The following is a 72,089-nucleotide window of genomic DNA, read 5'->3' on the forward strand; positions in this document are numbered from 1 at the left end:
AGGGGAACACTTTCCAGTCAGTGATCCGAATGCCATTAGACTCAAAGTAAATATGCGTAAAAGACAGGTCTGGTCCGCTAATATTGGGTTGGACTACAACCAGGCGTGTTTGGTTAAGGTCTAAGGTGCAGACATAATGTCGGACAATGTGAAACTTTTTTCACTCAGAGGGTGATGAGAGTATGGAATGAGCTTCCAGAACGAGTGGTTTATGCGAGCTCGATCTCGACGTTTAAGAGATGGTTTAGAAGGCAGGGGTATGGTCGGTATGGTCCCGGTACAGGTCGATGGGGGTGGGCAGTTTAAAGAGCTCAGCCGAAGGGTCTAATTCTGTGCTGTACATTTCTCAGACTCTTTAACTCTGACTCGTTGATTCCTTGGTCGCTGATTCACAACAGACCACAGGTTGATCACACAAAGGACAGAGTAAATATCAGAAGTTGAATTATTGGAGCTAAATTCAAATCGAAAATTGGCGGATATTCTCGGGTATGTTTTGCGGTGGTTACAAACTGCCCCGCCCACTGCTCCAACCGCTCCCCCTCGCCGATCTGGGAAGAGGCCAGATGATGGATTGATTTGGAGCATGCGGGTTGTTTTTCTGTGAGAATCGGGGCGCAGGTATGTGTGTCAGTAGGTGTCTGGCCCTGCGCATTCTTCAGATCGGGGAGCGGCATTTCTGCCGAAACCAAATCCAGACAGTTCGACAACTTACTCTCATTCGACTCTGAACAAAATCACTTTAATATGGTATTTAAGCAGCTCTGCTTCAGGGAAGAGCGACAGGAACTTTAACGTGATTCAATGAAAGCTGCCTGGAGTCTCGAACCCGCAACGTTACCGGTGACAGCTGCTGCCCTATTGGCAGGGAGTTTCCAGCATTTTATTGTTTACAACAGACTCGCATCATCTGCAGCAGTTATTTTAAATATATATACACACACACTCAATATAAAAAAACATATATTTGAAAATTATAAAGAAGGATTGAATAGATTCGAAATGTATTCCTTTGAATAAAGATCTCACAGAGGTATTCAAAATGAGGGTTTTTGATAGCATAAATGCAAGCAGTCGGTTTCCACTGAGTCTGTGTGGAGTTACAAGCAAGAGGTCATGGGTTAAGTGTTGAAGATGAAAAGGTTAAGGAGAGCATGAGAGGAACCATCTTCACTCAGCGGGTCGTGAGAGTGTGGAACGAGCTGCCAGCTACACATGTACATGCAAATTCGATTTCAACATTAAGAGATAGTTTGGATGGAAGGGGAACGGAAGGCTTTGGCCCAGTACAGTTCCAAGCAATTAGGCAGTTTAAATTGCTGATACGAAAGGCCTGGTTCTGCCATAGAACGACAGAACCATCGAACAATACAGCATGGAAACTGGCCTTTTGGCCCTTCTTGGCTGTGCCGAATCGTTTTGTTGTCTATTCCCCTGATATGCACCTGGGCCATATCCCTCCAAGCCCCTCTCATCCATATACCTGTCCAGGTTTTTCTTAAATGTGAATCCTGAGCCCACATTCACCACTTCATCTGGCAGATCATTCCACATTCCACCACTCTCTGTATGAAGAAGCCCCCCCCCCCCAACGTTCCCTTTAATCTTTTGCCCCTTCACCCTTAACTCATGACCTGTGTTTTTCTCCCCTGGCCTCAGTGGAAAAAGCGTGATTGCATTCACTCTATCTACACCCATCATAATTTTATTCACCTTTATCAAATCACCCCTCTTTCTCCTACGCTCCAGGGAATAAAGTCTTAACCTATTCACCCTTTCCAGTCCCATCTACGTTCCTATTTCTCCTTGATCTCTGAATCGAAATAGAGAAAACGGGTTGATTAAACAAAGATGAGAAATAATTATCAGAAATATAATTTTTCACAGCTAATATTCCCCAATACTATTGTCAGAACTAGTATATGTTCTGGTCTTCTCAAGCTGCCACTTCTTGCAGATCAGGGTCTGTTTTCATCCGCTGGACCCGCACATTCCTCGGAAAAGGGAGCGGCCTTTCTGCTGAAACCAAATCCAACCGGTTCTGCAATTCACTGTCATTCAGGTGTGAAATCATTCACTTTTATAATGTATTTAACAATTTCTGCTGCAGGGAAGGCCGATAGAACCATTAATTTGTCTTAAGAACCTGGGGTCTCGAACCCGCAACGTCACCCGTTACCGTGTTGCGAGTGTTTGCTGCGAGTTTCCAGCATTTTACGTTCCCCTCCGACTCGCATCATCTGCAAGTACTCTACAGGTTTTTTCAGGATTCCTTCAAATAATGAGTCCTTGGCATTCCTTACTGCAACATTAACTTGGCTATGTTCCCAGTTACCGTTGACAGTATTTTTTAAATGTTTCCTGTAACCTTGAGGGTGAGGGGGAGGGAGAGGCTAATGGAAAGGAGGAGAGTGCGGTTTGATGGAGTGAGCAGCCGGAGGAGGGGCAGGATGAGTGTGTAGAAGTTGGAGAGGGGTAAGAGGAGGGTCGGGTGAGGGAGAGGAAGGGTTGTGGACGAGGCGGGAGCGTGGGAGGGGTGAGTGAGAAAAGCAGTGATCAAGAATGGTGAGTGACTGGGAAGCATAGGAGAGAGGAATGAGTGAGGTGGGAGGCGAGAGGAGAGAGGGTGTGTAGGGGTACTCTATGCATCTCGTGATCACAATGCCACCAGATTCAAAGGAAATATGGAAAAGGGTATCTGCGTGGGTTGAGATTAGAATTTGGAAAGGAAAATGTTGATGGCATCAGAAATGACCCTGTGGAAAGGACAGGCCTTTTTCCGGCGAAGGCGTTCTAATAAGCGGGAGACAGTCAAAGGTCAAATTTTGAGAGTATGAAGTGTATATGTGCCTATCAGAATAAAAGGTAAGTGGTTTGAAGAAACTTTATTTTTCAGAGAGATGTTGAGTCTCTGGTTACGCTATAAAAGGATGATGTTACCACAGTATTTTTAACATACCCATACAGTACCACAGATTTTACCATACGCACCAGAGTAGTTTTAGGCAGATAGGTAATGATTGAGTGTACGAAATGCAAGGCAACACTCAGAAAGAAATCAGGTTTGCTAAATGAACGCTTTGCGTGAAGGCTAGTACTGACGGATTATACAGATCAGAACAATAGGATTGCAAGGGATAACATTGGTCCTCTGAAGTATCAGAACAGTAAACCACACATGCAACCAAAGGAGTATGGGGAGATGAGGAGATGGAAGAAATGGATTTCCTGCCTCTGAATTTACTCGGGACAAGGATACAGAGTGTGTATATGACTTGAGGTCCTGGATCCTATGTGGATTAGAGAAGATCATCCGTTTCAGAAAAGGTCTAAAACTCTGTGAGAATGTTAAAGGGATGTGATCAGTAGTGGGAAAGATGTTGGGAGCTATTCTAAAGGATAGGATATATGAATTACTTGATAGACATTGACTGATTATGGATAGACAGCATGGCATCGTAAGTGCTTGGTCTTGCCTCTGCAATCTTATAGATATTTTTGACGGTGCTACCACAAAGGTTGATGAAGTCAAGGCAGTGGAGACAGTCTTCATCGAATTTAGAAGGGATTTGCCGAGGTCTCGCATGGGAGGACTCTCAAGACTGTCCAATCACGCGGCATTAAACAAACTGGGTGAGACATTGTATTGGTGGGAGAAACCGGAGAGTAGCAGCATCTGGTTATCTCTCTGACTGGAGCCCTGTAACTAGTGAGAAGCTCCAGAGATCAGTGCTGGCTCGGTTGTTCTTCGTCATCGAAAGCAACAATCCACATGACACTGTAGTTATTTGGATGTTGCCGGGTCTGGGTGTCCTGAGTTAAAGGACAGATTGAGAGGATATTATTGAAACTATGAGGCATATGGGTAGGGTAAGTCCAAGCAAACTTTTTCCACTGGGACTGCAACCGGAGGTTATGGGTGAAGGGTGAAAGATGAAAAGTTTAAGAGGAACATGAGCGGAAACTTCTTCGCTCAGACGGTTATGGAAGGAGCGGCCAGCAAAGATAGTGCATGCGCACACGATGTCGCTGTTTCAGCGATCGTTTGTTGGGTAGGGGTATGGTGGACTGTGGCCCACACTCAGACCGGTGAGATTAGGCGGTTTAAATTCCTCGGCCGAAGCGCTGTTTCTGTGCAGTATTGTTCTATGACACTTTGATTCCTTGATCTTCGTTCCATAATGCAGACAACAGTCTGATTAAATGATGGCCCAGAATAAATATCAAAAGTTTAATTATTCACAACTCATTCCCTAAGAATATTCCAACGGTGCAGATATGCTTGAAGTCGTTTCACACTGTCCGTCCCACTGCACCACACGCTCCCTCACGCCGATCTTTCGTACCCATGGAACACACTCAAGATGCCGGAGGGAGTCAGCAGGTCAAGTAGCATCTATGAAACTGAATAATAATTTGATGTTTCGGGCCAAGTTCCCTCTGTAGAATTGGAAAGGGATGGGGAAGAGGCCAGAACCTTGATTTGGACGATGCGGGTTGTTGTTCTGAGCTCAAGGTCTGGGATCCGGCTCTGCTGGTCCGGGCACATTCCTCAGAACAGGGAAGGGCTCTTTGCTGAAATCAAATCTAATCAGTTTAACAATTGCTCTCCCTCGAGTGTGAGCAAGGTCTCTTTAATATTGTATTTAACCATTGCAGCTGCAGGTAGAGAGTTAGAAATTTAACATGATTTAAAGAACATTACCTAGTATCTCGAACCCGTGACGTTACCATTTACAGTTGCTGCCCTGTTTGCTGCAGCTTTGCAGCATCTTGTGTTTACCTCAGACTCGCATCATCTGCAGTTGGCTTAAAATAATCTACAAAGTCCTTTTAAATAAATCAGTCCATGGCTCTCCCAACCCCGACTTCCCTTAATGTGAAGGACATCACATCGGAGCTGGAACCTGCGCGTTCCCAGTTACAGATTCATCGAATCGTTTCAGTGCTGCCGAGGTGAGGGTGAGGGGCCGGAGCAGAGTGAGGTGTGAACAGGATCAACAGGAAGCTGAAAATCAAAGTGAGTGTAAGGGGAGACTGCAGGGAGAGAGAAACCCAGAGGGGGGAGGGTTAAAGAGAAAAGGGGAGGGAGAGGGAGAGAGAGATAGAGAGAGCTGGAGGGGAAGAGATGGGGGGAGAGAAATGGAATGGACGGTTGGTGAATGGTTGTGTGAGAAGGGTGGAGAGGTGTGGAGATTGAAGGAAATTGGAGAGAAGAGGAGTCGGAGGAAGGAGTAAGGGGATGTGTGAGCTCAAGGGAAAGTGTGAGGGATAGGAGTAAAGATGGAGAGACGGGTGTGTGAGTTAGGGAGATGGGCTGAGGATCGTGGGGTGAGAGAAGGAGTTGAGGGATGAGTGTTGAGTACGTGGGGGTGTGGTGGGAAGGGTGACGGACAGGGTAGTGAGCATGAAGGGCTGAGTGATAGTGGAAGCGAGGAGAGAGGGATGAGTAAGATGGCTGACAAGGGTAGGCTATGTGGACTATGCAGTGAGGATGAAGGGTGACTGAGATGGGCGGCGAAGAAAAATGGGTGTGAGAATGTCGTCAATGAAAGAGGGGTGAGGGAGGGATTCGGGGGCAGGAATGAAGGTGTGAGCAGAGAGCAGGGTGAGTACGAGCGAGTGGCGATCAAGCAGTGGTGAGGGTGAATGCTGGTGAGTTGGGAGGGGAGAGGGAGAGGAATAGAGAAGAGACCAGTGTGAAAGAGACATGGATGAGTGAGAGAGGCACTGAGTGTGGTCAAAATTATTAGACAAACTATTGATTCATGGTCTATCACAAGTCTATCACAAGTCTGTCACAGTGTGGAAAGCGGCCAATGAGTGAGTGGGCCAGTGAAGGTGTGGGGATTTGAGTCTGTGACTGGAGAGGCTTTGACGAAAAGAGGTGGAGGACGAGCTTCTCTCCAAGTGAGGTAAGGCCGGGTAAGTTCTTGTCAAAAGTGAGGCAAGTATTGGGTAGGTCATGGCAGCTGAGATTGGCCCCGTGGTTTGTTCATCCTGCAGCATGTGGGAAATCCGGGATACTTCCAGTGTCCCTGACGACTATGTGTGCAGGAAGTGTGTCCAACTGCAGCTTCTGGCAGACCGTATTGAGCGTCTGGAGCTGCGATTGGATTCATACTGTTGGTTCCGCGATGCTGAGAAAGTCGTGAATAGCACGTTCAGTGAGTTGGCTACACCGCAGGTAAAGGCTACACAGGCAGAAAGGGAAGGGGTGGCCACTAGACAGCGTAGCAGTAGGCAGGTAGTGCAGGAGTCCCCTGAGGTCATCTCCCTCCTATGCAGATATACTGTTTTGTATGCTGTTGGGGTAATGTCTCATCGGGGAAGGCAGCAGCAGCCGAGTTCATTGCACCATGGTTGGCTCTGTGGCACAGGAGGGAAGGAAAAGGAGTGGGAAAGCTATAGCGATAGGGGATTCGATTGTAATCGGAACAGATAAGCGTTTCTGCGGCCGCAAATGAGACTCCAGGATGTTATGTTGCCTCCCTGGTGCAGGGGTCAAGTACGTCTCTGAGCGGCTGTAGGACATTCTGGAATGGGAGGCTGAACCGCCAGTGGTCGTCGTGTACATAGGTACCAACGATACAGGTAAAAAAAAGGGATGAGGTCCTACAAGGTGAATTTAGGGAGTTAGAAGATAAACTAAAATGTAGGACCACAAAGGTAATAATCTCTGGATTACTACCAGTGCCACGTGCTAGTCAGAGTAGAAATAGGAGGATATTTGAGATGAATGCGTGGCTTGAAAAATGGTGCAATAGGGAGTGATTCAAATTTCTGGGGCATGGGAACCAGTTCTTGGGTAGGTGGGGCCGTTAAAAACAGGACGGTCTGCACCTGGGCAAGACTGGAACCAAAGTCCTAGGGGGATCGTTTGTTACTGCTGTTCAGGAGATTTCAACTAATGTGGCAGGGGGATGGGAACAAGTGCAGAGAGACAGAGACGGGTGCAGAGAGGGGTGTAAAATGAGGGTAGCAGCAAAAAATAGTAAGGTGAAAAGTAAAAGTGGCAGGCAGGCAAATGCACGGCAAAAAGCAAAACGAGCCACTTTTCAACATAATTGTATAAGGGCTACGAGTGTTGCAAAAACAAGTCTGAAGGCTTTGTGTGTCAATGCGAGGAGCATTCGTAACAAGTTGGATGAATTGAGTATGCAGATAGTTATTAAGTAATATGATATAGTTGGGATCATAGAGACATGGCTGCAGGGTGACCAAGGATGGGAGCACAACGTCCAGGGATATTCAATATTCAAGAGCGATAGACAGGAAAGAAAAGGAGGTGGGGTAGCATTGCTGGATAGAGAGGAGATTAACGCAATAGAAAGGAAGGACATTAGCATGCTGGATGTGGAATCGATATGGGTAGAGCTGCATAACACCAAGGGACAGAAAACGCTGGTGGGAATTGTGTACAGGCCACCTAATAGTAGTAGTGAGGTTGGGGATGGCATTAAACAGGAAATTAGAAATACGTGCAATAAAGGAACACTAGTTATAATGGGTGACTTCAATCTACATATAGATGGGGAGAGCCAAATTGGCAAGGGTGCTGAGGAAGAGGATTTCTTGGAATGTATGCGGGATGATTTTCTGAACCAACATGTCGAGGAAGCAACTAGAGAGCAGGCCATACTAGATTGGGTATTGAGCAATGACGAAGGGTTAGTTAGCAATCTTGTTGTGCGAGGCCCCTTGGGTAAGAGTGACCATAATATGGTGGAATTCTTCATTAAGATGGAGAGTGACATAGTTAATTCAGAAACAAAGGTTCTGAACTTAAAGAAGGGTAAATTTGAAGGTATGAGCCCCGAATTAGCTAAGATAGACTGGCAAACCATACTTAAAGGATTGAAGGTGGATATGCAATGGCAAGCATTTGAAGATCGCATGAATGAACTACAACAATTGTTCATCCCAGTTTGGCAAAAGAGTAAACCAGGGAAGGTTGTGCACCCGTGGCTGACAAGGGAAATTAGGAATAGTATCAAGTCCAAAGAAGAAACATATAAATTAGCAAAACAAAGCGGCACACCTGAGGACTGGGAGAAATTCAGAGACCAAATTAGGAATTAGGACTTAATTAGGAAAGCGAAAAAAGATTATGAGTAAAAGCTGGCAGGGAAAATAAAATCTGACTGTAAAAGTTTTTACAGATATGTGAAAATAAAAAGATTAGTCAAGACAAATGTAGGTCCTTTACAATCAGAAACAGGTGAATTGATCATAGGGAACAAAGACATGGCAGACCAATTAACTACTTTGGTTCTGCCTTCACTAAGGAGGGCATAAATAATCCTCCGGAAATAGTAATGGACCGAGGATCTAGTGAGATGGAAGAACTGAGGGAAATACATGTTAGTGGGGAAGTGGTGTTAGGTGAATTGAAGGGATTAAAAGCTGATAAATCCCCAGGGCCAGATGGTCTGCATCCCAGAGTGCTTAAGGAAGTAATCCAAGAAATAGTGGATGCATTAGTGATAATTTTTATAGCACCTTAGATTCTGGATTAGATCCTGAGGATTGGAGGGTATCTAATATAACCCCACATTTTTAGAAAAGGAGGGAGGGAGAAACCGGGGAATTATAGACCTGATAGTTTGACATCGGTGGTGGGGAAAATGCGAGAGTCGGTTATCAAAGATGTGATAACTGCACATTTGGAATGAGGTGAAATCATTGGACAAAGTCAACATGGATTTATGAAACGAAAACCATGTCTGACCAATATTTTAGAATTGTTTGAAGATGTATCTAGTGGTGTGGATAGGGGAGAGCAAGTGGATGTGGTATATTTAGATTTTCAAAAGGCTTTTGACCAGGTCCCACACAGGAGATTAGTGTGCAAACTTAAAGCACACGTTTAGGGGGTATGCTATTGATGTGCATAGAGAATTGGTTGGCAGACAGGAGGCAAAGTGTGGGAGTAAACGGGACCTTTTCAGAATGGCAGGCAGTGACTAGTGGGGTACCGCAAGGCTCAGTGCTGGGACCCCAGTTGTTTACAATATATATCTTAATGATTTAGATGAGGGAATTAAATGCAGCATCTCCAAATTTGCGGATGACAAGAAGCTGGACGGCGGTCTTAGCTGTGAGGAGGAGGCTAAGAGGATGCAGGGTGACTTGAATTGGTTAGGTGAGTGGGCAAGTTCATGGCAGATGCAATTTAATGTTGGTAAATGTGAGGTTATCCACTTTGGTTGCAAGAACAGGAAAACAGATTATTATCTGAACGGTGGCTGATTAGGAAAATGGGAGGTGCAACGAGACCTGGGTGTCATTGTACACCAGTCATTGAAAGTGGGCATGCAGCTACAGCAGGCGGTGAAAAAGGCAAATGGCATGTTGGCATTCATAGCCAGAGGATTTGAGTACAGGATCAGGGTTGTTCAACTGCAGTTGTACAAGGCCTTGGTGAGACAGCACCTAGAGTATTGCGTGCAGTTTTGGTCCCCTAATCTGAGGAAAGACATTCTTACCATCGAGGGAGAACAGAGAAGGTTCTGCAGATTGATTCCTGGGATGGCAGGACATTCATATGAAGAAAGACTGGATCGAGTTGGCTTATACTCACAGGAATTTAGAAGATTGAGTGGGGATATTATTGAAACGTATAAAATTCTAAAGGGATTGGACAGGCTAGATGCAGGATGATTGTTTCCGATGTTGGGGAAGTCCAGAACGAGGTTTCAAAGTTTATGGATGAAGAGGAAGCCTTTTAGGACCGAGATGAGGAAAAACTTCTTCACACAGAGAGTGGTGAATCTGTGGAATTCTCTGCCACAGGGAACAGTTGAGGCCGGTTCATTGGCTACATTTAAGAGGAGGTTAGATATGGCCCTTGTGGCTAAAGGGATCGGGGGGTATGGAGAGAAAGCAGATACAGGGTTCTGAGTTGGATGTTCAGCCATGATCTTACTGAATGGCGGTGCTGCTCGAAGGACCGAACGGCCGACTCCTGCACATATTTTCTATGTTTCTAATTCACTGAACAAATCCACAGTGAGGTTACGGTTCCCTGTCTCGCGATTCCACCTGGGGAGTTTTGCGCACACTGTTCCCCGTCTCCATCCCCGAGCAGGTGTTTTACCATGCACGGTTCCCAATCTCCGTAGCCCACATGCTGACTATTACCAGACACAATTCCCAGTATCTCTATCTCGTTAAGCGCCATTATCAATCACCATATCCCAATCCCGGAGCTTTACCATGCATGATTCACAATCATCATATCCAACACCGGGCGTTTTGCTGTGCAGGGTTCCCGGTCTCCCTGTCAAACTCCATGCCAAGCCCATTGACCTGCTCTCCATCCCCTACCAACCATGTATTTATCCACGTTTCTCAAACAGATGTTGTTAGGATCACAGACAAAGTCAGGAATCACAGGTTTAAAACGGTGCGACTGATGTTCCGAGCTGCGTACATTTCAGTGCCAGAAGCATTGAAGGAAAGGCAGATGGGCTCAGGGCATGGATCAACACGTGGAGTGGTGACATTGTAGCCATTCGTGAGGCTTGGTTGCAGGAGTGGCAGGAATGGCTGCTCTGGGTTTCCATTGTTTTAAATGCGACAGTGCATGTGGAATTAAATGCGGGAGGGGTGACGGGAAAATGTCACGGCAGTGCACAGTCAGGAAGGACTAAAGAACTCCTCTGGGCAGAACTGAGGAATAAGAAAGACACGACCACATTAATGGGGCGATATTACAGGCAACCCCACAGTCTGTGGGATTTATTGGAGCAGATTCGCTGCGAGATTGCAGTCTATTGTAGAAACACACTTTGTGGTGTTAGGTGAATTTAACTTTTCGCATATGCACTGGAACGCCCATATTGTAAACGGACTTGATGTAATAGATGGACCCCATACAGATTAGAGAGGAGGAATTATTTGCTGTCTTAAAGCACATTAGGGACGATTAATCTCCAGGACCTGTCCAGGTCCTCCCCTGCATGGTCTGGAGGCAAGTGCAGAAATTGCAGTGCCCCAGCAGAGATCTTTAAATCATCCATTGCGACATGTGAGGGCGCGGAGGACTGGTTCCACTGCTTCAGAAAACCTCCAAATATAAGCCAGAAAATTCGAGGCCGGGAATCCTGATTAAGTAGTGGGAAAGTTGTTGAAAGCTATTTTAAGGGACCAGATCTGTGATTATTTGGGTAGACTTTGGCTGATTCGGGATGGTCAGCATGGCGTTGAGCCTGGTAGGTCGGGCCTCAGCGTTCTTATAAAAGACAAGACAGTGGATGTTACCTACGTGGGCTTTAGCAAAGGCATTTGCAAAGGTTCCACTTGGGAGCTTAGTCAAAAAGTTTCGGTTGCTGGACACTCAAAATAAGGCGGTAAATTGAACTAGACAGTGGTTTGGTGGGAGAAGCTGCAATGTGGTTGTAGATGGTCGCCTTTCTGACTGGGGGCCTGTGAACAACGGAGTGCTGCAGGGATCAGCTCCGGCTCGGCTGTTCTTTGTCATCAAAACCAACAATCTGGATGATAATGTGGTCAACTGGACCAGCAGATTTACAGATAACGCCAAGACTTGGGATGTAGTGATCAGCATCTATGGAACTGGACAATGTCGATGCTTCAAGCAGAGACCCATCAGTGAAATTGGAAATGGAGGGGGAAGAGGACAGATTATGGATTAATTTGAAGGTTCGGGTTGTTGTTCTGTGAAACTCAGTGCTCAGGGCCTGTGTGTGAGCTGCTGCCTGTTCACGCACATTCCTCTGAACAGGGAGCGGCCCCACTCCAGAAATCAAATGCAACCGGGTCTGAAAAAAAAACACCCTCAGGCAGGCGCAAGGAAAGTCACTTCAATATTGTGTTTAACCCTTTCTGCTGCAGGGAAGAGCGAGATGATCTCTGACATGATTTACCCAGGGTCCCGAAGAACGCGCAACATTAGCAGTTACAGTTGTTGCCCTGGTTGCCGCGAGTTTCCAGCACCTTATGTTTCTCTCAAACTCGAACCATCTGCAGTTGACTAGAAAATATTCTTCAGCGAATTTTTTTAAGACCTTTCCCGGGAAAACCTCTGATTTGCCGGAAACCAATTCCACAAGTATTAACGGCGGGGTGTGAACCAACAAACATTGCTTGTGAAAAGAGACACGCTGTTAACTGTGGGCGAGGGGGTTTCTTGTAAAAATAGTTGTCCGGATGGAACTGCAATAATCTCTACTGTTAGAGTTAATCAATTCCCCTGAATCGAGAGGCGCTGAGGAAATCTTTGACCAGATTTGTTACCGTTGAGTGTGAATATATATGGTCGGATGTGTTTGGATTAATTTCAACGGAAAGGCGGCTCCACGCGCCTGAATATGTGAGTGACTTTGGAGCTGAAACTACCTGCACCGGGCAGTCCTGTTTACACACAGGGGGCGGAAGCTCAGACCTTCCCAGAACCCGGGCTGGATCAAATTTTTAGCCTGGGACTGGCTGTGTTAAACAGAGTAACTCCGCCCCACTGGTTACGATGAAAGGAAAAAGGAGCGATCTACGCGGAAATCCGACAGAAAGTTTAACGCAGCCTGTTTGTTTCCCTCTTTAGGGTTGCTACATTGATCCCACTCCCGCCTCCTCCCGCAGTCAGACCCGTCCTGAGCCGGTGTGAGTTCGTGCGACCCGGACTGCGACTGTCCCGCTCTACCCCGGCTCACCCGGCTCCGTCCATCGGTTCACAGCCGAGCGGCCTCGGGAGCAGCAGCATCGACTGAACTCTCCGGACAGGGAGAACAAACCGGATCCAGGCCCATTGACGTCACACCCGGATGTCGGACGGTTTTCCCGGGACCACACTGATCACCAACCGGTTACGATATCTGAGGTAAGTGGTGTCTCTGATTCTGCACAACTATTCAGCGAGGCTCGGCTCTGTTCGGGATCGGGAGTGAATTTAGTGGCAGAAGGGAGTCCTGACGTGTTCGTGCTAACGAGTCCATTGTCCAGATGGATGAAGAGACGCGAGCTGGGTACGACTGAGTGCGAGCAGAAGGAATCTTTCACCCTGGTAGAAACATATGAAATATCCCCCGGGACAGCGACCCGTCACCGATCTCTCTCGAACAAGAGAAATCAGCAGATGCTGGAAATCCGAGCAACACACACACAATGCTGGAGGAACTCTGCAGGCCAGGCAGCATCTGTGGAGAGACAGTCCAGTCTCCTTGGAGGCCCCAGGTCGTGTTCTTTACATCGCGCCATTGGTTCCACCGCTCTTCCCTGGAGCAGAAAGGGTTAAATACAATATTAAACTGCCTTCACATCTGAACCACAGTGTCGTGTCGAACCGGTTGGATTGGATTTCAGCGGAACGGCCGCTCCCTGTTCTGAGGAACGTGCTCTGACGGGCAGCCGGTTACACACAGACCCTGAGCACCGAGTCTCAGAGGACAACAAGCCCCACCTTCCGAATCTGTCAATCATCTGCCCCCTTACCCTTTCCACTCCAGTCCTGATTAAGGGTCTGTTTACACCTATCCAGAGATGCTGCCTGACCTGCTGAGTTCCTTCCAGCATTCTGTGTGTTGCCATGGTTACGAAAGTTCCGTGTGCGGCGGTGGGCGGCGCTATTTCTAAGAAACGGCCCACAGTACCCACACTGTCAGAATGTTCTTGGGCAATTAAGGTGAGAATAATTCAACTTCTGATTTTTTTTCATATTTATTTCCAACTAAACATTTGTCTGTGCTTTGGATCAGCGAACAAGGATATATTTGTGTTTTTTTAACCTACTTCCGCTGCTGGTGCTCTTTGTGTTCCTACTGTTTTCTGTTTGCACGAGTGACATTTTCCACCGGTCAGGTGAAGATTAAGATCAGCGCCCAACAGTTTCAATGCAAGGGTGCGAGATGCAAACAGCAAGCACCTGTTCCGTTTCCGGAATTTCCTATTTCAGAAGAATACATCTATTGTTCCTGTGTCGATTGAGGGTGTTTTGAACTCTTCTCCACAATGGCCAGTGGAAGCAATGCCTCACTAATAGTACATCTCTCACAGCCAGACATCGCAACTGGAAATACCATAGACCCGACTCTACGGTTCTTCGTAGACGATGTTATGTCTCTGCGCTTCAGAATTTTATCTAAATTTCCCATTGCTGCCCTGTCCAGAAACAAGAGCTATTTAATTTCCTGGCTGCAGTTGCCATCTATAGAAATCTTTGTTACCGTGTCCACTTCCTTTCTATTTATTACCACGAAGTTGATAGGGCTGGCCGGTGTATTGAGGAACAAGTCAACTTTCCCACTTTCTTCTTTCACGTTCATTAGAAGCTTCTGAAGATCCTTCTCACTTTCAGCCATTGGAGTTGCATCACCCGCATGTCTGAGGCTGTTAATGTTTCATCCGGCAGTTTTACAATTCCTCCCTCGGAGTGTCAGGCACCCTGAGCCAATAGGCTGGTCCTGGACTAATCCCACTTATTCCACTTACTGTTATTTAATGATTTATGGTTTCTATATTGCTATATTTCTAACACTACTCTTGTTTAGTTCGACTGCAACGAAACCCAATTTCCCTCTGGGTCAGTAAAGTATGTCTGTCTGTCTGTCTGTCTGTCTGCCTGCCTGCCTGTCTGTCTGTCTTTCCGTCTGTCTGTCTGTCTGTCTGTCTGTCTGTCTGTCTGTCTGCCTGCCTGCCTGTCTGTCTGTCTTTCCGTCTGTCTGTCTGTCTGTCTGTCTGTCTGTTGATTCCAACACTTCGAGTCCTCGATGCCAGCATTCCTCATGATGTGTTCAGTATAGGAATAAAACAAGCAGGGAGGCCGTACGCAGCCTTATCGCACACGTATCCCAATCCTGAACCAGTTTGTTGTTCCGTGGTCAGTTCTAACTGTTGCTTCTTGATCTTCGTACAAGATTCTCAGAAGGCAGATCAGATGTCCAAGTATCCCCTTTTCTTTAAGGATTTGCCACAGTTTATATGGTACACACTGTTGAAGGCTTAAAAATAGCCAATAAAACACAGATAAATACTTTTCTGGAATTCTCTCGATTTCTCTGTTATCCAGTATAAGTTAGCAATATGGAGCACAGGGAAACTGCCTCTACCTCTTCTAAAACCGGCTGGTACATTCAGCAGTTCTCATTCCATTTATTGCTGGAGGCTTGCTTGCATGGTCTTTAACAATGTGAAATTAGTGAAATTGTTCGGTAATATGGCAATCCTTTACATCTCCCTTCTTGGGAATTGGGATATAAACTGTTTTTTTTTCAGTCTAAAGGTCATTTATAGGTTTACCAGATTGCATGCAAATCGCATGCAGCACTTTTACACCATAATTTTTTTAAAGTTTTAAACAATTCAGCTGGACTCCTGTCGCATCCTGCAGCCTTATTGTTGGCAAATTTTTCAATTCGACTTCACTTTCCAGAATATCTGGCTCTAGATCGACGAGACAGTCACTGCAGGTGTCTTTGCTATTGGGATATTTTCTGCACAATTCTTCTATGTACTCCTGCCATTTCTTTTTGATGTCTTTGCTTCGATATAGTCCTTCCTTTTTTTTCTTTTCCTGTACTCATTCTTGCATGAAATGTTCATTTAATTTCTGAAATCTTCTTGAATAGATCTCTTGTTATTTTTTCTCTAATGTTGGCTTGTTCAGCTTCTTTACATCGCTCCTTTAAGGAGGTGTCCGCATCTTTCCTTGCTATCTTCTTGAACTTCGTGTACAGTTAATGGTATTTGTTCCAATGTCTATTGGCCTTCACTTCCCTTCACTGCTCAGCCTCCGCAGAAATCCAATTTGCTTTCCCGGCCTCCTTTGTGTTTGCAATACTTTTTGTTGGCACCTCTTGTACAATGATCCTTACTTCTATCCATAGTTCTTCCAGCTTCCTCTCCACCAAGTTTAATCCATGAATCTGTTCTTCACCCCCACGTCATGTTCTTGAGGGATGCGATCAAAATCAAACTTATGGTACGTTGGTATTCCTGGTGGTCTTCAGTTTCATTCTGAATATTGCAACACGCGGCTCATGGTCTGAGATTGTCAGAGACCAGAGGGACTGATGAGTTCATTCAATGCGGCGACACGGGGCTGTGAAGCGGTGTTTGTCAAGCTGTCCTTCAGCATTCAGGGCACTGAGTGCAGTTGGGACATTATTCTCTTTGAGTTAACGCGAGCCGCGCTGCCCAGTAAGTCCCCCAATTTAACCCTAGTCTTGTCAAAGGACAATTTACAAGCTGCCCGCCTGCACGTCTTCAGACTGGGGTGAAAGCGGTTCACCCGGAGGAAACCCATGTGATCACGGTGAGAAGCTGCAAACTCTCAAAAACTTTCAGTAATAGAAACCGGGTAGATCCAACTGTAAAGAGTTGTGTTAACCACTATGGAGCCTTTGTATAAGTCGTTGCTGAGACTGTGTTTGCAGTACAAAGTATAGTCCTAACTACTATGTTTGAAAAGGCTTGGTTAAAGTGGAAATAGTGCAGGGAAGATTTGCGAGTGTGTTGTCAGGACCGGAAGTGCTCAGTGCTGGGGAGAGAATGCCACTCTATTTCTTTACTCCCTGGAATGCAGGAAACTGAGCAGCGACCTTACAGAAGTGTTTGAATTTATGAAGGGCAGTGAAGCCTCGCATCTCCCGTCACTCAGAGCTCTCTCACCCATTCCCTTATTCGTAATCCATCTTATCCTCAGCGGGCGGTAATTTCGCAATTACCCACAACTACAACAGCCCATTCCCCGTTCCGACACTGTTGAGTGAATCACTGGCCAACTCTCCCAGTCCCGTCACTTCTGATCCCCGCAGCTCCCAGTGCCTTTGTTCCGACCTTTTGCCGTCCACCTCATCCAGGGTGGCGGCCATTTTGTGCTCGGTACAGTTGCCGCCCGACCATCCAATGTCGTCGAATACGTAGCACTCCAAACTCATTATCCGCTGACTCCACTCGCCGTTCATTCAATCCTCACCCTTCTCAACCATCCCTCCTCACCATCCTTACTTTCCCCTCGCTCTCCTCTCTCCAGGACGTCAATCTAAACTTCTGCCGGGAGATATTTTCCGACATGGACTGTAAAACCATCATCTACTAGGAGTGATGACCACCCCAGTCCCCAGGGTGTTTGCTCTCCTCCGTGTGTCGGTCCCTCCAGGCCCATTTGTAATCTATTGATCACCCGCTCCCTCAGCAAACTTCGAGCCGAACGCAATAGGCGACTGTCAACAGGGAGAATCTCCACGAATGTGTCTGACGGGATGAGGATCAACAACCGTTCCTTGTGAATTGATGTCCACCGTGGGCCACAGGATTCTTGTGACGACAGCTGCGCGAATGGGAAATTAATAATTTTTTTTATGCTACCAATGTCAAAAACAGCTGAAACTCGTCCTGTGCAGGAAAGCCCCGTTCTCACACAGGGTGGAGCTCAGAACCTTTCAGAACCCGAGACGGATCAAATCCTCGGACTGGGATTCGCTGAATTAAACAAAGAACCTCCGCCCATTGGCTGTGATGGAACTGCAAGGAGCTGTCGGCCATGTACGCTTATTCCAGCTGAATCGGACCAGTGTATCAGTAATTTCCGAAGGACACTGTATAAACAAATAGCCTCGGAGGTAGCAGCTTAGACTGAAATCTCTGTACATGGTGTGCACACCGCTCACCCGGGACCGCACTGAACTCCGGCTGGTTTCACCATCGCAGTAAGTGTTGTCTCCGATTCTTCAGAACCAGGGAGCGCTCACAGCGGGGTTCGGACCGGGAGGGAAGTCAATGGCAGGAAGGAGCTCTGAAATGTTCAAGTGAACGAATTAATTATTGATCAAACGGATTAGGAGAAGCGACGTCTTTACCTTCAATCAAAACATTCTCCTGCTGGTTTCTACTGGGTCAGTACTGTAGAACGTTTCACACCGACAGTGATATCCGAAGTGTCCCACGGGGCAGGGTTCCTTCTCTCTCTCTCTCTCTCTCTCTCTCTCTCTCTCTCTCTCTCTCTCTCTCTCTCTCTCTCTCTCTCTCATTCTCATTCTCATTCTCTCTCTCTCTCTCTCTCTCTCATTCTCTCTCTCTCCCTCTCTCTCTCTCTCTCTCTCTCTCTCTCTCTCTCTCTCTCTCTCTCTCTCTCTCTCTCTCTCTCTCTCTCTCTCTCTCTCTCTCTCTCTCTCTCTCTCGGGAATAGGGTTTGAGGGGCGGGGTGAGCGGTTACAGAAAGATACAGGCGGCAGGCGGTATTACAGAGCCAAAGCCATGATTTTATTGTACGGGGCAGAACGCTGGATGGGCTGAGTGGCCGATTTCTGCGTGGTATATTTACAGTAAAGATCTGACTCCAGAGTTACTGTAGCATTATTTACTGTAGTACAGGGAAGAAGAGAGCGCGTCGGGACGTAGAAGGGGTCGGGCCACCGGGGGCGATCCTCAACGGTGCAGGAAGTGCTGGCCGGCTTGAGGTCCGAGAAACCCAAGGGGTCCCAGGGGAGTAGGGACCCTCCTGTTTGAGGGGATGGACAGGGAGAGTAGTCCACCGGGGGACGACCAGCGCAGTAGGCTGGTAGTGGCGGGCGTCCCGGGAGAGGAGGGGTGGCTGGTAGCGTGTGCTATAACTATGGGAAAGAGGGGCATTTCCGGCGGAAATGTGAACAGTCAGGGGCGTGCTGCATCTGTGGGGAAGGGGGACACTTTTTGAGGGATTGGAAGAGGCGAGGCGTCCCGAGGTGGGCAAGCCCCCGGGGCGACTAAGTACGGAGAGAAAACTTAGGAGGACTCTGTGAGGGAACGGACCGGAGTCTCTGGAGGAACACGTTCCCAGAAATCTGCCGGGGACCACCGAAAGCCCAAGCCTTTATTCCAGCTGGGCTGGTGGGGCCCCTTTCTAGCGTTTGCCTACCGATAGAGGGAGTTTACGCAGAAACCATCCTCGACGCAGGTTCTCAGGTTACCTTATTGTATTGGTCGTTCTACAACAAATATCTAAAGCACTTGCCAGTAACCCCATTTGAGGCACTGGAGATTTGGGGTGTACGACAGGGTGATAATCCGTATTCCCGACAGTAAGATTGGAGTTCTCGGAGGGCGATGTGGGAGTTTCTGAAGCCATTGAGACGCCGGTGTTGGTTTGTCCGGATTCGGTGGCAACAGGTATCGTTCTGCCCTTCTAGTGGGGACTAACTCCCCCCTTGTGAACGGCTCCTGGGAGCCAGTAAGGAGAAGGCGCTGGAGAACTTTCTGGAGACCCTCTCCGTACATCCAGTGTTCCGAGCAGTGTTCCAAGAAGAGGGTGACCCCCTAGGGCTGCATCCTGTGTGCAAACGAGGCGAAGCCTAAAGTGATATGGTCAGGGGAGGTGGCACTAGTGATGGGGACCCCCAGATTCCCCGGAGTATCGGCAGGAAAAGCCCTGTTAGTAGACGCCCAGGAAGATCTCGAGGGGGAGACCCGATTTCCGGCAGAGGTGCTGGCGAGGCCCGAAGTGCAGAGGCCTGAGGCGGATGGCCGTGAGTGTCAGGAACACTACGGCAGGAGAAATCACCTTTAAGTGAGGGATCCCGCGAGCAAAGAGTGGTGGATGAAGGTTTCTCCTCCGAGTGGAGGCGGGTAACGATTGGTGTACCGCGAGGCTCCAGGTTGGGACATTTGATATTCGTTATTTGATAGCGATGATTAGAATGCAAGTGCACAAGGCTTGACCAGAAATTTCGCCGACGACAGAAAATTAGCAGATGGTACTCACGGTGAATATTATCGTCGCTTATAGGGGATCTAAATGGTCAGAGGATGGTAAATAGATTCCAAAACCAACCCGAGCAGCAACGGTTTCATGCAGAGGCTGGTGATTATGTGACGGGAGCTGCCAGATGAAATGGACGAGGCAGACACAATTGTATAATTCCAGAAGCAGTTGGAATGTGAAGATGAAAGGAAGAGGCCAGGAGGAAAACGGGCCCAAATTAGAAAATTAGGACCATCTCAGTGTACACTGTGGTCAGCATTGTCTCCATGGGCTGAAAGGTCAGTATCTGTGCTCTGTTGCTCTGTGCCTCTATCGGAAGAATGCTCTAGATATCACTGGACAGACATACAGACATAGTTTGGGAGTTGATGCTTGGCCTCTAAGCGAAGTGCGGCTAGATACAGAGAATGGCTTTACTGTCACATTTGCAAAGTAATCCAACTCTCTCTGATTCACTGTCTGTTTGTTGTGTGTAATTCAGGGCAGCACCAGAAGGCGGCGCTGTCCAGCACCGGGATCAGAGTGTAGACAAGACGACGATAATCAACAACCGTCAGTCAGAATCAGAATGGCTACAGGTATGTTCAACTGGATCTTTATAACTAAGCTTCTGCCCTGTTGGTGCACAATAGTTCAGATGAAGAAGCTTACACAGGCGCTAACAAGGCAGAAAAAAAGTTTCATAGAGCAGTGTCATTGATCCCACTGGTAAAGTGACTTTGTGTAATCGATGGGTCCCACAGTTCCAGCGCAGGGACCTGACACCAGTAATGGTCGAATGACTCCGCTCACAAGGCAAAGCTTCACCTGAGTGAAAGGAGCCGGAGAGACTAAATCAGCAGGTAGAGAGTGAAACACCAACAGGAATGTGACAGCGGTGTTGTTTGTTACGTAGAAATCTACAGACAGACGTTTGTTGCACATCAGAGCCTGTTTAGAGCTGAAAAACATCGTCAACTTTCATTTATAAAGTTCAAAGGCAGATGATAAGAGCATTTCCGGGATTTCAGAGATTGTGCGACAATACAACACTTCAGGTTTTGTCAGGGCAGCTCTCAACTCCCCCCTCGCTGCGAAAAGTAGATGAGGGGAGTTTTCGGAACTCTGTTTTCTGTAGCCGAGCCGAGAACATTGCCAGCCTTGGAAATAGCTGAGGATCAGTAGACACTTCATTTTAGATAACCGTGGTCAGCTTCGGTGGATCACTGTCTTGTATGGAGGGGCTGCTGCACAGGACCGAGAGAAGCTGCCGGAATTTTTTAAAATCTTCAGGGAGCGGTGTCTCAGAAAGGCAGCGTCCATTATTAAGGACCTCCAGCACCTAAGGCATGCCTTTTTCTCACTGTTACCATCAGGGTGGAGGTACAGAGGCGTCAAGGCAGACACACTCAGCGATTCAGGAACAGAATCATCTCCTCTGCCATCCGATTCCTTAATGGACACTACCTCACATTTAAAAAAATATATACAGTCTTTCTGTTTGTTCACTTTTTTAAAATCTATTCAATACACGTAATTGGTTTACTTCATTATTATTATTATTATTATTATTATTATTATTATTATTATTATCATAATCATCTATCTCATTCTTATTCATTATTATTTTTCCCCACTAGATTACGTATTGCATTGAACTAATGCTGCTGAGTTAACAAATATCATGTCACATGCCGGTGATAATAAACCTGATTCAGATTCTGTTTTACGTGTGCAAGGTTACCCTTCAAGCTCCCGTGATCCGGGGCAAACTATCTCAGCCGAACCAGATAGCACAATAATCAAACAACCCCATCCAGTAACGTACTTGTCAATATCCCCGACACTTTTTCAAGCTGAATTACGTCCATCCTGTAGATTAGCAACTGTAAAGCTCTCTCAGCGAGCCTTTAAGTTTAGCTGATAGATATGTACGCAAGACTCTCCCTTTCCCAATGACTTGTATAGTTGCTACATGACAACCATTATCCAGGAGACGGGATGGTACCCAGGGGAGCAGGCATCATGGGCTTCAAGGTTAGGTCAATCTGTAACCCAGGCGGCTGGAAGTTGTTCATCTCAAGGCATTCGCATTTGTCAAAAGTATTCGCCAGGATAGAGAGAGTATCTCTGGGAAGCGACTATCATTGACAGTCCCAACATTTATTGCCCATTTCAAACTGAAATCGGTGAGTGGATGGGACGGTGGGAGAGACAGGTTTCTGGTGAATGGGTTCCTTCTGGGAACGTCTAGCACAGCGCATTGATGGGTTGGTTTTTTAAGGCCACTGTTGGAGATTAGGGCAAAATACCTGTTTGCAGTTGAAAGCAGGTGAACACTGAGATGACTGGTTTGTTGAGCTGGGTGAAGCAGTGGAGACAAGCGATAACTGAATTTGTGACTACATTCTCATTTTATATTCACAGAACCAGAGTTTACAATCTCCGACCTCCTGGCAGAGGGGGGCGAGTATCGACTGTACCAACTGACAAAGTTCTACAGGGACAGACTCAAACATGCGATTGAAGAGAAAGTTGAAAGACTCGGTTGGATGTTGACAAAGGAGGGACATTTCAGTAGAGAAGAAAATGAGGTGAGAGTATTTAGTGTCTTGTCACTGAACTGCTGGTATCAAAGGGAATAGTGATCGATATTAATCTCCTGCACGTTCTAGGAGTTTTACATGGCAATGGAGACCTTGATCTCTGACTTGTCTTCAGTGGATCTGTTTCAGCTTTTCAGGTGGGGAGCACGGGGATATGCAGGTTCAGTCACCTTCTCCTCTTACACCTGCTGTATTTATCAGTGTACCGGACCTCAGTAAAACCTTTGACAAGGTTCCGCACGGAAGGTTAGTTAGGAAGGTTCAATTGTCAGGTATTAATATTGAAGTAGTAAAATGGATTCAACAGTGTCTGGATGGGAAATGCCAGAGAGTAGTGGTGGATAACTGTTTGTCAGGTTGGAGGCCGGTAACTAGTGGTGTGCCTCAGGGATCTGTACTGAGTCCAATGTTGTTTGTCATATACATTGATGATCTGGATGATGGGGTGGTACATTGGATTACTAAGTATGCAGAGGATACTCTGATAGGTGGCGTTATGTATAATGAGATAGGTTTTCAAATCTTACAGAGAGAATTAGAACGGTTAGAAGAGTGGGCTGAAAGATGGCAGATGGAATTTAATGCTGATAAGTGTGAGGTGCTACATTTTGGTTGGATTAATCAAAATAGGACAAGCATGGTAAATGGTAAGGCATTGAGGAATGCAGTAGAACAGTGTGATCTAGTAATAATGGTGCATAGTTCCCTGATGGTGGAATTTCATGGGGATAGGGTGGTGAAGAAAGCTTTTGGTATGCTGGCCCTTATAAATCAGAGCATTGAGTAAAGAAGTTGGGAAGTAAAGTTAAAATTGTCGAAGGCATTGGTAAGCCCACATTTTGAGTGTTGTGTACAGTTCTGGTCACCGAATTATAGGAAACATGTCAACAAAATATAGAGAATACAAAGGAGATTTACTAGAATGTTACCTGGGTCTCAGCATCTAAGTGCAGAGAAAGGTTGGACAAGTTAGGTATTTATTCTTTGGAGCGTTGAAGCTTAAGAGGGGATCTTGATAGAGGCATTTAACATTATGAGGGGATAGATAGAGTTGACGTGGATAGGCTTGTTCCATTGAGAGTAGGCGAGATCCAAACAGAAGGACATGAGTTGAAAGTTGGGGGCAAAAGTTAAGGGGAAACACGAGGAGGAACTTCTTTACTCAGAGAGTGGTAACTGTTTGGAATGCGCTTACTGTAGAAGTGGCAAAGGCAGGTTCAATATAGTCATTTTAAAAAATGGATACGTATATGGACAGGAAAGGAATGGAGGGTTATGGACTGAGTGCAGGTAGGTGGGACTTGGTGAGAGTAAGCGCTCGGCACGGACTGTGTTACTGTGCTGTAATCGTCCATCATATCGTTGTATGACATAAGTGCAAGGGCTGCATATTTGGACTGTTGTACAGGCATTCAGTCTAAAATTAATTTTGCATCTTATCAGGACCGTCGGTTAAATTCACCTCAACTCATTAATCCAGGATGAATATTAAACTGTGATATTCGCCATGTCTGTCCATCTACTCCACAATAAATTAATTGTTTTCTTTTACAGAAAGTCACCGAACTGACAGAGAAGGGAAACCGGACAGAGAGTTCCAGACTCTTCCTCAGTTTGGTGAATGGCAAAGGCTCCCGGGCCCGGAGGGCGATGTGGGAATCATTTGTGTTGTGGAGGACTGAGTTACCGAAGTTGGACAGGATACTGAGGGAAATACAGGCGCTCGGTATGTTAAAACCACGCACCGAACACAAAGGCACATTAAATAGTTGTAATTATTTTAGTTCTGTTTTCATGAACTCTTTTTATGATTTAAACAGGTCCTGACCCAGAGGAATATATAAAAATCGCACAAGGGTTGTCTGAGTTACCCACTGAACTGACAGGTGAGTGATGAAATGCTCAGTTCACACCACATCTCAAATGTGAGACTGTGGCTTGGCAGAATCTGGAATGAAAATCCACCATCAATCATTCGCTGATCTCTGGTTTCAGGTTACAATTCAGAACATCTTTCGATGCAGCCTGAACATTGTAAAGTGTATTTTCCAGCTGTTAATGTATTAATCCAGCCCTTGTGTCTCTGAAGCCTTCGGTCCGCGTCCTAACGCTCTGACAATCCCCACACACCCCAGACAGTCTCCTGACACACTGTATGACCCAGTTCAGGTGACCTTTCTCTCTTCAGAGCCTTCAGATTCCGAAGCACCTTTTCCTTCGTAATAGCAGCTACACTCAATTCTATTTCTCATACTTCTGCTTACCTGACATGCCACCGAATCCGAGCAACATCCTGGTGAACCTGTTCTGCACCCTCTCCAATCATCCCCAGTGCTGGACAATCAGATGTGAACACAATACTCTAGAAGCACGTGAAAACCATCAGACTTAGGCAGATAATTAAGCCATCCAGCTCAGTGAATTTGCTCGGCAATTCCTCTCAACCCCATTATCCTGCCTTCTGTAAATGTTGACGCTTTCCCGAATCAGGAACATAGACACGCATTTTAGTATACCCATTGACTTGTCTTCCTCTGCCATCTATGACAATAATTTCAGAAGTTCACCACCCGCCAGGGAAAGCAATGTCTCGCAATATGGTTCCCCGCCAGCCAGGACAATTCACCACAGTTCCAAGGCATGTTAACCTTGTGTATGAGCCTCCCATGTGGGAACCTTGTCATATATTCTACCAATATCCAATATGGTTCCCCGCCAGCCAGGGCAATTCATCACAGTTTCCAGGCATGTTAACCTTGTGTATGAGCCTCCCATGTGGGAACCTTGTCAAAGATTCTGCCAATATCCAATATGGTTCCCCGCCAGCCAGGGCAATTCATCACGGTTCCCAGGCATGTTAACCTTGTGTATGAGCCTCCCATGTGGGAACCTTGTCATATATTCTACCAATATCCAATATGGTTCCCCGCCAGCCAGGGCAATTCATCACGGTTCCCAGGCATGTTAACCTTGTGTATGAGCCTCCCATGTGGGGACCTTGTCAAAGATTCTACCAATATCCAATATGGTTCCCCGCCAGCCAGGGCAATTCATCACAGTTCCCAGGCATGTTAACCTTGTGTATGAGCCTCCCATGTGGGGACCTTGTCATATATTCTACCAATATCCAAGTAGACAACATCCATCTGTGACTTCATCCGTCACATTTGTCACCTCCTGGGGGAACTCAATTAAGTTAGCCAGACGCAAGCCCCACACAAACCCTAAGACATTCTCCCCTTCATACTCCCATGCGGCAGAAAATATAAAAAGCTGAAGGTATGTCCCACCAGCCTCAAGGACAGCTTTAATTCTGCATTTATGACTATTGATTGGTCACCTACTATGTTATTACTGGCTCCTAATAATAAGAAGATGTTATATATAAAATTGTAACATTATGTAACTCATATACAATAACCAGTTATTCAGATAACCATAATACGTACAGCAAAGCAGTAAGAATACCTTTAGCGTATGAATAGCGTATCACCCTATTAACAACCACAAAGGAACAACCACCGTTATTAAAATAAATGCAGGGATTTCCCATTGTGAATCTTTAAGCCCACTATGGTTTTGTCCAGCTTTAAACTCGATCATAATTTACTGCAACGGAGAAATCTCAGGTATCAAATCAGAAAAAAAAATGAATTATACCTTCACACTGCTATACATTGATGATTTGAAATTATTTGCTCTGGCATCAGTAAAGCTAAAACAAATAATTCAAATAATGGAACTAATTTCCAAAGGTATATACACGAACTTGAGACTAGAAAAGTACAGAATATGAAACATAATGAAAGGTGCAATAAAGCCGGCAGAATGTCAATCAGAGCATCAGGATACAAGACAGCCGATGGATGAATCTGAAACATATACTTAGGATATCAATAAGCAAGGAAAATGGATCATCTTGTGATAAAGGAAAATCTGACTTTACATCAAGGGTGAAGGAAATCTGCCAAACGGAGCTGAAGAGTAAAAGTATAACAAATGGTGTAAGCATTCACTATGCCCATATTGATGGATTCTTCTGGTATATTTTCCTGGTCTGAAACGGATCTAGAAAATATGCAAATAAAAGTAAGAACTGAATGAACAATTTCCAGCAGACACCATGTGCACTGGAGCGCACTTTGATGCGAAATAGGACGGTGTGAGTATGATGCGTCACAGATCTAAAACAAATGATACAACAGTCAGGTAAAAACTCTCAGAATCAGGTTTGATATCACGGACAGAAGTTGTGAGATTTGTTTTCAGTGTCAGCAGCACAGTTGTAGAAATAGAACTGTATCAGCGTGATTTAATCAGTCTGATGGCCTGTTGGAAGAAGATGTCCCGGAGCTGTCCCTGTTGGTCCTGGCCTTTATGCTGCGGTGCTGGTTCTCCGATGGGAGGAGCTGGGGCAGTGTGTGCTTGGTGAGACTCGGGTCCAGAATGATCCTTTGGGCCCTTTTTACCCTCCTGTCTCTGTAATGTCCCGAATAGTGGGAAGTTCACATCGACAGATACGCTGGGCTGTCCGCACCGATGTCTGCAGAGTCCTGCGATTGAGGGAAGTACAGTTCCCATACCGGGCAGTGATGCAGCCAGTCGGGATGCTCTCAGTTGCACCCCTGTAGAATATGTTTCGCATTCGGAGGCCCATACCAAACCTCCTCAACCATCTGAGGTGAAAGAGGTGCTGTTGTGCCTGTTTTGTCACCACACAGCTGGTGTGCACAGACCACGTGAGTTCCTCAGTGATGTTTCTGCCGAGGAACTTAAAGCTGTTCACACTCTCAACCCCAGATCCATTGGTGTCAACGGGGGTTAGCCTATCTCCATTCCTCCTGATTTGGTGACATTGCAACCATCTCCTTCGTTTTTGCGGCATTAAGGGAGAAGTTGCTTTCTTGACACCATTGAGTCAGGGTGACGACATCTTCCCTGCAGGCTACCTCGTTATTATTTGAGATTTGGACAATAAATATAGTATCCTCTGCAAATTTAATTAGCAGATTGTAGCTGTGGGTAGCGACACAGTCATGCGTATACAGAGAGTAAGTGAGGGGGCTTAGGAGACAGCCCGGAGGGGCACCTATATTGAGTGGGAGATGTGAGGGAGCCCACTCTTACCACAGGCCGGCGATCTGACAGGAACTCCAGAATCACGCTGCACAAGACAGGGTGAAGGCCGAGGTCACTGAGCGTCTGGTCAAGCCTGGAGGGAATGATGGTGTTGAATGCCGAACTGTAGTCCAAGAGCAGCATTCTCACATAGACATCCCTCTTCTCGGGATGTTTAAAGACTGTGTGCAGAGCAGTGAGTATTGTGCCGATCGGTTGTGTCAGTAGGAGAATCGTACTGGGTCCAATGTGTGCGGCAGCAAGCTGCAGATGTAGTCCATAGACAGCCTCTCAAAGCTTTTGCTTGTTATTGAGGTACATGTGATGGGACGCCAGACGTTCAGACATGCTGCCTTGGTGGTTTTAGGTACAGCGACAAAGGTGGATGATTTGAAGCAGGAGGGAACTCTAGACTTTGAGGGGGAGAGATTAAAAGTATCTGTAAACACACCTGTCCAGTTGTCCCGCGCAAATCACGATTAATCCCCCTGGGAAGCTGTCCAGTCCCGCAGCGTTGTGACTGTCCATTCACTGGAAACACCCGCATACTTCAGACTCAGAGATGACCAATGCGCAGACCTCTTTGGCGCCTCTCCTCGGGGGCTCAGTGTTGGCGATATCGAACCGGGCGTGAAAATATTTAGCTCCTCTGGGCGAGAGGCAGCGTTGTTGGCAGCATCACTGCACTTAGCTCTGAAATCAGTGACGGTGTGTAGACCTTGCCATAAGCTGTGTGTGTTGTAGGCGGAGAGTTGTCCCCGAAACCAGTCTCTGTATTGTCGATTCACTGTCTGGATGACTTTGCACAGATCGGAGCTGCGTTTCTTGAGCTCCAGCTGATCACCGACAACGTCAGCTGTCGGTCACGCTGCAAGCGCTGTTCACACGGAACCGCTGATCCAGATTTGCTGGTTTGGGTAATCCTGACTGGTTTCTGGTGGAAAACACTCCCCCTCGGTGACAATAACACACATCTGGGGGACGTATTACACAGCTGTGATAATAACAGCCGGGAGCTCCTGCAGTAACCAGAAAGGTTGACACAGCAGCACCAGGTACTCCAGATCCCGGGAACAAAATGATTTGAGGGCACGCACATCCCGGGTTTCCACCAAGCACGCAGGACAATGAGGCAAAGCATACCCTAAGTCCTTTTCTCTTCCCTGGTATGTATGTATGTATGTATGTATGTATGTATGTATGTATGTATGTGTGTGTGTGTGTGTGTGTGTGTGTGTGTGTGTGTGTGCGTGTGCGTGTGCGTGCGTGTGCGTGCGTGTGTGTGTGTGTTGGAGCCAATTCTGCAACTGCAGACATGGGAGCAGTATGAGCACGAGCAGCTGGGATGCGAGCGTTTGGGTAGTTGGATCCTTTTTGCATCTCCTCTTCTCTTCAGCATTCGCTCCTCTGGGTTCCTCAGAATTCTTGGCTTTGCCGTGGAGCAGCGGCTGCCACTTATTGACCTCCTATTTGCCTGAGACAGTTGCTGCTGAATTTGGTCCTTGCACCTCTTCCATGGGGCACCACGATCTCCCTTGCACTGAGAGATTTATCCATACAGTACTGCTTTCAGTAACCTGAAGTTGTCTATGCGACAAACGTGGAGCTGTCTGAGCAGCAAAATTGCTTCAAGGACTAGAACTTGAGCATATATAACTATCTATGTCTCTGTGATTATATGAAATAATAAATTAAATAAGTTGTGCAGACATAGAAATTAAGAAAAAAATAGTGAGGCAATATTGAGGGTTCAATGGCCATTCTGAAACTGAATGGCAGAGGAGAGGTTTTTCCTGAACCGTTGAGTATGCGCTTTACTCCGATCCTGTACAGTAGTCCCCATGAACCAGACGATGATGCAGCCAGTTTCAATGCTATGCAAATTACACCCATAGAAATATTCGAGTGATGTTGGAAACTCCTGATGAAATATAGCCACTGTTGTATCTGCATTGATATATTGGATCCAGGTTAGATACTCGGAGATATTGGCATCCAGGAATATGAATTTGCTCACTATTTCCACTTCTGCTCCCTCTATATGGATTAGTATGCTGTGTTCCCTCATCTTGCCTTTTCTGAAATCCACAATTAGCTCCAATTAATCCACAATTAACGCCAGAAAAATTCAGCACTCCATACGCAAATCTGATAGGTGTCCACATCACTGAACGGAAATGAAAGCATAACCCATAAAAATGAAGGAACCATCATAACCGTAGAAAACGTTAAGCAGTGAAAGATTCTGACTCCGCATGGAAGACATTCACACGATCTGAATCGACAAGGAAGCGTCGAGTCCCCGGCTCAGAGTTGGAGACCTCTTCCCAGAAACAAAAGAGGTCATTGTCGCAACACAGGGCCAGGTGGTTAACACATGTATTTATCAATAATACAGAATAAAAGAACAATAGGTTCAAGATGATAAATGCTGAAAATTACAAGAGAATCCAGAACATTTTGGAGTATTGTTTTCAGTGTTGGTCACCGAATTACCGGAAGGATATTAATAAGGTTGAAACAATGCAGAGAAGGTTTACAAGGATTTTGCCGGGACTTGAGAATCTGAGTTAGAGAGACAGGTTGAATAGGTTAGGACTTTATTCCGTGGAGCGTAGAAGAATGAGGCGAGATATGACAGAGGTATGTAAAAAATGACCAGTATAGAGAGAGTGAATACAGGCAGGCATTTTCCACTGAGGCAAGGGGAGAAAAAAAAAAGAGGACATCGTTTAAGGCTGAAGGGGGAAAAGTTTAAATGGATCTTTGGGGGGGGGGTGCTTCTTCACACAGAGAGTGGTGGGAGTGAGGAGTGAGCTGCCAGAAGAAATGGTTCATGTGTGCTCACTTTTAAAATTTAAGAAAAAATTGGAAAGGTACATGGATGTCAGGGGTATGGAGGGATACGGGACAGGTGCAGGTCAGTGGGACGAGGCAGAGAAATGGTTCAGTACAGCCATGAAGGGCCAAAAGGACTGTTTCTGTGCTGTAATGTTCTATGGTAATCCAATACTTTACAAGACCCTGCAGTAGTTTAACTGAATCTCATTACTTGCACAAGCACAATCAAGTGGTGGACAACATACTCAAAAAATTTGCTTAAACTGCAACTGATGAAAGACACCATAACTTACTGTAACCACCAGCCTGCTGCACTTTTAAAGTTAGAATCCTTCATATCATACAGTGACCGATTATTTAATATACAGTATATAGTATAATTTACAGGATAAACAAGCAAAAACAACTTTTTAAATATACGGTACACAGGTATTCCAAACACACATAATTTAGAGAAAATAAGTAGTAAAAAAACACCAGAAATATGCTGAATTAAAAGGGGAAAATAAAATGGAACACGAACAAGGTATTCATTAACCGAAAGGTAATATCGATAACTGGATTTATCCCGATTGCTTTACACAAAGAGTCAATAAATTAGGCCCACGCGGTAATACGAGTTAATCTTCAAAAACCCAGAATACTAAACGCCACGAAAATAGTCTGAAATTTTCTATCAATTCAGAAAAGTGTGTGCTTGGCTATGCCCGTACCGCAAGTTTTAACAGTTTAGGCGATAATAATAATAATAATAATAATAATAATAATAATAATAATAATAATAATAATAATAATAATAATAATAATAATAATAATAATAATAATAATAATAATAATAATAATAATAATAATAACAATAATAATAATAATAATAATAATAATAATGATAATAATAATAATAATAATAATAATAACATTAATAAAGCACTTTTCATCCAGAGCATGTCGTTCAAACCGCATCACAACAGGATAAAGTGCAAACTGGACAAAATAAATGAAAAATTGTCAGTCGTAATGCACTGTTCTGTAGTCTTAGGTGTTGAGTTCCACAGTTTAGGAGCATAGTTCCGAAACAAAACCCTGACCTCCCAATGCTCCTTTGGCCTTCTACCTTGTCTGCCTGCACTGTATTTCTCGGCAACTGAAACACTGTTTCCCTGAACTATACTGCTCCCCTTTTCCTTGTACGACCTCATGGAGCTGATGTGATGAAATGATCGATTTGGATCGCATGCGGAAAGGTTTTCCATTTTACCGTGGTGCATGTGACAATAATAAACTAATTTATCGATTTATTTTTGTCAATAATACAGTGTCCATTGGTTGTTTAAGAATGTTATACCCGGGGGTGGTAGTGGAGATCAGCTCCCACGACCTATTAAATGCTCCCAGTGGCGTGTGACTCAAATGGCCTCTGACAACAAGGTCCAGCTCATGGCCTTCGCATGTGGCTTAGCAAATAAGCCCGATGGAAGCGTTACATCCACCAGGAGAAGGGGCAAAGGCGGGTTACTGGTGCTTTACAGCCAGTCGCTTTGGGAAGATGGGTCTCGTCGGCCGAGATTGGCAGCTCACCCAGCAACAGGAAAGGTCTGATCTCAAACCTCTGCTGCCTTGCACCTGTACCCCTGATGGGGTACAGAGGTTGGGAGTAAAGCCAGTGGATCCAGAGCCCCTAAGGTAGTGTCAAACAGTGTTCAACGCAGACTGGCATCTCCTGACACACCTCTGGTGCCAAGCTGTGTCAGTCTCTGCCGTTCCTTTGTGTACATCAGATGCTTGGAGAAAGGGAGCTTGCAACATCGGCAGACGCTTCCTCTCCATATCGGAATGTCCCGGCTTGCAGGGGCAGGACATCCTCTGTCGACTCTGACAGACGGAGGCCTCATTAGACAGAGCCCCACACCCCCACAGCAAGACTGATGAGTAGCAGTTGTCAAGACTTCACCACCCTCTCCCACAAACACGACGGACATTACTGAGACAGACTCTTGTGGTTTCTTCCATTAACAGAGATTCTATCTTTCCACCAATCCTCCATCACTGCGACTGCAAACTAGTCAGTTTCTTTCTTGTCATTCCAAAGGGTTATCGATCGGCAAGTTCACTGCGATTCTCCCCCAGGCGCTGCCCGGCTTGAGTATTTCCCGCATATTCTGCTCCTGTTTTGATGTAAGAGCAGTGGACACCTGTGACTCCCCAGTGTGTAGCTTTGCCAAAATGCACGTTGTCCTGCTCTCCATATTTCCACACCAGATCAACATTAACATTATCTGTGAATGACGCAACGATGCTTTAAATATAGTGAAATGTTGTAACGGGAGTGCAGTCAGGATTGCAATAGGATATCAGGGGAATGTTCACCTTCATCAGTAATGAGTGTCAGAATATGAGGATTGGATATTTTTCTGAGACAATCATCGCTGTCAGTTCCTATGTCTGTGGACAGAATTTTATTTTCTGTCCTAATATCCATTGAAGCATTGAATTAATTCATGTAATCTCAAACACTGAATATTGGACTGCAGTTATAAAGTTCTTTGTCAGTTGAGCTAGTTAACATTTTGAATATGTTCTCTGTTCCCATTAAGATGTTCAACAGAAACACAAGGAGACTCTGCGGGCACAAACTGAAACACTGAGAGTGAACACGATCCTGATGAGGGAGAAGGTGAAGGTTTTCCAGCTGGTTGATCGATACGCTGAGCTCACGGTCATTTCTACTGTTCGAGACAGGACACTGGTGGAACACGAGCTGCTGGCAAGAGGCACAGACCACGAGGAGTGGAGACAGAAACATCTCCGCAGTGAGCTGGAAAAAATCCGGACTGATCAGTTCTTCCAGAGCAGCTTTTCCCGGAGTAAATCCAAATCTGGGAGTTCGGCAGCAGTGGCCGGAGTCCCAGGGATCGGGAAAACAACAATGGTACAAAAGATTGTTTATGACTGGGCCACGGGAAAAATTTACCAACAGTTCCAGTTCGTCTTCAGTTTCAAGTTCCGAGATTTAAACACGATCAATTGTACAATAAATCTCTCGAACCTGGTGCTGTGTTTCTATCCTTACCTCAGGAATGTCCTGAAATCACTGTGGAAGAACCCAGAGGGAATGTTGTTTATATTTGATGGCTTGGATGAATTCAACGACACAATTGATTTTGCTGATAGCCGTAGAAACACAGACCCTCAGGGCTCATGCACAAATCCCGAATTCTGGTGCAAGGTGTCTGACATTGTGTACAGTTTAATCCAGGGCAAGCTGCTCCCAGGGTGTTCAGTGCTGGTGACCACCCGCCCCTCTGTGTTACATTTATTGAAAAAGGCAGAGATCGGTGTCTGGGCTGAAATCCTGGGATTTGTTGGTGAGGAACGGAAGGAATATTTTATCAGGCATTTTGAAGATCACATGGTGGCAGCAACTGTTTTCAAACACTTGCAGGACAACGAGATCCTGTACACCATGAGCTACAACCCCTCCTACTGCTGGATCCTAGCTCTGGCACTGGGCCCCTTCTTCACACAAAGAGTCAGAGACCCGCAGAGAGTTCCCAAGACCATCACCCAACTGTACTCCTACTATATTTACAATATCCTGAAAAACCACGGCCGTGAGATTGAGAGACCCCGTGATGTGTTTCTCAGGGTGGGTCAGATGGCCTACAGAGGAGTGTCAGAGAAGAAGATTGTGTTTGCAGACGGAGATTTGATCAAGTTCAATCTGCAGCCTTCCCAGTTCCTGTCCGGGTTCCTGATGGAGCTTTTGGAGAGAGAGGATTCTACCCACAGCGTGGTGTACACATTCCCACACCTCACCATCCAAGAGTTTGTAGCTGCAGTCGCACAGTTCCTGACTGTACATCCCGAGGATATCCTGAAATTCCTCACTGAAGCCCACAAGACAGAAGATGGGCGATTTCAGGTATTTCTCCGTTTTGTTGCTGGTCTCTCCAACCCAATGACAGCTCGGGGCCTGGAGGAGTTTCTGGGTCCATTTCCTCATCAAACAACCTGCCGGGTGATTGACTGGGTGAAGGAAGAGGCTAAACGCCAGAGTGGAAACACGGGTGACATTGGTAGAAGGAGACTCCTGAACACATTGCACTACCTGTTTGAGTCTCAGAATCGTGGACTGGCTCAGGCCGCACTGGGGTCGATGAAAACACTTTCATTCAGTGGAATGACACTGACTCCGGTTGACTGCGCGGTCCTGTCTCAAGCCATCGGACTCTGTGATACAATAGAAGATCTCAACATGGAGAGCTGCCGCATCCAGTGTGAAGGAATACAGCGGCTGGGGCCCTGGCTGCACAAGTGCGAGGAGTTGAGGTAACTTGATTTATCTCTCACTCAGAACTGTGAAACTGTTCCATTGAGCTGTCTCAAAGCAAACGGATTTGGTTTAAACTGCAGTAAATCAGATTGAGATGCATTGTGACAAATGCCACCCCCCTTCATCCTGTGCGATCACTCTTCCCCATCCCCCTTTTTCCTGTTGGATTTCTCTTAGCCATTACCCTTCCTCTTGTCAGATTTCTCTTCCGCACCCAATTTCCTACTGTGGGATCTCTCTTACCCATCCCATTCCTCGTGTGGGATCTCCTTTACCCTTCCCCCTTCCTCCCAAGCAATCATTTTTCCCGATCCCTCTTCCTCCTGTTGGATCTATTTTCACATCCCCCTTCCCCCTGCGGGATTTCTCCTTCCCATTCCCTTTCTCCCGTAGGATCACTCTTCCCTATCCCCATTCCTCCTGTGGGATCTCTTCTCCTTATCACATTTCTTCCTGTGGGATCTCATTTCCTCATCCCCTCCATACTGTGGGATGTTTCTTCCCCATCCCCCTTCCTGCTGTTGGATCTGTCTTCCCAGTCCCCCGTCCTCCTATGGGATCTCTTTTCCACATACCCCTTCCTCCTGCAGTATATCTCTTTCCTATCCCCCTTCCACCTGTGGGAACTCTCTTCCCAATCCCCCAATAACTGTGGTATCTCTTTCCCCCATCCCATTTCGTACTGCAGGATCACTTTTCCACATCCAGCTTCCTCCTGTGGGATCTCACTTCCACATTCACCTTCCTCCTGAGGGATCTCTTTTCACGGTCTCCTTTCTCTTGTGGGCTATCTCTTCCCCATTCCTTTCTTCTTGTTGGATCTCTCTTCCCCATCTGCTTCCCAATGTAGATTTCTTTTTCCGATCTCCTTTCTCCCGTTGGAACTCTCTTCCTGATTCAGCTTCCTACTGCGGGATCTCCCTGCTATATCCACTTTCTCCTCTGGGCGCTCTCTTCCCCATTACTCTTTCTCCTGTGGGATCTCAGCTCCCCAACTCTTTTGTCCTGTGGGATGTCTCTTCCCCATCCCCATTCCTCCTGAGGCATCTGTCTTCACCATCCCCCTTCCTCCTGTGGGATCTCACTTCCCCATCTCTTTCATCCTGTGGGATCTCTCTACCCCATCTCTTTTGTCCTGTGGGATGTCTGTTCTCCATCCCCATTCCTCCTGTGGGATCTCTCTTCCCCATCCCCCTTCCTCCTGCGCGATCTCTCTACTCCATCCCCTTTCCTCCGGTGGGATCTCTCATTCCCATCCCCCTTCATCCGCTGGGATCTCACTTCCCCATCTCTTTCGTCCTGTGGGATCTCTCTTCCTCATCTCCCTTCCTCCTCTGAGAACTCTCTTCCCCATCCCCCTTCCTCATGTGGTATCTCTCTTCCCCAGCCACTTTCCTCCTTTGGGTTCTCTCTTCCCCTTTATCCTTCCTCATGTGGGTTCTCTCTTCCCCATCTCTTTCGTCCTGTAGGATCTCTTCCCCATTCCCCTTCTTTCTGTCGGATCTCTCATGCCCATCCCCCTTCCTTCTGTGGGATCTCTCTTCCCCAGCCCCCTTCCTCCTGTGGGATCCCTCTTCCCCACCCTCTTCCTCCTGTGGGATCTCTCTACCCCATCCATTTTCTTCCGGTGCGATCTCTCATTCCCATCCCCCTTCATCCGGTGGGATCTCTCTTCCACATTCCCCTTACTCCTGTGTGATCTCTCTTCCCCATCCCCTTCCTCCTGTCGGATCTGTTTTTCCCATCCCCGTTCCTCCTGTGGATTTTCTCTTCATGCTTCTGCTATCTACTCTGGGATCTCTCCTCCCCATCCAATTCCTCCTGCTGGAAATTTCTTCCCCATCCCATTCCTCGTGTGGGATCTCCTTTACCCATCCCCCTTCCTCCCAAGCGATCAATTTTCCACAAACCCCTGCCTCCTATAGGATCTCTCTTCAGCATTTACTTCCTCCTGTGGGATCTCTAATCCCCATCACACTTCCTCCTGTGGGAGCACTCTTCCCCATCCCCTTCCTCCTGTGGGACAATAGACAATAGGTGCAGAGGTAGACCATTCGCCCCTTCGAGTCTGCTCCGCCATTTTGAGATCATGGCTGATCATCTACTATCGATACCCCGTTCCTGCCTTGTCCCCATATCCCTTGGTTCCCCTATCCATAAGATACCTATCTAGCTCCTACTAGAAAGCAGCCAGAGAATTGGCCTCCACTGCCTTCCGGGGCAGTGCATTCCAGACCCCCACAACTCTCTAGGAGAAGACGTTTTTCCTTAACTCTGTCCTAAATGACCTACCCTTTTCTCTCAAACTATGCCCTCTGGTAGTGGACTCTCCCAGCATCTGGAACATATTTCTTGTCCAATCCCTTAATAACCTTATATGTTTCAATAATATCCCCTCTCAATCTCCTTAATTCCAGTGTGTACAAGACAAGTCTCTCTAACCTCTCTGCGTTAGACAGTCCAGACATCCCAGGAATTAACCTCGTGAATCTACGCTGCACTTCCTCTTAACCCTGGAGAACAAAACTGTACACAGTACTCCAGGTGTGGTCTCGCCAGTGCTCTGTGCAAATGCAAGAGGATTTCCTTGCTCTTGCACTCAATTCCCTTTGTAATAAAGGCAAACATTCCATTAGCATTCTGCACTGCCTGCAGCACTTGCTCATTCACCTTCAGTGACTGATGAACATGGACTCCTAGATCTCTTTGTATTTCTCCCTTACCTAACTCTACACAGTTCAGATAATAATCTGCCTTCCTGTTCTTACTCCCAAAGTGGATACCCTCACACTTATTCACATTAAACCTCATCTGCCCACTCACCCAGCCTATCCAAGTCACCCTGAATTCTCCTAACATACTCATCACATGTCGCACTGCCACACAGCTTAGTATCAGCAAATTTGCTGATGTTATTCTTAATGCCTTCATCCAAATCGATGATGTAAATTGTAAACAGCTGTGGTCCCAATACCGAGCCCTGTGGCACCCCACTAGTCACCACCTGCCATTCGGAGAAACACATATTCAACATTACCCTTTGCTTTCTATCTGCCAACCAGTTTTCTATCCATGTCAATGTCTCCCCCTGATGCCCTGAGCTTTGATTTTACCCACCAATCTCCTATGTGGGAACTTATCAAATGCCTTCTGAAAATCGAGGTAAACTACATCCACTGCATCTCACCCATCTAACTTCCTGGTTACATCTTCGAAAAACTCCAACAGATTAGTCCAGCATGATGTACCCTTGGTAAATCCATGCTGGCTCGGCCCGATCCTATCTTTGCCATCTAGAAATGTCACTATTTCACCCTTAATAATGGACTCTAGCAGCTTCCCACCACCGAAGTCAGGCTGACAGGTCGATAGTTCTCTGTTTTCTCCCACCCTCCTTTCTTAAAAAGTGGGATAACATTAGCCATTCTTCAATCCTCAGGAACTGATCCTGAATCTAAGGAACATTGGAAAATGATTACCAATGCATCCGCAATTTCGAGGGCCACCTCCTTTAGTACCCGAGAATGCAGCTCCTATCAGACCGAGTTAGGGAGTTGGAGCTGGAGCTGGATGAACTACGGATCATTTGAGAGGTGGAGGCAGAGATAGATAGGAGTTATCAGGAGGTATTCACACCAAAAAACCAAGAAGTAGGCAGATGGGTGACGGTCCAGAGAGGCAGGGGGAGCAGGCAGAGAGAGCAGAGCACCCCTGCGGCTATTCACATTAAAAATAAGTATACCGTACTGGATACTGTTGATGGGGATGACCTACCAGGAATGAGTTGTAGTGGTCCTGCCTCTGGCACAGAGGTTGAACCCTCAACTAGAAAGGGGAGGAGGGAAGAGAAGAGAGCGATAGTTTTAGGGGACTCTATAGTTAGGGGGGCAGATAGGAGATTTTGTGGGGCAGATCGGGAGTCTCGGATGGTATTTTGCCTCCCTGGTGCCAGGGTCCGGGACATCTCAGATCGGGTGCAGGCTATTCTTGAACCCAGATGTAGTGGTCCATGTAGGGACCAATGATGTAGGTAAGGTGAGTGAGGGGGTCCTGCTTAGAGAGTTCAGGGAGTTAGGAGTGAAGCTGAAAGGCAGGACCTCCAGGGTGACAATCTCGGGATTGCTACCTGTGTCACCTGCGAGTGAGGCGAAGAATAGAATGATTATGCACATTAATACGAGGCTGAGAGCATGGTGCAGGAAGGAAGGGTTCAGGTTTTTGGATAATTGGTCTTTGTTCCAGGGACTTTGGGATCTGTTTCGAAGGGAAGGACTACATCTGAACCGGAGGGGTACCAACATTCTTGCAGGAGTATTTGCCAGTGCTGCTCGGGGGGGCAGGGATCCAGATCCAGAGGGTTGGTCAGAAGGTGCATGGGGTTAAATGTGTACAAGGTTTGGGTGATCTTGAGAAGGTCATCAAAATTCAGGGTGCAATTTGCCCGATGGAAGTTCAAGGAGATGGGTTAGGTACAGTAGACAGTGTTTTAAGCAAAGAGAGGAGGAATGGGCTAAGAATTCTATACTTGAATGCACGTAGTGTCAGAAATAAGACAGATGAGCTTGAAGCTCAGATGAAAATGGGGAACTACGATAATGTTGGCATAACGGAGTCACGGCTGCAAGGAAATCAGGCCTGGGAATTGAGCGTACCAGGGTATACGTGCTATCGTAGAGACTGAAATATGGGAAGAGGGGGTGGGGTGGCCCTGTTGGTGAGGAATGAGATTCAGTCCTTAGCAAGAGGTGACTTGGGAACAGGGGAAGTAGAGTCTGTGTGGATTGAGCTGAGGAACAGTAAGGGTAAAAAGACCCTGATGGGTGTTGTGTACAGGCCCCCAAACAGTAGCGTGGATATTGGGTACAAGTTGATTAGGGAGTTAACATTGGCATGTGCGAAAGGTAATGCAGTCGTTATGGGAGATTTCAACATGCAGGTGGACTGGGAGAATCAGGTAGGTGCTGGACCCCAGGATAGGGAGTTTGTGGAGTGTCTAAGGGATGTATTTTTGGAACAGCTTGTGCTTGAGCCAACCAGGAACCAGGCTATTTTGGACTTGGTGATGTGTAATGCACAGGAATTGATAAGTGATCTTGAAGGAAAGGAGCCATTAGGAAGTAGTGATCATAACATGATAAGTTTTTATCTACAATTTGAGAGGGATAAGGGCAGATCAAAGGTGTCAGTGTTGCAATTAAATAAAGGAGGCTACGGAGCCATGAGGGAAGAGCTGGCCAAAGTTAAATAGGCGGTTGCCCTGGCAGGAAAGACAGTGGATCAGCAGTGGCAGATATTCTTGGGCATAATACAAAAGATGCAAATGCCGTTCATTCCAATGAGAAGGAAGGATTCATAGAGGGGGAAGCGGCCACAGTGGTTGACAAAGGAAGTCAGAGATTGTATAGCATTAAAGAAAAAGAAGTATGACAGGGCTAAGATGAGTGGGAATACAGATGATTGGGAAAGTTTTAAGGAACAGCAGATCTTAACTAAAAAAGCAATACGGAGAGAAAAAATCAGGTATGAGCTCAGTCTAGCCAGGAATATAAAAGTGGATAGCAAAAGCATTTTTAGCTATGTGAAGAGAAAGAAGATAGTTAAGAACAATGTTGGCCCCTTGAAGAATGAATTGGGAGAAATTGTTATGAGAAACAGGGAAATGGCAACAGAATTTAATGCGTACTTTAGATCTGTCTTCACCAGGGAGGACACAAGCAATCTCCCAGATGTATGGATGGGCCAGTGTCATAAGATATCAGAGGAATTGAAACAGATTGACATTAGGAAAGAAACTGTGATGAGTAGACTGGTAGGACTGAAGACTAATAAATCCCCGGGTCCAGATGGTCTGCATCCGAGGGTTCTAAAAGAGGTGGCTCAGGAAATTGCGGATGCATTGGTAATTATTTTCCAATTTTCCTTAGATTCGGGATCAGTTCCTGAAGATTGGAGAGTGGCTAATGTTGTCCCACTTTTCAAGAAGGGAGGGAAGGAGAAAACGGAGAACTACCCTAACTAGCCTAACGTCAGTCGTGGGGAAGATGATTGAGTCCATTATTAAGGACGAAATAGTGGCACATCTAGATGGCAGAAACAGGATTAGGCCGAGCCAGCATGGATTTACCAAGGGCAAATCATGCTTGACTAATCTGTTGGAGTTTTTCGAGGGTGTAACAAGGATGTTAGACGAGGGTAAGCCAGTAGATGTTGTGTACCTAGATTTTCAGAAGGCATTCGATAAGGTGCCACATAGGAGATTGGTGAGTAAAATCAGAGCTCATGGCATTGGGGGCAGGGTTTCAACATGGATAGAAAACTAGTTGGCAGATAGAAAGCAAAGGGTAGCAGTGAATGGGTGTTTCTCAGATGGGCTGGAGGTGACTAGTGGGGTACCACAGGGCTCTGTATTGGGACAACAGCTCTTTACGATTTATGTCAATGATTTAGATGAGGGCATTGAAAACTATATCAGCAAGATTGCTGACGATACTAAACTGGGTGGCAGTGTGACATGCGAAGAGGACGTTAGGAGAATACAGGGAGACTTGGATAGGCTGAGTGAGTGGGCAGATACTTGGCAGATGTCATTCAATGTGAATGAATGTGAAGTTATCCACTTCGGAAGCTGGAACAAGAGGGCAGAGTATTGTCTGAATGGTGTCGAGTTAGGTAAGGGAGAAATGCAAAGAGACTTAGGAGTCCTAGTTCACCAGTCAATGAAGGTGAATGAGCAAGCGCAACAGGCAGTGAAGAGGGCAAATGGAATGTTGGCCTTTGTTACAAGGGGAATTGAATACAAGAGCAAGGATGTTCTTTTGCATTTGTACAGGGCCCTGGTGAGGCCACACCTGGAATATTGTGTACAGTTTTGGTCTCCAGGTTTAAGGAAGGACATTCTGGCAATTGAGGAAGTGCAGCATAGATTCACTAGGTTGATTCCTGGGATGGCAGGGCTGTCTTACGCAGAGAGATTGGAGAGATTGGGCTTGTACACGCTGGAATTGAGGAGATTGAGAGGGGATCTGATTGAAACGTTTAAGATAATTAAAGGATTTGATACGATTGAGGCAGGAAATATGTTCCAGATGTTGGGAGAGTCCAGTACCAGAGGGCATGGATTGAGAATAAGAGGTCAGTTATTTAAAACAGAGTTGAGGACGAGCTTCTTCTCCCAGAGAGTTGTGGAGGTGTGGAATGCACTGCCTCGGAAGACGGTGGAGGCCAATTCTCTGGATGCTTTCAAGAAGGAGCTGGATAGATATCTGATGGATAGGGGAATCAAGGGATATGGGGACAAGGCAGGGACTGGGTATTGATAGTGAATGATCAGCAATGATCTCAGAATGGCGGTGCAGGCTCGAGGGGCCGAATGGTCTACTTCTGCACCTATTGTCTATTGTCTATGCAGACCATCTGGACCTGGGGATTTGTCAGCCTTCAGTCCCATCAGTCTACTCATCACCGTTTCCTTCCTAAAGTCAATCTGTTTCATTACCCCTGTTATCCTATGTCCTTGGCCCATCCATGCATCTGTGAGATTGCTTGTGTCTTCCTTACTGAAAACAGATCTAAAATACTCATTAAATTCTTCTGCCATTTCTCCGTTTCCCAGAACAATTTCTCCCAATTCATTCTTCAAGGGCCAAACATTATTCTTAGCTATCTTCTTTCTCTTCACATACCTAAAAAAGCTTTTGCTATCTTCCTTTATATTCCTGGCTAGCTTGCATACGTACCTCATACTTTCTCCCCGTATTGTCTTTTTAGTTATGTTCTGTGGTTTTCTTAAAAACTTCCCAATCATCTGTCCTCCCACACACCTTAGCTCTGTCATACTTTCTTTTTTTAATGCTATGCAGTCACTAACTTCCTTTGTCAACCACTGTGGCCCATTTCCTCCCTTTGAATCCTTCCTTCTCCGGAGGATGAACTGATTTTGCACCTTGTGCATTATTCCCAGGAATACCTGCCATTGCTGTTATCTGTCTTTTCTGCTAGTCTATCCGTCCAGTCAACTTTGGCCAGCTGCTCCCTCATGGCTGTTCAACTGCAACACTTACACCTCAGAGCTGCACTTATCCTTCTCAAACTGCAGATAAAAACATATCATGTTGTGGTCGCTACATCCTAATGGCTCCTTTACTTCAAGATCGCTTATCAAATCCTGTTAATTAAACAAGACTAAATCCAGAATAGCCTTGTCACTGGTCGGCTCTCGTTCAAGCTGTTTCAATTATGCATCCGGTAGGCACTCTACAAACTCCCTATCCTGGGGTCCAGCACAAAACTGTTTCTCCCAGTGCACCTGCATATTGAAATTCCCCATTCCCTTTTCTCCTGTGCGATCTCTTTTTCCCCATCCATTTCCTCCTATGGGACCTCTTCCCCATCCCACTTCCTCCTGAGGGATCTCCCTTCCCCATCCCGCCTCCTGCAATGGGATCTCCCTTCTTCTTCCTGTTCCTCCTGTGGGACCTCTTCCCTATCCCCCTTCCAACTGTGGGATCTGTCCTCTCAGTTCCCCTTCCTCCTTTGGGATCTCTTTTCCTCATCTCCCTTCCGCCTGTCGGATCTCTCTTCCCCATTATCCTTCCTTCTATCGGATCTGTCTTCTGCATCCCCCATCCTCCTGTGGGATCTCTCTTCCCCATCCCGCTTCCTCCTATGGGACATCTTCCCCATTCCCCTGCCTCCTGTGGGATCTCCCTTCTCCATCCGCCTTGCTCCTATGTGAAATCTCCTTCACATTCCCCATCCTCCCATAGGATCTCACTTTCCTATCGCCCTTCCACCTGGGATCTCTTTTCCCCACACCGCATACTCGTGTGGAATCACTCTTCCGCATTCAGCTTCCTCGTGAGGGAACTCTTTTCCCGTTCTCCTTTCTCCTGGTGGATTTCTCTTCCCCATCCCTTTCTTCCTGTGGGTCCTCTCTTCCCCATTCCGTTCCCACAGTAGATCTCTTTTCCCGATCTCCTTCCACCCGTTGGATATCTCTTCCTGAATCATCTTTCTACTGCGGGATCTCTCTTCTAGATCCACTTCCTGCTCTGGCAGCTCCCTACCCCATCCCACTTCCTACTGTTGGATACCTCCTTCCCATCCACTTCAGCCTGCGGAATCTCTCTTCCCAATCCACCTTCCTGATGTGATATCTCAATTCCACTTCCCCCTTCCTTCAGTGGGATCTCTCTTCCTCCCTCCCCTTCCACCTGTGGGATCTCTCTTCCCCATCCCCATCCTCCTGTGGGATCTCTCTTCCCTATCCCCCTTCCTCCTGTGAGATCTGACTTCCCCATTTCCCTTTTTCCTGTGGGATCTCTTCCCATTGCACTTTCCTTTGGGATCTCTCTTTTCTATCCCCCTTCATCCTTTGGGGATCTCTCTTCCCCATCCCCCTTCCTCCAGTGGGATCTCTCTTTCCCAACCCCCTTGGTTCTGTGGGATCTGTCTGCACCATACCCATCCTCCTGTGGCATCGCTCATTCTAATCCCCCTTGGTCCTTCGGGATCTGTCTTCCCCATCCCCATCCTCCTCTGGGATCTCTCCTCCCTATCCGCCTTCCACCTTTGGGATCTCTCCTCCCCATCACCCTTCCTCCTGTGGGATCTCTCTTTCCATCCCCATTTCTCCTTTGCGGTTCTCTCTTCCCCATCCCACTTCCACCCGTGGGATCTCTCTTCTCCAACCCCCTTCCTTCTGTGGGATCTCTCTTCCCCATCCCCTTCCTCCTGTTGGATCTCTCTTTCCTATCCCCCTTCGTCCTTTGGGATCTCTATTTCATTTCCCACTTACTCCATTGGCATCTCTCTTTCCTATCCCCCTTCCACCTATGGGGATCTCTTTTCCCCATCCCCTTCTATGTGATCTCTCTTCCCAAATTGCTCCTGTGGGATCTCTCTTTCCCATCTCTTTCGCCCTGTGGGATCTCTTTCCCATCATCCTGTCTCCTGTGGGATCTCCATGCCCCAGACACTTCCTCCTGTGATATCTCTCTTCCCCATCCCCCTTCCCCCAGTGGGATCTCTCTTTCCCAACCCCCTTGGTTCTGTGGGATCTGTCTTCACCATACCCATCCTCCTGTGGCATCTCTCATTCTAATCCCCCCTGGTCCTTCGGGATCTGTCTTCCCCATCCCCATCCTCCTGTGGGATCTCTCCTTCCCATTCGCCTTCCTCCTGTGGGATCTCTCCTTCCTATCCGCCTTCCAACTCTGGGATCTCTCTTACCCATCCCCCTTCCGCCAGTGATATCTCTTCCCCATTCCCCTTCCTCCTGTGGGATCTCTCGTTCCATCCCCCTTTCTCCTTTGGGGATCTCTCTTCCCCATCCCACTTCCACCCGTGGGATCTCCCTTCTCCAACCCCCTTCCTTCTGTAGGATCTCTCTTCCCCATCCCCTTCCTCCTGTTGGATCTCTCTTTCCTATCCCCCTTCGTCCTTTGGGATCTCTATTTCATTTCCCACTTACTCCATTGGCATCTCTCTTTCCTATCCCCCTTCCACCTATGGGGATCTCTTTTCCCCATCCCCTTCTATGTGATCTCTCTTCCCAAATTGCTCCTGTGGGATCTCTCTTTCCCATCTCCTTCGCCCTGTGGGATCTCTTTCCCATCATCGTGTCCCCTGTGGGATCTCCATGCCCCAGACACTTCCTCCTGTGATATCTCTCTTCATCCAACTTCCTCCTGTGGGATCTCACCTACCCCTCCCCCTTCCTCCTGTGGGATCCGTTCCCCAACCCCCTTCCTCCTGTGGGATCTCTCTTCCCCATCCCACTTCCTCCTGTGGGATATCACTTCCCCATTCCCCTTCCTTCTCTGGGATCTCTCTTTTCTATCTCCCTTCGTCCATTAGGGATCACTCTTCCCCATGCACCTTCCTCCCGTGGGATCTCTCTTCCCCAACCCCCTTCCTTCTGTGGTATCTGTCTTCACCATCCCCATCCTCCTGCGGGATCTCTCTTTCTAATCCTCCTTTCTATTTTGAGATCTCTCATCACCATCCCCCTTCCTCCTGTGGGATTTCACTTCCCTATCCCGCTTCCTCCTATGGGATCACTCTTACCCATCCCACTTCCTCCTGTGATATCTCTTCCCCATCCCACTTCCTCCTGTGGGATCTCCGTTCCACATCCGCCTTCCTCCCGTGGGAACTCTCTTCCCATTCCCTTTCCTCCCATAGGATATCTCTTTCCTATTCCCCCTTCCTCCTTTGGGAACTCTTTTTCCCATCACATTCCTCTTGCGGGATCTGTTTTCTCCATCCCCCTTTCTCCTGTGGGATTTTTTCCCCATCCATTTCCTCCTGTGGGATCTCCCTTCCACATCCTCTTCCTTTTGTGGGATCTCTCTTCCCCATCCCACTTCCTCCTGTGGGATATCACTTCCCCATCCCCCCTCCTCCTGTGGGATTTCCGTTCCACATCCGCCTTCCTCCCGTGGGGTCTCTCTTCCCATTCCCTTTCCTCCCATAGGATATCACTTTCCTATTCCCCCTTCCTCCATTGGGAACGCTTTTACCCATCACATTCCTCTTGCGGGATCTGTTTTCCCCATCCCCCTTTCTCCTGTGGGATTTTTTCCCCATCCATTTCCTCCTGTGGGATCTCTCTTCCACATCCTCTTCCGCCTGAGGGATATCTCTTCCCCATCCCCCTTCCTACTGTGGTAGCTCTCTTGCACATCCCCTTCCTCCTGTGGGATCTCTCTTCCCTATCCCCTTCCTCCCGTTGGATCTCTCTTTCCTATCCCCCTTCGTCCTTTGGGATCTCTATTTCATTTCCCACTTACTCCATTGGCAGTTCTCTTTCCTATCCCCCTTCCACCTATGGGGATCTCTTTTCCCCATCCCCTTCTATGTGACCTCTCTTCCCAAATTGCTCCTGTGGGATCTCTCTTCCCCATCTCTTTCGCCCTGTGGGATCTCTTTCCCATCATCCTTTCTCCTGTGGGATCTCACTTACCCCTCCCCCTTCCTCCTGTGAGATCCGTTCCCCAACCCCCTTCCTCCTGTGGGATCTCTCTTCCCCATCCCCTTACTCCTGTGCGATCTCTCTTCCCCATCCCCCTTCCTTTTGTGGGATCTCTCTTCCCCATCCCACTTCCTCCTGTGGGATATCACTTCCCCATCCCCCTTCCTCCTGTGGGATCTCTCCTCCCTATCCCCCTTCCTCCTTTAGAATTTCTCCTCCCCATCGCCATTTCTCCTGTGATATCTCGTCCCCATCCCCTTTCTCCTGTGGGATCTTTGTTCCCCATCCCCCTTTCTTCTGTGGGATCTCTCTTCCTCATTCCCCTTCCTCCTCTTGGAACTCTTTTTCCCATCACATTCGTCTTGCGCATCTGTTTTCCCCATCCCCCTTTCTCCTGTGGGATTTTTTCCCCATCCATTTCCTCCTGTGAGATCTCTCTTCCACATCCTCTTCCGCCTGAGTGATCTCTCTTCCACATCCCCCTTCCTCCTGTCGTAGCTCTCTTCCCCATCCCCTTCCTCCTATGGGATCTCCCTTCCCCCATCCCCCTTCCTCCTGTGGTAGCTCTCTTCCCCATCCCCTTCCTCCTATGGGATCTCCCTTCCCCATCCCCCTTCCTCCTGTGGGATCTCTCTTCCTCATTCCCCTGCCTTATGTGTGATCTCTCTTCCCCATACCCTTCCTCCTGTGGGATCTCTCTTCCCCATCCCCCTTCCTCCTGTGGGATCTCCGTTCCACATCCGCCTTCCTCCCGTGGGATCTCTCCTTCCCATTCCCTTTCCTCCCATAGGATCTCTCTTTCCTATTCCCTATTCCTCCTTTGGTTACTCTTTTTCCCATCACATTCATCTTGGGGATCTGTTTTCCCCATCCCCCTTCCTCCTGTGGGTTCTCCCTTCCCCATCCGCCTTCCTCCTGTTGGATCTCTCCTTCCCATTCCCATTCCTCACGTATGATCTCTCTTTTCTATCCCCCTCCCTCCTGTGTGTTCTCCTTTCCCCATCCCCGGTTACGGGAGGGTTTAATGTTTCCAAAAACATCCACGTGAGGGAATTACCCTCAGACCACGGTTTGTATCACTTTGTTCTTCAATTTGTCTGTTTGTGTTTAGACTTGGGAAGAATTACCTGGGAGATTCAGGTGTGAAACTGGTGTCTGCGGCTCTGGTGAACTCGGAGTGTAAAATACAGAAACTGCGGTAAGTACCAGACTGGGAGATTGTGTTTACAGTCACTGGGTGTCTAACACTGAACATTAATGTGATCAGTAATAGTGTTACTGATAAACACTGGGGATTTGTACCGTCTCCTGTCTCTCTGTGTCCTTCACCCTCACTCTCTCTCATCTCCAGGCTGGACAATGTCGGGCTCACAGATTCTGGGGCCGAGGATCTCGCCTCCGCTCTCAGTACAAAATCATCACTGACGGAGCTGGACCTGAGTGAGAATAAACTGGGAGATTCAGGAGTGAAACTGGTGTCTGCAGCTCTGAGGAACCCAGAGTGTAAAATACAGAAACTGTCGTAAGTACCAGACTGTGGGAGATTGTGTTTACAATCACTGGGTGTCTGACACTGGACATTAATGTAATCAGTAATTGTGTTACTGATAAACACTGGGGATGTGTACCGTCTCCTGTCTCTCTGTGTCCTTCACCCTCACTCTCTCTCATCTCCAGGCTGAACAATGTCGGTCTCACAGATTCTGGTGCCGAGTATCTCGTCTCCGCTCTCAGTACGAACCCATCACTGACGGAGCTGGACCTGAGATCAAACTTTCTGACAGACGGATCTGTCCCCGGTCTCCGCCGCCTCATACTGACCCTCCCGAGTCTGGAGCTGATCCGGTGAGTGTTTGTGTTGATGTTGAATGTGATAAAATGTCAGCGGATCCGCGGGTTTTCTGGTGGTATTTGTCTGTGAGTGTTGTTGAAACATTAACCCCGGTCCCCTGATACTGACCCTGTTGTGTGATCTGTTTATTTCATCTTCATTCTCCCATCTGTTTCAGGCTGGGGTCGAATCGGTTCAGTGAGACCGGGAGGAAGGAACTGAGATCTCTGCAGGAACCCAAACCCGGACTGGGAGTGAACTTCTGAATGTGTGAACATCCCCGCCCGCGGGATGAAACCGATACCCCGTCCTCCCCTTTAAAACCACCTCAACTTTAATTCCGCCTCCCCTTTTAACTCCCAACTCCCCTTTAATTCCCCCATCCTCTTTTACTCCCCTCTCTCCTTTAACTCCCCCTCCTTTAACTCCCCCTCCCCTGTAGCTCCCCAACACCTTTAAATCCCGCCCTTACCTTTAATGGCCGCGTGCCGGGGCTGATTCCCAACGGTATTAACGGAACCGGATCCGGACTCCAGCTCGGTGAGGTCGGAAGCGCTCCGGCAGATACGCATTTCTGCACGTTGTCCAGCGTCGCAACTTCCGCCGGATGTGCGGGTTCGAGACTATCCCGCGTGACACCCCGGGGAATTACCCGGACAAGAGGAGGCCGTGGGGGTCGGGGCTCAGTCTGGGACACCGGTGTCCCGGGAGAGAGTCCTTTTGCTCACTTTGCTGAGGACGGTGCAATCGGCTGTCTGGCCGATATCATGATGTTAAATTGACAAATACCTCGGCAATGGCCTTGAATCCGCAGCGATCCCGGAAACGGCCCAGGAGTGTGATTGGATGCAGAGTGACGGTGAGGATTGGGACTGATTAATCTACCGGTCACCCGTTGTCGCCGGTCAGTTAATTCTGTGTGACTGTGAGAGTGTCGGGAACTGTGAGGCGACCAACGTTCTGCGCAGGCGCAACGGGTTTCAAATAGCTAGCGCGCCGGAGCACCTCTGACGTAATTTCCAGGGCGGGCGCTCGGGATTAAATGCCAGCTCCGCGAAGTTTGAATAAACTCGTCTCGAACAGATTTGCCGACTGCGTATCGTTGTCTCTCGCTCTGTCTGTAGTATATCGCTACAACAGACACAGTGTGAATCTTCTTCCACACAGTACTCTCGTTCACCCCTGGGATTAGACACAGAGAGAATCTCCCTACACACCGTCCCATCACACAATCCCGCAGACAGAAGCAGAGTGAATCTCCCTCCACACCGTCCCTTCACACACTCCCGGGGTCAGACAGAGAGAGAATCTCCCTCAAAATCGTTCCATCACACACTCCCGGGGTTGGACCGAGTGAATCTCCCTCAATACTGTCCCATCACACACTCCTTGGGTCAGACACAGAGTGAAGCTCCCTCCACATCGTCCCATCAAACACTCCCGGTGTCAGACACAGTGAATCTCCCTTCACAAAGTCCCATCACACACTACCGGGGTCAGACACAGAGTGAAGCTCGCCCTACAGCGTCCCATCCCCCTCCCTCCTGTGAGATCTCCCTTCCCCATCCGGCTTCCTCCCGCAGGATCTCTCTTTCCAATCCCACTCGCTCCTGTGGGATGTGTCTTTCCCATCCACCTCCCAGCTGTGGGATTTCTCTTCCCATTACCCCTTCCTCCTCTGGGATCTATTTTCCCCATCCCCCATCCACCTGTCAGATCTCTTTTCCCAATTCTCCTTCCTTCTGTCGGATCTCTCTTCCCCATTCTCTTCCTCCTGTGGGATCTCTCTTCCCAATCCCCCAATGAGATCTCTCTTCCCCATCCACTTCCTCCTGGGGATCTCTCTACGCCATCCTCATCCTTTTGTGGATTCTCTCTTCCCCATCTCCCTTCCTCCTGCGGTATCACCCTTTCCCATCCCCTACCTCCTGTGGTATCTCTCTTTCACATCGCCCTACCTCCTGCAGGATTTGACTTCCTGATTCTGCTTCCTATTGTGGGATCTCTCTTCCCCATCCAATTCCTTCTTCCGGAAATGTCTTCCCCATCCCCCTTCCTCCAGTATCATCTCACTTAGCAATTTCTCTTCCTCCTGTGTGATCTCTTTCCCCTTCCCCCTTCCTCCTGTGGGATCTCTTTCCACATCCCCCTTCCTCCTGTGGGATCTCTTTCCCCATCCCCCTTCCTCCTGTAGAATATCTTTCCCCATCCCCCTTCCTCCTGTGGGATCTCTCTTCCCCATCCCCCGTCCTCCTGTGGGATCTCTCTTCCCCATCCCCCTTCCTCCTGTGGGATCACTTTTCCCCATCCCCCATCCTCCTGTCGGATCTCTTTTCCCCATCCCCCATCCTCCTGTGGGATCTCTCTTCCCCAATTCCCCCTCCTGTTGGATCTCTGTTCCCCATCCCCCATCCTCCTGTGGGATCTCTACTCCCCATCTCTCTTCCTCCTGCGGGATCTCTTTTCTCCATCCGCCTTGCTCCTATGGGATCTCTCTTCCCCATCCCCCATCCCGCAGTGAGATCTCTCTTCCCCAGCCCGCTTCCTCCTGAGGGATCTCTCTTCTACATCCCCGTCCTTCTGTTGGATCTCTCTTCCCCATTCTCCTTCCTAATATGTGATCTCTCTTCCCCATTGCCTTCCTCCTATGGGACCTCTTCCCCATCCCCCTTCCTCCTGTGAGTTCTCCCTTCCCCATCCGCCTTTCTCCTGTGGGATCTCTCCTTCCCATTCCCATTCCTCCCGCAGGATCTCTCTGTCCTGTCCCCCTCCCTCCTGTGGGATCTGTCTTCCCAGTACCCCTTCCTCCTCTGGGATCTCTTTTCCGCATCCCACATCCACATGTCGGATCTCTGTTCCCAATTCTCCTTCTTTCTGTCGGATCTCACTTCCCCATCCCCGTTCCTCCCGTGGGATATCTCCTCCCCATCCCCCTTCCACCTTTGGGATCTCTCTTCCCCATCCCCCATTCTCCTGTGGGATCTCTCTTCCACATCCCCCTTCCTCCTGTGGGATCTCTCTTCCCCAATCCCCCGTCCTGTTGGATCTCTGTTCCCCATCCCCCATCCTCCTGTGGGATCTCTCTTCCCCAATCCCCCGTCCTGTTGGATCTCTGTTCCCCATCCCCCATCCTCCTGTGGGATCTCTCTTCCCCAATCCCCCGTCCTGTTGGATCTCTGTTCCCCATCCCCCGTCCTCCTGTGGGATCTCTTTTCTCCATCCGCCTTGCTCCTATGGGAACTCTCTTTCTCATTCCTCCTATGGGACCTCTTCCTTACCCTCCTTCCTCCTGTGGGATCTCCCTTCCCCATCCCCCTTTCTCCTGTGGGATTACTCTGTCCCATCGCCTTCCTCCTGTGGGATCTCCCTTCCTCATCCCACTTCCTCCTGTGTGATCTCTCTTTCCCATCGCCTTCCACCTATGGCACCTCTTCCTTATCCTCACTCCTCCTGTGGGTCTCCTTTCCCCATCGCCTTCTTCCTATGGGACCGCTTCCTTATCCTCCTTCCTACTGTGGGATCTCCCTTCCCCATCCCCCTTCCTCCTGTGGGATCTCTCTTTCCCATCGCCTTCTTCCTATGGGACCGCTTCCTTACCCTCCTTCCTACTGTGGGAATTCCCTTCCCCATCCCCCTTCCTCCTGTGGGATCACTCTTTCCCATCGCCTTCCTCCTGTGGGATCTCCCTTCCTCATCCCACTTCCTCCTGTGGGATCTCTCTTTCCCATCACCTTCCTCCTATGGGACCTGTTCCTTATCCTCCTTCTTCCTGTGGGAAATAACTTCCCCATCCCCCTTCCTCCTGTGGAATCTCCCTTCCCCATCCCCCTTCCTCCTGTGGGATTACTCTTTCCCATCGCCTTCCTCCTATGGGAATTCTTCTTTATCCTCATTCTTCCTGTGGGATCTCCCTTCTCCATCTCCCTTCCTCCTTTGGGATCTCTCTTCCCCAACCCCCTTCCTCCTGTGGAATCTCCCTTCCCCATCCCCCTTCCTCCTGTGGGATTACTCTTTCCCATCGCCTTCCTCCTATGGGAATTCTTCTTTATCCTCATTCTTCCTGTGGGATCTCCCTTCTCCATCTCCCTTCCTCCTTTGGGATCTCTCTTTCCCATCGCCTTCCTCCTGTGGGAAATCTTCCTTATCCTCCTTCCTCCTGTGGGATCTCTCTTTCCCATCGCCTTCCTCCTATGGGAAATCTTCCTTCTCCTCCTTCCTCCTGTGGGATCTCACTTCCCCATTCCCCTTCCTTCTGTGGGATCTCTCTTTCCCATCGCCTTCCTCCTATGGGAAATCTTCCTTATCCTCCTTATTCTTGTGGGATCTCCCTTCCCCATCCTCCTTCCTCCTGTGGGATCTGTCTTCCTGATTCAGCTTCCTACTCCAGGTTCTGTCTTTTATATGCACATCCTGTTCTGGGACCTCTCTTCCCCCACCCTCTTCCTCCTGTGGGATATCTCCTTCCCATCCTCTTCCTCCTGTGGTATCTATCATCCCCATCCCTCTTCCTACTGTGGGATTTCACTTTCCCATAACCTTCCTCCTATGGGATCTCTCATCCCATTCCCCTTCCTCCTGTGGGATCTCTCTTTCCCATCGCCTTCTTCCTATGGGACCGCTTCCTTACCCTCCTTCCTACTGTGGGATCTACCTTCCCCATCCCCCTTCCTCCTGTGGGATCACTCTTTCCCATCGCCTTCCTCCTGTGGGATCTCCCTTCCTCATTCCACTTCCTACTGTGGGATTTCTCTTTCCCATCACCTTCTTCCTATGGGATCTCCCTTCCCATTCCCCTTCCTCCTGTGGGATCTCTCTTCCCATTCCCCTTCCTCCTGTGGGATCTCTCTTTCCCATCACCTTCCTCCTATGGGACCTGTTCCTTATCCTCCTTCCTCCTATGGGATCTCCCTTCCCCATCCCCCTTCCTCCTGTGGGATTTCCCTTCCTCATCCCCCTTCCTCCTGTGGGATCTCTCTTCCCCATCCCCCTTCCTCCTGTGGGATCTCTCTTCCCCATCGCCTTCCACCTATGGCACCTCTTCCTTATCCTCACTCCTCCTGTGGGTCTCCTTTCCCCATCGCCTTCTTCCTATGGGACCGCTTCCTTATCCACCTTCCTCCTGCGGGATCTCACTTCGCCATCCCCCTTTCTCCTGTGGGTTTTCTCTTTCCCATCGCCTTCCTCCTATAGGACCCCTTCCACATCCGCCTTCCTCCTGTGGAATCTGTCTTCCTGATTCAGGTTCCTACTCCAGGTTCCGTCTTCTATATGCACATCCTGCTCTGGGACCTCTCTTCCCCCACCCTCTTCCTCCTGTGGGATATCTCCTTCCCATCCTCTTCCTCCTGTGGGATCTCGCTTCCCCATCCCTCTTCCTACTGTGGGATTTCTCTTTCCCATCACCTTCCTCCTATGGGATCTCCCTTCCCCATTCCCCTTCCTCCTGTGGGATCACACTTTCCCATCGCCTTCCTCCTGTGGGATCTCCCTTCCTCATCCCACTTCCTACTGTGGGATTTCTCTTTCCCATCACCTTCCTCCTATGGGATCTCTCTTCCCATTCCCCTTCCTCCTGTGGGATCTCTCTATCCCATCACCTTCCTCCTATGGGATTTGTTCCTTATCCTCCTTCCTCCTGTGGGATCTCCCTTCCTCATCCCACTTCCTACTGTGGGATTTCTCTTTCCCATCACCTTCCTCCTATGGGATCTCTCTTCCCATTCCCCTTCCTCCTGTGGGATCTCTCTTCCCCATCACCTTCCTCCTATGGGACCCGTTCCTTATCCTCCTTCCTCCTGTGGGATCTCCCTTCGCCATCCCCCTTCCTCCTGTGGGATTTCTCTTTTCCATCACCTTCCTCCTATGGGATCTCTCTTCCCATTCCCCTTCCTCCTGTGGGATCTCTCTTTCCCATCGCCTTCCTCCTATGGGACCTCTTCCTTATCCTTACTCCTCCTGTGGGATCGCCCTTCCTCATCCCACTTCCTACTGTGGGATCTCTCATTCCCATCGCCTTCCTCCTGTGGGATCTCTCATTCCCATCACCGTCCTCCTGTGTGATCTCTCATTCCCATCGCCTTCCTCCTGTGGGATCTCCCTTCCTCATCCCACTTCCTCCTGTGGGATCTCTGTTTCCCATCACCTTCCTCCTGTGGGATCTCCCTTCCTTACCCTCCTTCCTCCTGTGGGATCTGTCTTCCTGATTCAGCTTCAGGTTCTGTCTTCTATATGCACATCCTGCTCTGGGACCTCTCCTCCCCCACCCTCTTCCTCCTGTGGGATATCTCCTTCCCATCCTCTTCCTCCTGTGGTATCTATCTTCCCCATCCCTCTTCCTACTGTGGGATTTCACTTTCCCATCACCTTCCTCCTATGGGATCTCTCATCCCATTCCCCTTCCTCCTGTGGGATCTCTCTTTCCCATCGCCTTCTTCCTATGGGACCGCTTCCTTATCCTCACTCCTCCTGTGGGTCTCCTTTCCCCATCGCCTTCTTCCTATGGGACCGCTTCCTTATCCACCTTCCTCCTGCGGGATCTCACTTCGCCATCCCCCTTTCTCCTGTGGGTTTTCTCTTTCCCATCGCCTTCCTCCTATAGGACCCCTTCCACATCCGCCTTCCTCCTGTGGAATCTGTCTTCCTGATTCAGGTTCCTACTCCAGGTTCCGTCTTCTATATGCACATCCTGCTCTGGGACCTCTCTTCCCCCACCCTCTTCCTCCTGTGGGATATCTCCTTCCCATCCTCTTCCTCCTGTGGGATCTCGCTTCCCCATCCCTCTTCCTACTGTGGGATTTCTCTTTCCCATCACCTTCCTCCTATGGGATCTCCCTTCCCCATTCCCCTTCCTCCTGTGGGATCACACTTTCCCATCGCCTTCCTTCTGTGGGATCTCCCTTCCTCATCCCACTTCCTACTGTGGGATTTCTCTTTCCCATCACCTTCCTCCTATGGGATCTCTCTTCCCATTCCCCTTCCTCCTGTGGGATCTCTCTATCCCATCACCTTCCTCCTATGGGATTTGTTCCTTATCCTCCTTCCTCCTGTGGGATCTCCCTTCCTCATCCCACTTCCTACTGTGGGATTTCTCTTTCCCATCACCTTCCTCCTATGGGATCTCTCTTCCCATTCCCCTTCCTCCTTTGGGATCTCTCTTCCCCATCACCTTCCTCCTATGGGACCCGTTCCTTATCCTCCTTCCTCCTGTGGGATCTCCCTTCGCCATCCCCCTTCCTCCTGTGGGATTTCTCTTTTCCATCACCTTCCTCCTATGGGATCTCTCTTCCCATTCCCCTTCCTCCTGTGGGATCTCTCTTTCCCATCGCCTTCCTCCTATGGGACCTCTTCCTTATCCTTACTCCTCCTGTGGGATCGCCCTTCCTCATCCCCCTTCCTACTGTGGGATCTCTCATTCCCATCGCCTTCCTCCTGTGGGATCTCTCATTCCCATCACCGTCCTCCTGTGTGATCTCTCATTCCCATCGCCTTCCTCCTGTGGGATCTCCCTTCCTCATCCCACTTCCTCCTGTGGGATCTCTGTTTGCCATCACCTTCCTCCTGTGGGATCTCCCTTCCTTACCCTCCTTCCTCCTGTGGGATCTGTCTTCCTGATTCAGCTTCAGGTTCTGTCTTCTATATGCACATCCTGCTCTGGGACCTCTCCTCCCCCACCCTCTTCCTCCTGTGGGATATCTCCTTCCCATCCTCTTCCTCCTGTGGGATCTCTCTTCCCCATCCCCCTTCCTACTGTGGGCTCTCCCTTCCACATCGCCTTCCTCCTATGGGACTTCCTTATCCCCCTTCCTCCTGTGGGATCTCTCTTCCCCATCGCCCTTTCTCCTGTGGGTTTTCTCTTTCCCATCGCCTTCCTCCTATGGCACCCCTTCCTTATCCTCACTCCTCCTGTGGGTCTCCTTTCCCCATCGCCTTCTTCCTATGGGACCCCTTCCTTATCCTCCTTCCTCCAGCGGGATCTCACTTCCCCATCCCCCTTTCTCCTGTGGGTTTTCTCTTTCCCATCGCCTTCCTCCTATAGGACCCCTTCCCCATCCGCCTTCCTCCTGCGGAATCTGTCTTCCTGATTCAACTTCCTACTCCAGGTTCTGTCTTCTATATGCACATCCTGCTCTGGGACCTCTCTTCCCCCACCCTCTTCCTCCTGTGGGATATCACCTTCCCATCCTCTTCCTCCTGTGGGATCTCCCTTCCCCATCCCCTTTCCACCTGTGGAATCTCTCTTTCCCATCGCCTTCTTCCTATTGTACCGCTTCCTTACCCTCCTTCCTACTGTGGGATCTCCCTTCCCCATTCCCCTTCCTCCTGTGGGATCTCTCTTTCCCATCGCCTTCTTCCTATTGGACCGCTTCCTTACCCTCCTTCCTACTGTGGGATCTCCCTTCCCCATCCCCCTTCCTCCTGTGTGATCTCTCTTCCCCATTCCCTTCCTCCTGTGCAATCTCTCTTCACCATTGCCATTCCTCCTGTGTGATCTCTCTTTCCCATCGCCTTACTCCTATGGGACCTCTTCCTTATCCTCCTTCCTCCTGTTGGATCTCCCTTCCCCATCCCCATTCCTCCTGTGGGATCTCCCTTCGCCATCCCCCTTCCTCCTGTGGGACTACTCTGTCCCATCGCCTTCCTGCTATGGGACCTCTTCCTTATCCTTACTCCTCCTGTGGGATTGCCCTTCCTCATCCCCCTTCCTACTGTGGGATCTCTCATTCCCATCGCCTTCCTCCTGTGGGATCTCCCTTCCTCATCCCACTTCCTCCTGTGGGATCTCTCATTCCCATCACCTTCCTGCTGTGGGATCTGTCTTCCTGATTCAGCTTCAGGTTCTGTCTTCTATATGCACATCCTGTACTGGGACCTCTCTTCCCCCACCCTATTCCTCCTGTGGTATATCTCCTTCCCATCGCCTTCCTCCTATGGGAAATCTTCCTTATCCTCCTTCCTCCTGTGGGATCTCCCTTCCCCATCCGCCTTCCTCCGGTGGGATCTCCTCTCCCCATCCGCCTTCCTCCTGCGGGATCTCTCTTCGCCATCCCCCTTCCTTCTGAGGGATATCTCTTCCCTATCCCCTTACTCCTGTTGGATCTCTCTTCCCCATCCCCTTCCTCCTGTGGGATCTCTCTTCCCCATCCCCCATCCTCCTGTGGGAACACTTTCCGCATCCCCCTCCCTCCTGTGGGATCTCTCTTCCCCATCAAACTTGCTCCTTGGGAACTCTTTCCCCCATCCCTGTTCACTTGTGTCTTTCCATCCGTTCCCTCAGTTGGGGTCTCTTCCTCCATCTCCCATCGACATTTCCCGATTCACAAAGCTTCTCACTGTGGGACTATATCACCTTCAACCCTGCCCTTTCTGACACTCTGTGGTCAGTAACACTTTTCTAGACAATGGAGAACGAGACAGAATGTGTGGAGTTCACAGGGTCACAGCGACAGACTGAATGACTGACATTGCGGGAATAACCTGGAGCTGGGCAGTGAGGGACATTGAGAGTGATGGGAACTCCGATCAGTGATTTACGGAAGGGTTTAATGTTTCCTGAAATATCCGCGTGAGAGAATTACCCTCAGACCCACGGTTTGAATCAATTTGTCTGTTTATGTTCAGACTTGGGTGGAATGTCCTGGAAGATTCAGGAATGAAACTGGTGTTGTCAGCTCTGAGGAACCCGGAGTGTAAAATACAGAGACTGTGGTAAGTACCAGACTGTGCGAGATTGTGCTTACAGTCACTGGGTGTCTGATACTGGACATTAATGTGATCAGTAATTGTGTTACTGATAAACACTGGAGATTTGTACCGTCTCCTGTCTCTCTGTGTCCTTCACCCTCGCTCTCTCTCATCTCCAGGCTGAACATTGTCGGTCTGACAGATTCTGGGGCCGACGTTCTCGCCTCCGCTCTCAATACAAAACCATCCTTGACGGAGCTGGACCTGACATTCAACTCTCTGACAGACCGATCTGTCCCCGGTCTCCGCCGCCTCATAAAGACCCGCCCGAGTCTGGAGTGGATCGAGTGAGTGTTTGTGTTAATGTTCAATGTGATAAAATGTCAGCGGATCCGCGGGTTTTCTGGTGATATTTATCTGTGACTGTTGTTGAAACATTAACCCCGGTCCCCTGTTACTGACCCTATTGTGTAATCCGTTTATTTCATCTTTATTCTCCCATCTGTTTCAGGCTGTACGGGAATCGGTTCAGTGAGACCGGGAGGAAGGAACTGAGATCTCTGCAGGAAGCCAGACCCGGACTGAGAGTGACCTTGTGAACATCCGAATGTGTGAACATCCCCGCCCGCGGGATGGAGCCGATTCCCCGCCCTCCACTTTCTCCCACTCCCATTTAACACCCCGCCCTCCCCTTTAACTCCCCCTCCCCTTTAACTCCCCGCCCTCCCCTTTAAATCACCCCTCCCCTTTAACTCTCCCCCCCCCGTTAACTCCCCCTCCCCTTTAACTACCACCTCTTTAACTCCCCCTCCCCTTTAATCCCCCCCCTCCCCGTTAACTTCCCCTCCTCTTTAACTCCCGCTCTTACCTGTAATGGCCGCGCGCCGGGTCTGATTCCCAACGGTTTTAACGGACCTGGCTCCGGTCTCGAGATCGGAGATTTCGGAAGCGCTCCCGCAGTGACGCATTTCCGCCCGTTGTCCGGCGGCGCCACTTGCGGCGGTGTGCCGGTCCAAGACTCTCCCGCGTGGCACCCCGGGGAACTACATGGGCAGGTAGAGCCCGGGGGGCCGGGGCTCAGTCTGGGACACCGGTGTCCCGGGAGAGAATCATTTTGCTCCCTTTGCTGATGACGGTGCATTCGGCTGTCTGGCCGATATAATGATGTTAAATTGACAAATACCTGGGCAATGGCCTTGAATTCGCAGCGATCCCGGACACGGCCCCGGAGTGTGATTGGATGCAGAGTGACGGTGAGGAACGGGACTGTTTAATCTACCGGTCACCCATTATCGCCGGTCAGTTAATTCTGTCTGACTGCGAGTGAGTCGGGAATAGTGTGGCGACTCACTTGCTGTGCCGGAGCTCCTCTGACGTCATTTCCGCCGGAGAGGGCGGGCACTGGGGATGAAAAGCCAGCGCCGCGAAGTTTGAATAGACTTGTCTCGAAGAGATTTACCGACTGCGTGTCGTTGTCTCTAACTCTGTATGTAGAACATCGCTACAACAGCTTATTTATTCCCGCAAGACAGCAGCTCACATACTGATTAATTTACATTTATCATGATGAAATCAATAAACCGCTGTAACTTCCTGACTTGCTGTCTGACTTTAGTTTGTTTGAGGTTTCTGCTGCCCCCCCCCCCCCCCGCACCCTGTGCACTGCAACAGTGGGTCGGAGCTCCTCACACTGACACAGTAGAGTCTCAGCTCCAGGCTGAGGGAGGTCGGACTGGCAGAGTCTGGGTGCCCAGGATCTCGTCACAAATTAACCCCTTTCCTGGATAGCCGTCCCCTCATGTACCCCGCAGACAGTTAATATCGTCTAGAATATCAGACGTGAGTCACTGAGGTCCCGAGTACGAGACGGATGGAGGATGGAATACCGGCGTGAAACACAGAGTGAATCTCCCTTCGCACCGTCCCATCACACACTCCCGGGGTCTTACACAGAGTGCAACTACCTCCACACGGTCCGATTACACAGTGAGGTATTATGAAGCAGCGAATCTCCCTCTCTGCCCACTGTCCTCTCTGACCATTCAGTATAGGCTCAGAACTGAGAGATTGATTTGCGGTTGAAGGGGGGTGTCTAACTCCAGTATTCAACTCCCCACCATTCTCTCCACCAATCCCTGTCAGCACAGAGAGGGTGGCGTTTGGGGAGAGATGGGGTGTGACAGAGATGACGGGGCTGCATGGCTGTGGTAGGTCGCAGGAAATATGTATCGGGGAGGGAGGCGATGACGGAGTAGGGGATTGTGGTCGAAGGAGACGGAGAGGCGTGCAGGTGAGGGATGTGTCGACTGATGTGAGGAGAACAGCAGCGGAGGTTGAAGTATCTGAGGACATGTCTCTCCCCTGCAGTCTGAAATCCCCCCCGCCCCCCGCTTCAAAAGGCGACAATCACACCAGTGCCGGAGAAGAGTCGGGAGAGTTGTCTCGACAACAATCACCCAGTGACACTCACAGCTATTGGGATTAACTACTTTGACAATAGACAATAGACAATAGACAATAGGTGCAGGAGTAGGCCATTCGGCCCTTCTAGCCAGCAGCGCCATTCACTGTGATCGTGGCTGATCATACACAATCAGTACCCCGTTCCTGCCCTCTCCCCATATCCCTTGACCCCGCTATCTATAAGAGCTCCATCTAACTCACTCTTGAATGCATCCAGAGACTTGGCCTCCACTGCTTTCTGGTGCAGAGCATTCCACATATCCACCTCTCTCAAGGTGAAAATGTTTTTCCACATCTGTGTTCTAAATGGCCTACCCCTTATTCTTAAACTGTGGCCTCTGGTTCTGGACCCCCCCCACCCAACATCGGGAACATGTCTCCTGCCTCCAGCGTGTCCAATCCCTTAATAATCTTATATGTCTCAATCAGATCCCCTCTCATCCTTCTAAATTCCAGTGTATACAATCCCAGTCCCTCCAATCTTTCAACATATGACAGTCCCGCCATTCTGGGAATTAACCTCGTGAACCTACTCTGCACTCCCTCAATAACAAGAATGTCCTTCCTCAAATCGGGAGACCAAAACTGCACACAATGCACCAGGTGGTGTCTCAACAGGGCCTGTACAGCTGCAGAAGGACCTCTTTACTCCTATACTCAATTCCTCTTGTTATAAATGCCAGCATGCCATTAGCTTTCTTCACTGCCTGCTGTACCTGCATGCTTGATTTCATTGCACCTCCCCTTGTCATAATCGGCCACCGTCCAGATAATAATCTGTTTTCCTGTTCTTGCCACCCAAGTGGATAACCTCACATTTACCCACATTAAACTGCATCTGCCACACACTTGCCCACTCACCCAACTTGCCCAAGTCATCCTGCATTCTCATAACATCTTCCATACATTTCGCACTGCCACCCAGGATTGTGTCATGACTTGGAGCAAGGTTCAACTCTCTCTGCCTGAGAGTCAACCAACACTCTGGCAGGAGCTGACCGGAGTCATATCTGGTGGCTAATGGAAACCAGGTGCTGGTGATTGAGAGGCATTGGGAACGATTAGGAATCAAGTGTGGGGATCTGGTTGAGAGGCTGGTCATACCCAAAGTCGACCCCTTCTCCAGAGAGGACGTGTGCCCCGTGAGATTTGGGGAAACTCGACGAAAGGTCTACCGCGGATAGGATCTCACTCGCTCTCCCCTGGTCCCTGGACCCCCTGGAGATTATAACACCGATACCAGGCTGCGGTTGACTGAGACATGCTCGGCGTTCAGGATCATCCTCCCCTCCGTTCTGATCCACAGACTCCGGATCCTGGGCCAGCGAACCTCCCTCTGGAGCTGGATGATGGACATCCTCATCACCGTGACTCCCTCAGCACCGGGACAGGTTCCCGGCTCACTGCCGCCATCGGAGAAGGGAGGGGAGCCTGAAAACTCGACGAATCAGCGACATCTTCTTCCCCTCCGCCATCAGGTGTTTGAATGCGTCAGAGCACCCCCGACATTTCTGCGGTATTTATATATATATAAATTTGTAATTTACATTAACCTTACATCCTTTAAAATAGGAAAGGGGGATATAAAGAGAAGAGATAGAGGGAGAGAGAGAGTGGGGGGAGAGAGAGAAGGAGGGATGGAGGGGGGGAGAGATATTAGGGAAGAGCGAGGGACTGAGGAGTTGTTCATTTCACGGAGGGAGGGGGAGAGAGTGAGACTGTGAGAGGGAGAGAGGGGGGAGAGAGAGAAAGAGGGAGGAGAGAGATATTAGGGAAGAGAGAGAAAGACTGAGGAGTTGTTCATTTCACTCGGAGGGACGGGGGAGTGAGGGGGGAGAGAGAGAAAGAGGGAGGAGAGAGATATTAGGGAAGAGAGAGAAAGACTGAGGAGTTGTTCATCTCACTCGGAGGGAGGGGGCTTGCTTGCTTCGGTACTGACTATCCACCAGTCATTATTCGGTAATGACTATCTATGCCTCTCATAATCTTGTAGAGCTCTATGAAGTCCCCTCTCATTCTTCTACGCTCCAAAGAGAAAAGTCCCAGCTCTGCTAACCTTGCTTCCTATGACTTGTTCTCCAAACCAGGCAACATCCTGGTAAATCTCCTCTGCACCCTCTACACAGCTGCAAACTTGGCACCAAGGCCATCTATTCCATCATCTAAATCACTGAAACACAGCATAAAGAGAAGCGGTCCCAACACCGGCCCCGGTAGAACACCACTAGTCACTGGCAGCCGACCAGAAAAGGATCCTTTTATTCCCACTCACAGCCCTCAACGTGATACCGACACCCCGCTCTCTGTAGCATCACCGTGACACCGACACCCCCTTCACCATCTCCCTCAGTGTTACAGATCCGTCAGTCTCTGATCTCCCCCGATCAAAAATACCGGAGCCTTTGGGAAAAATATCCGGAGGCGAACAGGACTCAGCGCCCATGTCGACCGCAGATCGACGAGCCGAACTCCAGCCTTGAATCCAGGACAGGCGAGGTTTCCGCCCGGATCTCCGTCTCAGGAATGTTCCGGCCCTCAACCACAACGCCTCCACCCCCGACAGCAAACTGTTTGTCCTGGAAAGCCACCGCTCCTCCCTCGAAAACGAATTGTTCGCCCTGCGAAGGAACCACTCTGTCCTGAGCATCGATCAGCATCCAGCGCAATCTCATCTCCGAGACAGATTCAATGACCTCGAATTGAAGTAAAGAACTCTCCAGGAAACCAAGGCGCAAATCTGCCGACTGCTGACTGTCGTGGTTTCACGTGGCCCACAAATGACCGGGAGACGCAGAAGGTTCTTCAAGAAGTGTTGATCTTTAATTTGCAAATCAAAGCTGAGACATCATTGAGCTAGTCGCCGATTGCCCACTGATCCTTTTTTTAGCATTTTTATAGCAATCTCCTGGTTTAGTTGCATTAGCATATCCAATCGGTCTACAGATGCGTCTCACAAGTACATCCGCCATTATTGTTTCTGCACATTGACTTAATCCTGTTCTAATCTACAGCTATAGGGAGAAGCGATGTTGACGTTTCGGGCCGAGACCCTTCGTCAGGCCTAACCGAAAGGAGGGATAGGCTAGTCGTGACGAAGGGTCTCGGCCCGAAACGTCGACAGCGCTTCTCCCGATAGATGCTGTCTGGCCTGCTGTGTTCCACCAGCATTCTGTGTGTTGTTGTTTGAGTTTCCAGCATCTGCAGATTTCCTCGTGTTTGCTAAACTACATCTCTTAGCTATCTCTCATTAACACACCACTGTCTTCTACATTCTTAAGATTTCATTCTCCTACTAAATTGGATACATGCTTAGCAAATAACAAGTTCAAAGCTGACTACATAGTTTTGATTTAACACAGCAAACGATGCAACTTTTATACTCCAGTATACTCCCCTTTGAGACCCATAGGGGAAGACACACAGAGAAAGAAGACTAAGAGCCCGCGCACAACAAAAGCCCCAATGAACTCAAGCACTTATTCCCAAATCTCGGGTTAAACTATAATTTTCTGCGCCAAGACCTCAAAGTATTTTCTCCCTGTTACCCTGGACCGCTGAGCCAAAAAACGGTCCCTTTGTACCCGGGACAGTGGAAAAAATCTCAGAAGACCTTACAATCTAATCCCACGCTGTCGATTTGCTCTTGTTCATCCTGCAGGTGTTGTAGGCTGTAACGATACATTTTCAGTGTTTTTTCTCCACTCAGCTTGCTTCAGTAATTGCCACGAGCATCGGAAATTGTTTGGTTGCAGCACGCACTGCAAGAGACTTGAGACAAGAAGGAAAACAGCACAGCACAAGCGCACAGCTCAACAATACAATACTGACAGTTATTGCCATTTCAGTCAGCCATGCTCCCCATCCTCCGAGTCTACTTTCCAACCAGTCAAATAACTGATGTCCGGACCCTGCATTCTCTTCAACTTCCTTTCTTAGACTTTTCAAAGTATACATTGCCTTCGTAAACGATCCTTCCGGACTAGTGTTATTTGGTATAAAAGTACAGCACTTCTCTCCAAACATCACACAAACTGCGGGGAAGCCTGATAGAACATACACCAGTATGGGCACATTGGTGAGTTCCTCACACAGCTCAGAGAGCAGGGATCTGTTAGAACACAAAGCTTCAGGAAGCAAGCCCTGATCGGACCTGGACACTGTCGTTCACATTGCTCCCCTGTGCTCTCATTGCCACCGCGTGCAGGTGGAGGAGTTATAAGGCATGGGGACTACGTGCTGAGCGGGGCTTTCTCTTGAGCACAAGTAGCAATTCTGTCTCTTCATCATTCCTGCCGTGTAAGTTGCCCATTGATACCACTGATTAGTCCGCATCTGTAACCATGGCGAGGAGGTAAGTGTTCTGCTCCCCTTACTTCTTTTCTGTAGGTTCTGTGGGATAACAGTCCCACTCCAGATCTGCCATACTAATGGTTCCCAAGTATGCACTGGGAGCACTAATCGTTCCCAAGTCCGCTTTGTCCCCAGGAGCACAACCGGTCGTTCCCAGCACATCCCTATTATCTGAAGAAGCCCTACTCTCCACCACCACATCCTGAGGGTCTTCAGGTCCGTCCTCAGGACCAAACATTTCCCTTACCAATTGAACAAACTCCTGCGGTGCAGTGTCAGCTTCTTGTTCCTCCTGTCTGTCTCCTGCTAATTGCTCCTCCGCGTCACTTACCTCGGACACCTCACCTGATTGCCCCTGCAGGACTGCCCTCGTGCAGTGGTTCAGATGGTACCAGGTGGAGCGTCCTTCTACCTGTACTGCAGTGGGAGATGCCTTGGTCACCGTAAAGGGTCCTTCACTTCTCGGCTTGTTCCACTTTCTCCGAAAAACTCGCACGTAAACCTGGTCTCCTGGTTTGATCGTTCCTTACCCTTGTACGGTCTCCGGCTCTTTCTGTTTTCCCTGTGCATAAATAGACCTGTGTATCATAGTTAGCTGCTGCATGTATTGTTTCAATTCTATTTCCAATTGTTCCAAACTAGGTCCTTTATACGGCCCACTCCACTGGGGCACTGGCATGGGCCTCCCAGTGAGCATCTCATGCGGTGTCAGGCATGTGATTCGATTAGTTTGCAGACGGTAACTCATCAATGCTAACGGTAAAGCATCGACCCAATTAAGTTTAGTGTCTGCACAGATTTTGTTTAGTTTGGCTTTCAGGGTTCCATTAATTCTTTCTACCATGCCCTGTGACTGAGGGTGGTACACACATCCAAATCTTTGCTGTATCCTCAGCGCTTGTAGTACCAGTTTGACCGCTTTCTGGATAAAAGCTGAACCATTGTCTGAGCTAACTTCTGTCGGTAGTCCAAACCTTGGGATCACTTCATTTGTCAGAAATTTTACCCCTGCCTTTGCCCCTTGATCACTTGAATGTACCGCCTCCACCCATCTGATAAATCGATCAATTACTACCAGCATGTATCTTTTCCCTTTCACTGTCTTTATCATGTCTACGTAATCATTCACTAGATGTTTAAATGGTCCTTCAGGTACAGGAATGTGACCAATTGGGTTGTAATTCCCTTCCGAACATTATTCTGTGTGCATACCTCACACTGTGACAAGACAAAGTCCACTGAAGCCTGTAAATAAGGTGACCAAAAACCATCCTTCTTTTATTTTCTTCATCACTCCCCCTCCCCTTGCACAATGTTCAATCCCATGCGCTTCTGAAATCAGAACCGTCAGTAGAGGGGTGGGCGCTACCAACAAACCGTCTTCCATGCTCCACAAGCCTTTCGGGTTCTGCTTGGACCCCCTTCGTCCCCACATCGTCTGTTCTGCCAAAGTTGCCTTACCTTGTATTTCAATTTGGTCCTCTACCACAGTTCCTGGAGCTAGGCTTACCTGGGGGGCAATGACAGCTGATGTACATCCAGACAGACGCTTTTCTGGCTGCCTCTTCCGCAACTTGATTTCCCTTTGTTATTACATCGTTTCCCTTTTTATTTGCCTGGCATTTTACTACAGCCAATGCTTTAGGTTTCATCATGGCTTTTATTAAGTCTAGAATTTGCTGACAATGGTGTATGGGATCTCCACTGCTTTTTTAAAAACTTCTCTGTTTCCACACTGCCCCGAACAAATGGCATACTCCATGAGCATATGCCGAATCAGTATAGATGTCTACTGTCTCACCTTCCATCATTTCACACGCAGCTGTCAGGGCTTTGATTTCCGCTAGTTGGGCGGAACACGGTTGGGGACAGGATTCCATCCTGATCATCTTATAGCTCGACTGATCCCGCTGCACGACTGAGAACCCTGCATGATTTCCATCATGATCCCTATAACAAGAGCCATCTACGAACAGAACCTTTTTACCGGCATCCTCTAGTGGTTCTGACCGTAAATCTGCTCTCAATTTAGCAAATGCCATCGTCTTCCCTACACAGTCATGGGATTCACCTTCGTAGCCCAAAGGGACAAAATCGGCTATATTACTGGTAGTGCACCTCTGTATAGTTATGTCTGGAAATGTCACCAGCATCTGATACGCTGCTATCCTGGCTGGCGTCAGCACAACTTTCCCTCTTTCCAGCACTTCTGCTACTTTGTGGTGTGTGTACAGAGTCACAGGATAGCCAAGGGTTACAGATGATGCCTTTCCATATGCATAGTACAGCGCCGCCAATCCCTGATAACAGGCTGGATACCCCTGAGCCCCCTCATCTGGTCTCGTACTGCAGTATGCTATCGGCTGCTTTGCTTTTCCTGTGCCTGTCTCTTGTGTTAGAACCGCTCTGACAAAACCCTCCTGTCGGTTGGATACATACAAATGAAAAACCTTCTCGTAGTCAGGCAAAGCTAATGCTGGTGCTGACTGCAAATCCTGCTTAATAGTATTGAAATCTGTCTTCGCCTCTCCATTCCACTGTAAGCCGTTCCTCAAATTTGTATGTCCTGCTTCTTTCATTATCTTTCTCAAATCTCAGCATATTCTCCTATCCAACCTGAGCTGTACCCTGCCATTCCCAAAAACGTCATCATCTGCCCTACAGTCTGGGGTTTTGGGGCCTTAGTTATTGTCTCAATCTGAACTGGTGCTATCTCTTTCACTCCCTTGGATATTACCCTGCCTAAGTATTCCACTTGCTGCGTGCAAAACCGCAGTTTCTTTCTGGATACTTTATATCCTCCGTGCGCCAGCTTCTCTAACAGTTATAGTGTCCTGCTCACACTGTTCCTTACTGTGCGAGCAAATCAACAGGTCATCCACATACTGCAACAATGTACTTTCCAATAGTATGCCCTCTAGGACTGCCTTCAACACCTGATTAAAAACACGTTGTGAATGTTTAAACCCTTGCGGCATTCTGGTATAGGTATACTGAGCACCTCCGTAAGTAAATGCAAACAGATACTGACACTGGTCGGCTAGAGGAATGTTGAAGAAAGTCGAACACAAATCAATCACTGAAAAGTAACTTGCTTCTGGTGGAACATTAGTCAAAAGCGTGTGTGTGTTGGGGACTACCGCTGGCCAGTCGTCTACCACATCATTTACCGCTCGCAAATCATGCACCAATCTCCACTTAGATTTATCTGCTTTTAAGACCGGCAGCAATGGGGTATTGCATGGACTGTTTGTTCTTCTAAGCACTCCTATTTCAAGCAACCCCTGCACTGTCGATGCTATTCCCTCTTCTGCTTCTTGTCTTAGAGGGTATTGTGGTCTCCTGGGTGGAATTGCTCCCCTTTTCAGCCTTATTTCCACCGGACTAGCTGTTTTTATTTTCCCTACGTCCGTGTCATGGTGTGACCACAGAATAGACGGCAACTCATCTAACCTTCTATCTTTCTGCTGGCCTCTTTCCTTTCCCAGCAAGGGCAGGTGTGGTTGGGGAGTTATTTCAACCTCCCTCACTGTCCCTACCATATCTACACTTACCAGTATTTTAATACAGTTGTTGTCTTCTGATATTCACACCTCTGACGTGATTTTCCTCCACACTGTTACAGTTTCAACACTCTTAAGTAAGGGTTCTAAGTCTTTAGACTGATATCCCTTGTTTACCAACAATGTTACGTGGGCGCAGCCTCCGGTATCCTGTACCATTTTTGCAAAAAGGTGTTCCACTTAACTTGTAAAGCTGCCCCTTGCTTTCTAATTATCACAGACTCCCCTACCAGATGCTGTTGGTTACATACCTTCAGGTACCCTCTCTCCTCTAACTCCCTGGTCTGAGTCTCGTCAAAAATCACTGTACAATGTAGCTCAGATTTGGGCATTACAGCCCTGGGTAATATAGCCTGCACGCCCTTGTTCCATTTTACCCAGGTTTCCTGAAACTGATCTGCGATGTCTCCTATCCAAAAGACATTAGCCTTCTTGTCTTCTCGCACTACCAATTGAGCCCCTGCTCTTTCCACACTCAACCCATTTCTGGTGCATTCTAATTTTAAATTCCGTTTCATTAAGGCATCTCTGCCTAACACATTAATCGGAGTTCCTTTAAATACTAGCACCGGCAAAACAATTCCTTTATTTCCCATTCTCAAACGCACTGCAGCCGTGCATTGTGTCAACTGTGTTTTCGCCGAGAACCCTACCGTCTTAATAAACTCTCCTGACATGGGAAGGTGAAGGGCATACAGTGACTGTACACACGTGTACGTGGCTGCAGTATCTATCATCATCGGTGTCAGTTGCCCTTCAAACATAACCTGAACAATGTGTTCCTCTTCTGCCTCCCTTGTTATCATTGGGTAATGTCCCTTTCCACTCAAGTTCTCGGGGCAACCCTAATACCTCGCATAGGGGTTCACAGTTCCGCTTGGGCCTGTGGGGGCGGGTCATTGGCTAAACTTTAGTTCCCTTCTTAACGGTTCCTGCTGGTGTGTGACAGGCCATAGTGTTAACGGACAATCTCTTTTTATGTGACCTGGCTGATTACATTGCCAGCACAATCTCGCTACCTCTCTTTTCCCCTCTTTCTTCACTGGTCCCCTCTGCCCATAGCTCCTCTGTTCCCCTCCTTGGGACTTCCAGTCCTGTCTGGGCTGTTTGAATTTAGTCTGTTCCTGATAGGGCATTTGTGGGAATGCTGCCCCAAAGACAATTATTGGCATGGGGTTTTCCAGCCCTTGTCTTACAGTATGATCGGTTCCCCGATATAGCAGTGCTTTGTCCAGTTCGATGGCTGTACTCGGACCGGTGGTTACTGGCAGCATCTTTTTGCTTTTCTCTTTTTCATTCTTTTTGAGTTCTTCGAGCTCCATTTGTATTAACTTTCTCTGCACCTCTTCCTGTTGCTCAGTCAACCTTCGTTTGTCTTTCCGGTATTTCTCAACCGCATGGACTACGTGGTCTCTAAATTCTTGTGGGGTCTTTGACGTTAGCCCAACCACTTCCTCCAGTTTGGATTTATCTTGCGGAGGCATTGCATCCAAAATGCTATGTCGGAACATTGAGGTCATAAATAAGCTATTCTCCACCTCAGTCCCCAGTCTCCACCTTTTCAACTGGTTTTCTACGTAGGCTGCTGGGTTTTCAGTGTCCCCCAGTGGATCCCCTTTTAAGGCTTTGGGGTCCACTTTGGGTGGATAAAGCTTCCTGAGGGCCTGCCATACCCTCTGCCTCATTCTGTCAAACCCATCTCCATCAGTTCTTGGGTAGTTTGAGTTTACTATGCCAGCCATTTCCATTAGTTCGTTAAATTTAGAGGTTCCCATCAACCTTATCAACAGTGCCTTCAAATCTCCCATTGCCAATAATCGTCCCGCTGTTTCTTCTTCAAAGGCTCCAATCCATTTCCCTGCTCCTTCATGTAGATTGGGCAGAGTGTTTTTCAGCCCTTCTAGGTCCTGGGATCCCCAAGGGATCTACTGCACTTGTCCTGATCATTTTACTAACAACGGCATCATTCTTCCTCCTTCTTCCCACCTGCCCTGGCTCTCCTCCTCACCTGACTCCCCATCTGTCTCAGGGTATGTCTTTACTGCCTCCCACACAAATGTCTCCGGGGTCCTGCTCTGCCCTCAGTCTCCCTGTGGAGTCCTTCCTTGGTCTTGATTTAATACTTGGTTGGCCCCTGGAGTATTTTTCGCATATTCGCTGGCAATCCCCTCTCGGTAACTTATCTGGCTCTCTCTCTACTTCCGCAAGTCGCTCCCCTACCGCCTCCTTCTCCTCTTCTAGGTTTCTGCCTCCTACCTCTTCCCCACAAATTCTGACATCCTCTCTCTCTCTCTCTCCACTTAACTCTTGCTCCTCCAATGAGTCACCTTCTCTTTCTTTCTGTCCGTGTCTGTACACCTGTGGCGGGGACTTACTTGTGCTTGATTCCCTTCTCTCTTGTGTTTTTCCAAGACTCTCATCTCCTATTTTTTTCCACTTCCTCTTGAATGCCTCATCTCTTCCTGCCCCGATGAGCCACTTCCTTTTCTAGTCTGTTTATTTCTATCGTATAACCGATACTCCTCATATTCCTTTTCCTCTCTTAACTATTTCATCCGTTCACTCCCTTCTTCCATTTCTCTGTACCTGTTCCATCTTCATCCTTTCTGCCTGTATCTCCTTCCATGACGCCGCTTTTTCCTTCTCGTATTGATTTTTTTTCTCCTCATTAACCCAAACCTGTACTTCTCCCTGCATGTTTACCGTTCCTGTCAGCAGGGGGCACTGCTTAGGGGTTCCTTAATATAGGGAGTGTGTTTTTCTGTTTCTGTCGCATCCGGGTACGGAGCCGAAGCCAGCTTCTCACCGTACCCTTCTCTCTCTTTAACAAGTTGTTTCTCCAGCACCTTCGTGTCTTCTTCGCTTGTAATCAATATTCTACCTGTCCTCCTCAGCCTTTATCCCTCTGTTCTGAAGAGTTTTAGCAGTTCCATTTCTCGTTCTCTTTTCTGCTCTCTTTTCTTAGATTTATCTTTTAGTTTTTAATTTTTAATTAGTCCCTCCATTTCTTCGCACAAACTTACATCAAGCGTTCCTTATCTTGGCCACTTTGTGACCAGGTCATTGGTTCTTTTTTTCCCCATTTCTCTGAAGTTTTTGTGATCTTATTATTAGCTAACGTGAATTATTTTCTCAAGATCTCTACTGCCGTTCCCTTACCTGTCATATCGTTCTCTCTTTTTATGGTATTTCAGAGATTCACAGTTAGTTTACTGGATAATATCATTTACTCTAATTTCACGCCTAGTCTAACAACACGTGGACTTCTTCGACACTAAATTCACTCTCATTCTACACACCAAGAGGACTTTTTCTTCCTATAACACCACATGGACTTTTTCTTAACTAAACTTACTCTAATTCTATGCCTAGTCTATTGTCTATCTACCAGCGCTTTAAACTATATTTTCAACTGTCCTTGTTTCCTATTCTGTTCTGCCCATGCAGAGCTCTATTCAGAGCGGTATCCACAGAACTTTCTCATTGCACCTCGCCCGTTCAGACCCTTATCTCTTAAGGCGGTATCCACGAGGAGTTTCTACTCTAAACATCTCGCCCGTTCAGACCCTTATCTCTTAAGGCGGTATCTACGAGGAGTTTCTACTCTAAACACCTCGCCCGTTCAGACCCTTATCTCTTAAGGCGGTATCCACGAGG

General features: G+C 48.2%; 1 protein-coding gene across 1 annotated transcript; it reads left to right on the forward strand.

The window, feature by feature from the left end:
• The first annotated feature begins 20,176 nt into the window (after positions 1–20,176).
• On the forward strand, positions 20,177–49,418 carry LOC132387428 (NACHT, LRR and PYD domains-containing protein 3-like). The gene is made up of 9 exons (XM_059959785.1): positions 20,177–20,274; positions 22,109–22,269; positions 23,836–24,007; positions 24,102–24,167; positions 32,832–34,566; positions 47,656–47,742; positions 47,896–48,066; positions 48,222–48,389; positions 48,554–49,418. Exons 1-9 carry the CDS (start codon positions 20,265–20,267, stop codon positions 48,639–48,641), a joined length of 2,658 nt encoding a protein of 885 aa, XP_059815768.1. The 5' UTR covers positions 20,177–20,264; the 3' UTR covers positions 48,642–49,418.
• The last annotated feature ends 22,671 nt before the right edge of the window (positions 49,419–72,089 follow it).

This window comes from Hypanus sabinus, unplaced genomic scaffold, assembly GCF_030144855.1.
Source record: "Hypanus sabinus isolate sHypSab1 unplaced genomic scaffold, sHypSab1.hap1 scaffold_185, whole genome shotgun sequence".
NCBI lineage: Eukaryota > Metazoa > Chordata > Chondrichthyes > Myliobatiformes > Dasyatidae > Hypanus > Hypanus sabinus.

What these genes read in the sequence shown, in the direction of transcription:
- LOC132387428 (XM_059959785.1), top strand. An exon ending in GTTACCCACTGAACTGACAG is followed by an intron (nt 24,168 to 32,831) that starts GTGAGTGATGAA and finishes GTTCCCATTAAG; the next exon opens with ATGTTCAACAGAAACACAAG. An exon ending in CACAAGTGCGAGGAGTTGAG is followed by an intron (nt 34,567 to 47,655) that starts GTAACTTGATTT and finishes GTTTGTGTTTAG; the next exon opens with ACTTGGGAAGAATTACCTGG.